The sequence below is a fragment of the Sciurus vulgaris genome, assembly GCF_902686455.1.
Source record: "Sciurus vulgaris genome assembly, chromosome: 1".
Taxonomy (NCBI): Eukaryota; Metazoa; Chordata; class Mammalia; order Rodentia; family Sciuridae; genus Sciurus; species Sciurus vulgaris.
In genome coordinates, this window is record NC_136461.1 from 50,192,921 (window position 1) to 50,253,868 (window position 60,948).

The window sequence follows — 60,948 nt, forward strand, 5'->3', positions numbered from 1 at the left end:
GGAAATGTCACCGACTATGGCAAATCCTTCACAGGCCAGATGCTGTCCTTGCTTTGGTTCATTTCTTCCTTTGTCAAGTCTTGGTGCTCTTTCTCACGTACAGATGCACACATGCTATGCAACGAGATACTCATTACACTGCTTGTTTAATGAAATAAGAAATGGCAGGGTATCTACATCATCCAGCAACAAGTTTAGGGGACAGTTCTGAAGACAAAAAGTACCCTTCACACAATATTCAAAGCTCTCCAAATATCCACAGAAGGGGTATGACATGCAGGTACATGCATCTTGGAATTGAGGAAATAATCAGATGCCAATTTGTATCCTTGGAGTGCCCTGCAAAACCTTCAGAGGTCTCCTTTTGCTCTTTGCAGATTTCTTTCCAAGGGTGTTTTAGCCTCAACTTGTACCTCTGAAGACTATGAGTGATATCTTTCACACCTTTTCTGCCTATAAAATATGCCCTCTGAATCACCTGGAGGAGTCTCTAAGTCACTAGTTTCCTAGCTATACAGTGGTTGGCTGCTCATTTATTGGCTGTGGAGTGGGTAAGATTCGATTTCTAGTTCAGCCTCCTACTCATTACATAATCCTGGAAATGTTGGTTAATCTCATGAAGTCTTGCTTTCCTTTACCCACAAAATGAACCCAAAAAACTTCTGAGGTTTTGGCAAGGGTTAAATGAGAACACCCATGCTATGCCTGAGACACAATACTCAGTGGTGTTACAATGTACTAGCACAGAGCTCATGTGCTTACCCAAGGTATACTAATAGGAATTATACATCAACATTTTTACATAAAGTAACATTTGTTTCAACAAAAATTTAGGGTTCTAGGCAATATAATCTGTAAGTTGTTTGGCTCACTTAAGTATAATAAAGGACTTTGGCTTTGGAATGAGGATATCAGAGTATAAAATAAAATGTGGACACAAATCATTTGAGAAAATTGGTGGAGAAAGAAGTGACTCAGTATTTCTACTCTGACCAATATTATCAGATGCAGCCACATTAAACTGTTTGAGAAGGCAATAATAGTGTGCCTGGAGGAGCTTGTATATTGAAGGAGCTTCAACATTAGCTGAGTTGAATTTAGCGTTGCCTGAGTTGAATTAATGTAGAAATGCAAGTGACCAGTTGTTCCAAATGGAAGAGACAACTATTTATCTATACATGGATCTTAAAACTGAGCAAACCTTTTAATCTGATGTTTAAAGTCTTTCAAAATAGAGCTCTTTTATTTAGCACTATATACCCCTACCATCTAGTTCAGTGCCTTGTAGTAATATGAGCTCAATAAATAATGGTTGAATAAGTTAATAATGACTCTGATCTTTGTTTCCAACCTTATCTTCCAGAAGTCCTTTATGCATCTGGCTGATTTACTCAGGTTTTCCTGAATGCTAGCTTCCTCATCCCTACCTCCAAGCCCTTTTGCTCGCTGAGACTTGCTAACATTCTATGTTCACTCCTCCTGTGAACAAATGTATTAAATAAGCTTTCTAAGGTGTGATGATTTTGAACTGTCAAGTTGGCTAGGCAGGAACCAAACTTCCCAGAATCTCATTTCCTGTATAATTGGAGGTTCGGGTTGACCACAAGAGGAATGTGCAAGAGTTTTGGAAGAACAAAGTCTTGATTAGATGTGTTGGTTGACAGTAATAGGTGCAAACTGTCCCTTGTTCTTTCCTGTTCCTGAGTCCAGCTCTTATTCCCAACTCTCAGCACTGATGACCATCAACTCACCCAGCCCACCACCAGATGCCAAGCAAACAATCTTTTAGAGGCTTCTCCACCAGTTCCCCTTAAGGGTTCCACTCTAGCAGCTCAATACATGTGGCTTTCTGGACTTCCCTAGCAAGCTGCTTCTCATCCACCAGTGCTGGTGCTTCAGGGTGGACGCTAGCTAGTGATTTTATTTCTTATACTCCAGCTCCCCTTTCTGGTCCTTACATTCCCAGATCTCCTCACAATTAGGTGATGTCTCATTGCTTTAATGAATCCCTTCTTACGTAACTCATAGTGGTTCTGCTTTCTTCATGCAAGTTGAACACAGTTCGTGTGACAACTGTCCTTTCATGCCTTCTCTGTCTATCCAGCGCAATTTCTCTACACTTCTTTGGCATAATATGTTTGTGGTGCTCCATCAGTATTGCCTTGTTTTGCATTTCCACACATATATGCCTTCAAGGTACAAGTACATGGTTGGTATTAGGAAAGAGTTTAAGGAGTAAATGAAAGCACACATGGCCTATTGTGTCACCACTGTCCCTTCAGACTTATCACAGACATTATTTATTGATCCCACCGTTCATTCCCATCATGCTTCAGCTCGGCCTTCCTTTTTGACACAGTACTACAGACGGGTAATTGGAGATAGCATGGAAGAAGAAACCTGCTTTCCATATGGGAGCCCTCGCAGCATAATGACTTAAACTTCTTCCACAAATTAAATGAGCATAAAGTGTCCCACAGCATGCACATACTGAAGCTCAGTAGAGGTTACTTCCTTCTCCACCTCCTACCCTGCTGCATCAATGTTCCACACAGTAGGTACCCAGGCAATTGTGTCGAACAAGAAAATAAATGCAGCTTTCACAAAACAAACTGTAGGATCTCTACAAATTAAAGGGACTCACAAGGGTCCCACCCTTAAAAATAAGGAATAAACAGAAGGACAGCTGACATGCTCTTCTTCCATTTTAAGAAGTCCTTTCCAGCCATTAGTGGTCCTTTCTAAGCTAAAGAAAGCAAAGTATAAATAAGCCCAGAACTCAACCAGAAAAAAAAAAAAAAATGTGCCATGTTGCCAAGCACTTGGGGAGACCTTTCTAGCTTCTGACCCCCAAATGACAATTAATGCCCGCTTCTTGGCAGTCATATAGGAAGAAGACTGCAGAGGAGAAAACAAGTGTGACCATGCTTTTAAAATTGTCAAAATGGATTCAACTGTCACATTAAAAAGAACAACTAAAGACAACTAAAAAGAACCAATAAAAAACTCACCAAAAAAGAAAAAAAAAAAAAGAAAGAAAGAAAGAAAAGAGAAAGAAAACAAGTGTGAGGGGAAAGTTTGAGTTCTAAGGAGTCAGGTAGAGGTGCTAGGTCTGAAACGGGGAGTCCAGAGAAGGTCACTCTTGTTTCTTTCTGAGAACGGAATAGGAATAAAGATGTGATGATAGGACTCTTAAAAATATGATCTTTGATTTGTTCTTTTCTGAATCCTGCCTCGCTGACCAAGGCCCATATCTCTGAAGGATTCTGGCAGGTAATCCCATTCCTGTGCTCGTTCTTTCCTTCCCCACCCCTATGAATAGAAAGTAACGGTACGGATGACTATCTTGGAAATGGATAATTAAAAGTATGGATGTCAGAAAAAGATAAGACAAAAATCACTCTGTGGGTCGATACTAATGGGTAGAAGTACCTGAGCTAGACTTATTCTATTGGGCAGATGATGCCAAAAGTAAACTATTCTTCCTAATCCTTTTAATACACACCTACAATTGTCATGCTAACCAGAAAATAAAAGACAATATTGTTCTTCCACTTTCTTTTTCTTACTTGAAAGCAGTGTGTCTTGCTTCTGTTGGCTTCTCCTTGGGAGAGAAATATTGAGTCTACCTCAGCCTAATTGACAAACATTCACACACCCACGTCTAGGATACCCATGACCAAACAAGTACTACAGTGGATCCATCTTCTATTTCCCACCAAACAAAAAAGCACTAAGGCTTGGGTAATTTAAATATGAGATATTCCCATTTCCCCTCCACATTTTGAAAACTGCTAGCATAAGATAGTTCTACTGACAACAAAGTTTCTCCATCAGACTGAAAGCAACATGAGGGCAGATATTATTTTCGTGTTTGTTTAGAATCTCACTGACTAAAGCAGACACAACACAGAGTAACAAAGAATACTTGTTGAGATGAATGGATAAAGAAAATATGATACATATACACAATGGAATATTACTCAGCCATAAATAAGAATGAAATTATGGTATTTGCCAGTAAATAAATGAAACTGGAGAATATCATGCTAAGTGAAATAAGTCAATTCCAAAAAGCCAAAGACCAAATGTTCTCTTTGATATGCAGGTGCTGATTCACAATGTGGGGTCAGGGGGCAGTTTTCACCAGACTGGACAGGATGGAGTTGGGGGAAGGAAGGGGGATGGGAATGGGAAAGACAGTAGAATTAATATAATGTAACTTTCCTATGTTCATATATTAATACATGACAGGTATAACTCCATATCATGTACAACCACAAAAATGGAAAGTCATGCTCCATGTATATATGATATGCCAAATATATTCTACCATCATGTTAAATAAAAAGAACAAGAAAAAGTTTTAAAAAAAAGAATGCTTGTTGATTGAATAACTGACCCTTACCATAAAAGTATTATAAACAGAATACGCACACCCCACCAAAGATGTCCACACCTAATTTCAAGGACCTTTGAATTTATTACCTTACAGTCTGCATGTGGTGACGCATACCTGTGGTCCCAGCAAATTGGGAGTCTGAGGCAGGAGGACCACCAGTTCAATACCAATACCAGTCTCTGCAATTTAGGAAGACCCTGTTTTGAAATAAAAAATAAAAAGGGTTGGGAATGTGACTCAGTGGAAGTGCCCACGGTTTCAAACCCCAGTACCAAAAAAAAAAAAAAAAAAGTGTGTGTGTGTGTGTGTGTGTGTGTGTGTGAGAGAGAGAGAGAGAGAGAGAGAGATGTTACAATGAGAGAGACTTTGCAGATGTGATTAAGAATCCTGAGATGAGGAGATTATTCTGGATTATGTGGGTGAGCTCAAGATAATCAATAGGGTTTTCTAAGTGAAAGAGGAGTCAGGAAGGTCAGCATCAGCAAAAGAGATACAATAACAGAAGCAAGAAGTTGGGGTGATGCAGGGACACAAGTTAAGGAATATGGGCAAGAATCTAGAAGCTGAAAAAGTCAGGACACAGGTCTCCCCCAGAGTCTCCAGAAGGACATAGGCCTGCAGACACTTTCATTTTAGCCTGTAAAACTCAATTTAGACTTTGACCCCCAGATCTATAAGATAATAAATTTGTAGTGTTTTAAGTAAGGGGACTTTGCAGTAATTTGTTACAACAGCAATAGGAAATTAATACAATTAACCCTAACATTAGTTAAGCCATATATCACGCCACTGTTAATACATAATAATCAGAACATTAGCTAGTATTTATTGAGCACTTAGGGGAGAGTGCAGTACAAGACGCTTTACAGATGCATCTTATTAATTCAAATTCTCAGAACTGTACCATAAGGTAGGTATCATTTTTATTACTCTCGATTTATAGCTCAGGGAACCAACACTTAAGAAAGTTAAGTTACTTGATCAAGATCACACAGTTAGCAAGTGGCAGAAGGATTTCAACTCAGGCAACCTGACTCCATGTCATACTATCTCCCACCACACTCTCTGCCAGCTAGTGCTGGGAAATGTGGAAAATAAGAGAGAACTGAAAGATAGTCCTGGCCTTCAAGGAACAAATAGCATGGGAAAGACCCCTCTAGCATAAATGCCTTTAGAGAGAGTATATCACAGATGCTAAATGATCTATGACCTTCTTTTAATGCAAAAAAAAAAAAAAAAAAAAAAAAAGGAGAAGGCAGGAATATTCGAAATATTGGGTCCATCTGCAGCTGGATCTTGAAGGGTTCTTGTGTCATGAAGTCCCAGACAGAGTGGAGCACCCTTTTTAGACTTGAGTAAGGAATGGGTGCAGGAACAGTTGGTGTGAATGAGCATAAAAATGGGGAAAGAAAATAATAACAGGGGCTGCAAAGGGAAAAGTCCGAGAAAGAAAAACAAAAGATAAAACACCTAATATTTTGATGAGAATGGTAATGTTTCTTGAGTACCTATTCCACCATAAAAGGCACATTCACATTTGTTATTTTATTTAATCCTCACAAAACTGCCACCAAATAAGGATTATTAGTCTACTTTTTTTACAAAAGAGGAAATTAAACATCCAGAAGGATAAAGTAATTACTGAAAGGCACGCACTCAGTAAATTTGATTCTAAAATTCATGTTCTTTCCTTTGTTTCTTTTTGCTCTACAATAACTTCATCCCTTCTCTGAGAAGGAGCGTAGTTCTGCACAAGTAAGAAGGACAGATGGAGCTGTCTGAACGCTGGAAGTAACTGACATGGAAGTTGACATATTAAAGGCTAGTTTCATTCAGTGTCCAACAAGCATTTATCGACAAGCCCTGCACTGAGCATTGGGAATAGAGAAATCACAACACAGGGATACAGGATGTCCCTGCCTCCTCTTGAGGTGCCAGCTGTTTAATGAGGAAGGCAAATGAGTAAAAAGACTTTTCCACAGTGACTTCAGATTGGTCTTTACCTTTAGAGAGAAAAAAGTAGAGAAAGGCTTCAGAGTGATGGAGTTTTAGTTATGTTTACAACCTTTTATTTCTTAAGCGACATAAGAAAAGCCTGAAACATAAAGAACTCAAAAAACTTAGCACCAAAAAAAAAACAAATAACCCAATCAATAAATGCGCTAAGGAACTGAACAGACACTTCACAGAAGAAGAAATACAATCAATCAACAAGTATAGGAAAAGATGTTCAACATCTCTAGCAATTACAGAAATACAAATCCAAACTACTCTAAGACTTCATCTCACTCCAGTCAGGATGACAATTATAAAGAACACAAGTAACAATAAATATTGGCGAGGATGTGGGGAAAAAGGTACACTCATACATTGTTTGTGGGATGGCAAATTGGCACAACCACTATGGAAAGAAGTATGGAGAGTCCTCAGAAAACCTGGAATGGAACCACCATCTGACCCAGTTATCCCACTCCTAGGTTTATACCCAAAGGGCACAGTCACATCAATGTTTATAGAAGCTCAATTTATAATATCTAAACTATGGAACCAACAGGTGCCTTTCAACAGATAAATGGATAAATAAAATATGGTATATATACACAATGGCTATTACTCAGCCTTAAAAAAGAATGAAATTATGGCATTTGCTGGTAAATGGATGGAACTGGAGAAAATCATGCTAAGTGAAATCAGCCAATCCCAAAGAACCAAAGGCTGAATGTTTTCCCTGATATGCAGATGCTAATTCACAATAGTTGGGTTAGAATAGAGGTACTTTGGTTTAGACAGAGGGGAGTGAAAGGAGGGGAGGGGATATGGGAGTAGGAATGATAGTAGAATGAATTGGACATTATTACTGTCTGGGCATATATGATTAGAAGACCTGCGTAACTGTACATCACACGCAACCAGAAGAATGAACAGTTACACTCCATTTATGTATGATGGGCAAAAATGCATTCAACTGTCATGTATAACTAATTAGAACAAATAAAAAATAAAAATAAATTAATAAAAGAAAAGCCTGAAACAAATATGCCAAATAACTGACAAGTATTTGATCTCAGGTGTCTGTTACACTATTGTCCTTCATTTTAATTTGTTTTAAATTGTTGTAGTCAGAATGAGTGTTCTCCCAAAGGCTCATGTGTTAAAGGCTTCACTGGCCGACAGTGGTACAGTGGGAGGTGGTGAGGCCTAGTGGGAGGCAGTTAGATCACTGGAGGTGTGCCCTTGAAGGGCACACTGGGACCTTGCCTCTTCTCTGTCTTTTTGCTTCTGCTGCTATGAGATGAGCAACCTTCTCTGTCACGTGCTCCCACCATGAAGCACTGTCTCACCACAGGCCCAAAAGCAACAGGTCAACCAAACACAGACTGAAAACATGAGCCAAAACAAACTTTTTCTCACTTTAAATTGATTATCTCTGGTATTTTTTCACAGTGACGGAAAGCCAATTAACACAGTAATATATCACAATAAGGCTAAGTTCACCAAATTTAAGAAGTGTTGTTATGACTTTTAAAACAGATTACCACAATAATAATATGTAAATGGGACCATAATGCAGGGAACATAGGGTGTTAAAGAAGGACAACAAGGAGCCTCTAACTCAATTTAAAGAGAAGCTGGAGAAAGATAGGTAAAAGCCTCTCCCCTGCAGACTTCAGAGGATGCCGTTCTCCTGACGCTTTCTTTTTGGCCTTGTGAGACTCAATTTGAATATTTTTTGTTTTTGTTTTGTACTGGAGATCAATCCAGGGGTGCTAACCTACTGAGTCACATCCCCAGCCTTTTTATTCTTTATTTTAAGAGAGAGTCTTGATAAATGGCTTAGGAACTTTCTAAGTTGCTGAGGCTGGCCTCAAACTTGCAATCCCCCTGCCTCGGCCTCCCAAATCACTAGGATTATAAGTGTGTAACACCACACCAATTTGAACTTTTGACTTCTGGTCATATCTACAAAAACCTATAGAAGATACTAAAAGGGGGTCGAGCAGAGTGCTTCAGAGCAAGGAGGAACAGTAAGTAAAGGTCTCAGACTAGGAAAGATCAGGACATACTTTAATAACCTCAAAGGGCCAGTTCACCAAGAACTGACAGTGAGGGGAGAGGGCAAGGTGGCTGGGACTCAATCAGGAAAAATCCTTTAAGCCTGAAAGGGGAATTGGGTCTTTATTTTAAATAAAATGGGTAGTTTATGGAGGATTTTAAGCAGAAGTTAGAGATGATCAAATTTGCTTGCAGAAGGATCATTCTGGTAGCAGTAGGAAGAGTAAACCAGAGAAAGATGGGACTCTTGCCAAGTAGACAGAGATGTGTTTATTGCAGGGTCACAGATGAGAGGTATTCAGGGACCTGAATGAAGGAATAATTTCAGAGTATTTATGAGGTGGAATTTAAAAGTTTGGAAATTCATTGAATGTAGGGAGGAAATGGCATCAAGTGGGATTTCTTTCTTGGTGGACATGCTGCTGTTTCCCTGAAATAAGGAATGAAGGAAGAATAAGTTTTAAAATGAAGATTTGAGCCTGGTTCCATGGCACACACCTGTGTGACTTAGCAGGCTTAGGCAGGAGGATGGCAAGTTCAAGGCCAGACTCAGCAATTTAGTAAGGCCCTAAGCAAGTTAGCAAGACAATTCAAAATAAAAAATAAAAAGGAATGGGGATGTAGTAAAGTAGTAGCAATAATAAAGTGCCCTGAGTTAAATCCCTAGTGCCAAAAAAAAAAGGAAGAAGAAGGAGAAGGAGGAGGAGGAGGAGATTTAAAGGTCAGGTATAGCTCAGTGTAGAGGGCATTCTTAGCATATGGGAGGCCCTGAGTTCAATTCTCAGCACCAAATAAATAAATAAAAATGAAGACGAGTTTTCCACAAATGGTGCTGGAACAACTGGATATCCATGTAAAAAATTGTTTTAAAAAAGCCCTTACACCCTTCACAAAACTTAACTCAAAATGAATCACAAACCTAAGTGTGAAACACAAACCTATAAAACTCCCAGAAGACAACACAGGAAAAAATCTATAGGATCATGAGTCTGGCAATGAATTTTTGGATACTAATCCAAAGGCATAACTCAGGAAAGAAAAAATTGTTAAAATGAGCATCATTATAATTAAAATTTTTCTGCTCTAGAAAGGACACTGAAGAGAATGGCAAATCCCATTCTGGGAGAAAATATTTGCAGGAGACATATCTGATAAAGACGTTATCCAAAATACACAAAGAATTCTTCAAACTCAAGAAAAGTTGTGCATGGTGGTGCCTGCCTATAATCCCAGCTACTCAGAAGACTGCAGAAGGACTGCAAGTTCGAGGTCAACTTCAGCAACTAAGGGAAATCCATCTCAAGGGGATTAAAAAAAGGAAAAGAAAAAACTCATGAAAAGAAAACAAAAAAATTGATCCTTTATCTAGTAATCTTATTTAAAGAAAAAAAAAAAAAAAAAGAAAGAAAACAAACAACCTGATTTTAAAATGAACTCAGTGGTGCACACCTGTAACTCCGGCTATTCAAAGAGCTGATGTAGATGGATTGTAAATTCAAGACCAGCCTGGGCAATATATGAGACCCTGTTTCAAAATTTTTAAAAAAGGGCTAGGGACATGGCTCAGTGGTAGAGTGCTTGACTAGCATTCATGAGACCCTGGGGTCAATCCCCAGTACCACAATCAAAATAAAACAAACAAAAAACAATGATAAGATATTCTGAGCAGGGGATATAGCTCACTGGTATTGTCTAGCACATGCAAGGCCTGCGTTTAATCACTAGCACTGCAGAAAAAAAGGGGGAGTATGCAGGAATGGGCCAAAGACCATAACAAACACCTTACCAAAAAAGATATATAGATGGCAAATAAGCACATGAAAATTTTATACACATCATATGTCATTGAGGAAATGCTAATTAAAACAACAGTGAAATACCACTAACACCTACTAGAATGGCCAAAATCTGGAATAACAGCAAATGCTGGCAAGGATGTGGAGCAACAAGAAATCTCATTCATTGCTGGTGGGAATGCAAAATGATGCAGCCACTTTGGAACACAGTTTGGCAGTTTCTTACAAAACTAAACATATTCTTACCATATGATCCAGCAATCATACTCCTTGGTATTTACCCAAAGGAGTTGAAAACTTATGTCCACATAAGAACCTGCACATGGATGTTTACAGTAGCTTGGCTCCTAATTACCAAAACTTGGAAGCAATCAAGATGTCCTTCTGTAAATAAATGGATAAATTGTGGTACATCCAGAATAATGGAATATTATTTGGCATGAAAAAGAAATGATCAAGTCATGGAGGAAACTTAAATGCATATAACTAAGTGAAAGGAGCCAATCTGAAAAGGCTAAAGTTGCATGATTCCAACTATGTGACATCCTGGAAAAGGCAAAATTATGAAGACAGTAAAATATCAGCAGTTGTCAGGTTGGAAGCATAGGGAGGAGAGATAACTAAATAGAAACCAGGAGATTTTCAAGGCATGGAAACTACTCTTACAATACTATACCAGTACATGCATGTTGTTATACATTTGTCCAGCTCCATAGAATGCACAACACTAAGAGGGAACTCTAGGGCTGGGGTTGTGGCTCAGTGGTAGAACACTTGCCTAATGTGTGAGGCACCGGGTTTGACCCTCAGCACCACATAAAAAATAAATAAATTAAAATAAAGGTATTGTGTCCATCTTTAACCAAAAATAGAATTTTTTAAAAAAAAGAGTGAACTCTTTGTAAACAACGGACTTTGTGTGACTGTGATGTGTCATTGTAGGTTCATTGATTATATTAAATGCATCTCTGTGGTGGGAGATGTTGATGATGGGGGACGCTATGTATGAATCTCAGTACTTACTGCTCAGTTGTGCTATGAATCTAAAATTGCACTTTTAAAAAGTTTATTAAAAAAATAGAACGCTTTTTAAAATGTTGCATATAAGTAGAAATGTTTTAGTAGGTAGTTTTGTATTAGTATTTCATATCTAATTTATAGATGAGGAAATTGAAGCAAAGATAAAGCTCTTGGCCTAACGTCGCATAGTACATTAAGTGGCAGAGGGGTGAATTTGAACCCAGGAAGTGTGACTCCCTTGACCAGATGGGGAGCCACATGTGAAATGAGGTTTTAAGGCCTATATTTGTTTCCTATTGCTGCAATGCCAAATTACCATTAATTTTATGTCTTAAAATAATACAGATTGGTTATCTTACGATTCTGGAGGCACAGAAGTTCAAAATGTGTCTCACTGAGCAAAAATGGAAGTGGGAGCAGGGCTGTATCCCAGAAGCTCAGATAAGAATCTATTTCCATACTTTTTCCAGGCTCCTTCCAGAGACTATCTATATTGCTTGACTCACGGCCACTTCCTTCATCAAATCAGTGATCACTCTGACCTCTGTTTCCACTCTCATATCTCCTTCTCTGACCAAGATCAATCATAATCAATCTTCTGAAAACTTAAGATTAAAAAAAACCTTTTTTTTTAAATAGTCAGGGGGACATTTGCCTAGCATGGGAAAGACCCTGGGTTTGATCTCAGAACCAGGGAAAAAATGCGGATGGAAGGATGGGACCTTTTGCCTATAGAGTTCTGAACACCAATTTCAATATGAGGATGAAATTTCATCTAAAACAACCAAGATCAGAAAGAAGTATCACAATACTCTTCAAGTGTTGATAGAAAAGGTCTTTCCATTCGTGTGGTGACATGAAATGCAAGGGGAATGAAGTATTCTCAAATGAAGGAAAACATAGGATCTGCTGCCAGGAAACCCACCCTTAAAGAATGACTAAAGTCAAATTCCAAGCAGAAAAAACAAAGCAAACAAAAACAATAACAGACTAAGACTGGGAACTTCAGAAGTTAAAGAATAACTCAATGTATGTAGAGAAAATGTTGAGACAAGTATATTTTTGAAGTGGGGAGTATCAAGGGATCTTAATAGATCTGAATAGAAGTGAACTTTCAAGCCTTTACTCAAAGTGATAACAGGGTAAGTTATGCATTTATGCTAGAATGTTTAGAGCAACCACAAAAGAAAAAAATTATGCAGGGTGAAATGCTCTAAAACATCATAAATTGAAAAAGATTAGTTTTATAAAAAAAAAAAAAAAAAAAGTTTAAGTAATGCCCAGAAGACAAAAAGAAGAAACAGAAGAATGGAAAACAGAGAGGGAAAAAAAAAAAAAAAAAGTAATAAAATGGCAGATTTAAGCCCTAATAGCAGATGCTGAAGGTGTAGCTCAGTAGTACGCATTTGCCTAGCATTCAGAAGACCTGGCTCTGTCCCCAGCACCACAAATGAAATAAGTTCCCACATATATATAGTTATGTTTAATGCCAATAGTCTAAGTAAACCAGTTAAAAGACAGAGATTAGCAGAATACCGGGGAAATGATCCAACAATAGTCTATCTATTAAAAAAACTCACTTTGAACATAACTACTTGTTTCCTACTGCTGTGGTAGCAATTTACTATACATTCAGCAGATTAAAACCATACATACATCTTACCTTACTGCTCTGGAGGTTTAGTCTTAAAAAGGTCTTATTAAATTAAAATGAAGGTATCAACAGAGATGTGTCCCTCTGGATGCCCTAGGGGAAAATCCGTTTCCTTCCTTTTCCAGCTTCGAGAGACCACCTACAACCCTTGGCACATGACTCCCTCATCTTGAAAGTCAGCAGTAGAGTGTCGTTAACCTCTTACTCTCTGACCTCTGCTTCAGTCCTCTTTCTCTGATACTCATGTCACTCCTTTTTTGCTTATAAGTCTCTAATGATAGTATTGGGCACACCTGAATAATCCAGGATAATCTCCCTTGTCAAGATACTCAACTTAATCACATCTGTGAAACCCCTATTTCCATGTAAGCTAAAGTTATTTCCAGGGCCTAAGGATTAGTGTGGGAGCATCTTTGGGGAACAATTATTCTGCTTACTACAATTCTCTAGGCAGAAAGGTAGATGGATTAAGGATTCTTTCCCAAAAGACTCAATAACTAAGCTTCAATCTGATGTTATCAGACATTCATAGAGCTAAATCTTCTCTAAGGCCCAGTGTTCCCAGGGGATGTAAATAATGGACATTTCCAGGTACCACTGTCCCCTAAAATGAAGCTGGTAATGTTTTCATCTGCTTTATAATGGCCCAAGGCTTGGATGGGACTGGACCTACCAATGGCAGATTTTATTATAGGCAGCAGAAGTAGTCAGGGATACTTCTAAACATGGAGAATCTGGAAGAGAAATTTATCAAATATTCGTACACACTGTTTGGAAAAGCCCACTATAGGCAAGAGGGCCATGCAAATTTTAATTTGAGCAACAGCAAAATAACAATAAAAGTAAAATGTGTGTGTGTGTGTGAGAGAGAGAGAGAGAGAGAGAGAGAGAGAGAGAGAGAGAGAGAGAGAGAGAATTTATACAGCTGAGCATGACTCATAACTTACTTTAGGAAACCACAAACTAATCTTTCCATAAGATACTAATCTCAAAATCAGATAGGCAAAGCTTGCCACTCCAGCATTTCCAAAGAAATTCTTGGCATTGTTTACAAAGAACAAAATAATACTTTTCATGATTAGTGGAAGAAATTATAAAAAGAGCACAGGGTTAGTCATCAATAACATCTATGAAATGAGGAAGAAAGCTAACTTAGACATTTCATCCAGTTTAATAACTTTGTGGGCCCAATTTTTGAGTTAAAATAGTGATATATTTGGATGGGCGCACCAAGATTTTATAAACCAAACTACTTTGATAGGTGTTCAACTTTTTTTAAATGAGAGGCTTTAGGCAGGCAGCTCCAGCACTTTACATTCCTACATAAGTAAACTGAAACCCAATGTAAACAGTAAAATGAAACTAGAAACTTTACCAATAGGAAATTGTCAACTAACCTCTAACTGGGTTCTTTCCACTCTAACCGATCAAAGGCATTTCTTTCTTTCCCTCCTTCCTTCCTTCCTTTTTTCCCAAAAATTCTCAATTTTGCTGATAGGACTGTCAAGGATTATAACCACTTTGTATTGGGATTAGCCCAGTGGTGTTCTACCACTGAGCTATATCTTCCTCAGCCCCCGCCCCCGCCTTTTTTTTTTTAGAGACAAGCTGTCACTAAGTTGCCCAGGTTGGCCTCCAACTTAGATCCTCTTGACTCAGCCTCCGGAGTCACTGGGATTATAGAGTACACCAACACGCCTGGCTGGAATGTTTGTTTTTATCTTACTTCTGTGCTCAGCCTTTAAAAGCTTGCTGCCTATGCTGCTACAGTGGAGCTTTCCCAACTTGTGGTTCTCAATGCTGCCCAATTCATGAACCCTTAAACACTCAAATAAACTCTGTTAAATCTATTTTAAAGTTTTCTTTTAACACAGGGAAACTCTCTAAACTGATGTGATAAATGAACCTTCCAGTCTGGGCTTAGGGCCTCTAGGTGGCAAAGTAAGAATCTATTCTATTTTATGAACAATCTCATGGTAAGGGAGACATCCTATGCTGAGCTGAAACTATTCTCCAACTTCTACCAATTGGTCTGGTTTTCCTTTTTAAGCCATACTAATAGCTACAATCCATCTTCTTTAAAAAAATAGAAGCCAAGGGCTGGTGATATAGCTCAGTTGGTAGGGTGCTTGCCTGTCAAGCACAAGGCCCTGGGTTCATCCCCAGCACCACAAAAAAAAAAAAAAAAAAAAAAAAAAAAAAAAAAAAATAGAAGCCAGTTGGGCATGATGGCACAACTCAAGAAGTTGAAGAAGGAGGATTGCAAGTTCAAAGTCATCTTGGGCAAATTAGCAAGACACTATCTCAAAACAAAAAGGGCTGGGGATGTAGCTTAGTGGTAGAATTTTTGCCCAGCATGTACAAGATTCTGAATTCTAACCCTAGCACCACACACACACACACACACACGGGATTCTCAGTTTTGCTTACAGGACTGTCAAGGATTATAACCACTTTGTAAAACTGTTAAACATTGTCTATTAAAGCTAAGTATGTGCCTACATTATGATCCAAGAAGTCCATTTCTGCATATATGTCATATATATGCAAAAAAAATTCATATGTCAAAGACATATATAGAGAGGTCCATAGGAGCTTTAGTCAGCCCCAAACTAGATACAAACTAAAGTGTCTGACAACGGTAGAATGGTTAAGTATTTTTGGCATATTCATACAGTGGAATACTGTACCATAATGATGCACAAGAGAAGCCAAACACAAAAGGGAGAGAACCACATGATTCCATTCATATGAAGTACAGAAACAGGCAAAACTAACTATGATGACAGAATTACTGAAGAGTGATTATCTATGGGGAATGTGTACTGACAGGAAAAGAATATAGGGAATCTTCTGGAGTGCTCCAATTGCCCTTAACTTAAACTGGGTGATGGTAAAATGGATGTATTGTCATGCAAAAAGCCATCAAGATTTACTTGGGCATGGTGGCACACACCTGAAATCCTAGTGACTTGGGAGGCTGAGGCAGGAGGATCAGAAGTTCAAGGCCAACCTCAGCAACTTAGTGAGATCCTCAACAACTTTGCAAGACCTGTCTCAAAAAAAAAAAAAAAAGAAAAAAGAAAGAAAGGACTGGGAGTATATAGCTCAGTGGTAAAGCATCCCTGAGTTCAATTCCCAGTACAAAACAAAAGCAAAAACAAAAACCCTGAAAGTTCATCAAGCTTTATACTTAAGATTTAGACATTTTATATATACTTCAATAGAAATTTTTTTCATGAAGCCATTAGAGCTTTATAATTTGTCTTTCCTTTTTGATGAAAACTCCAGTAGGGAAGTTATAAAAAAGAGAGATAAATGCCAGATGTCCACCCAGAGAGGACTTAATGGGAAGGTAACAGAGTGTAATGACTAGGAGAATGGACTTAAGAGTGACCCACCTGGTTTCAAAATTTGAACTAATCACTTGTTGGCTGTGCAACCTTAGACAAGATATTTGATATCTCAAACCCTCAGTCTCATTATGTATAATAGGGAAACATAAATGGAATACTGACCTCATAGGAGTAATGAAACTACTATATAAGAAATGTAAAAATATTAACAATCATTTATTAAATACATACTATGTGCTATACACACTGTGAAGTGTATGACCATACCTAACCCTAAAATAACTATATAAGCAAGATGTTCAAATGTCCATTTTAAGAATAAAGAGACTAAGGTTCAAAGGACTTGCTTATTGTAACTGGCCATTGTATCTGATCTTAACGTCCCTGAATATAAACATTACCCTTGTATAAACATTGGTATACTTGGATGAATAGATGGGTTGATACTGAAAAATAAAATCAGAGACCAGCCTAAGTCCTGCAGAGTAGCACAATATTTAACTAAAGCTTTCTGTTAACATCTGAAGTGCTAGCAATTAATCTGCAGCATAAATAACCTTGATCACTATAAGAAAAGTAAATGTCTTACAAAGTGATTGAGAGGTTTAAATGAGATAATCAGGTCAAGAAAGAATGTGACAAATAACAGATGGTCTAGAAACTCCCCCCTTACTGTTTCTAATAACCTACTTGATCTTTTTTCATACAAGGTAAGAATTCAATTTTTATACAATTCTTAGCCTATACCAGGCACTGCCTTAAGCATTGGAACCATTAAGGACTTGAATGGATCACCATAGGTTAATTTCCTCACTCACTCCCTATAAATAAGAATTAGGGTCTGATTCATATTTGGATGCAAATCCCTTAACTGAAAAAAAAGCAGGTTGCTAAATCTCAAATCAACTTATTTTCCTATTAACTCATTCTGGTGTTCCCATCGAATCGAAACATGTTTTTGAGCAAGTATGCTCAAGGAACTGTTCTAAGCACAGAGAATTCAGATAAGTCCCTGCCTTCATTAAGTTTACATTCTAGTAAAGGAGACAAAGAGAAAACACACACACATTTCAGGGAGCAATGAGCACGGTGGAGAGAAATAAAGCAGTAGGGATTCAGAAAGTGGAGCACTGGGGCAGGATGTTACCAGGAATGATCAGCAATAATACTTGGGCAGAAACCTGAATGAATGAAGAAGCAAGGCACCAAAACCCTGGGAAAGAGTGCTCCAGGCAGAGGAAAGAGCTAGTATAAAAATCTTGACAGAGGAACCAATTTGGCATGATGGAAGCATGAAAGGAAGCCATTGGAGAATTGGCAGAAAAGTGACATGTTCTCAGCTTTATCACTTTAGTTGGTGTGTGGAGAATGTAGGGCAAGAACAGAAGAGCTGCATTGTACGTTAGTAAGTAGATAAGAATTAACAATTCATTTCTTTTTATTTGTTTTTTTCCGTGGTGCTGGGAATTGAACCCAGGGACTTGTGCAAGCAAGGCAAGCATTCTACCAACTGAGTTATATCCCCATCCCCCTCATTTCTTTTTAAACCATTTTAAAGATTTAATATCTTCATAGAAACAAATGTGTGTCATATCTCAGACCATTTTTCTCAATCACAGATCATATAGAGAAGGTATGTCATTCTTCCTAAGGTTTCTATGTTGCAAAAATAAATGACATTCATAACCCATTCATATATTTAGTCATATCTTGGGTTTTTCTGAAAATCAAAGGTGGAAACTTGAAGCTTCATAATCATACTCTCAATTATAAAACACCACACTTTCTCAAGTGTTTTGGTAAAACATTTTTTCCTTGGTGTATGTAGTTCAAATAGCTCTAGCCTTAATCACTTTTCAAGTTTTAATCTCCACATGCTTGGCATATTCTGATAACACTGACAGGTTAAAAGCAACACTGTGTTGTATGCATAGTGATTGCTTGCAATTAACCATAATTTAAGCGGAAAGTAGGCTGATCAGCTGCCTCACAGCAACATTTCTAAATTTATTAGATAAATATCGCTGGAGAACTTCTGATTAAAAAGCAGCAACAGGCTCTGCAACATCTCAGCTTTCCTTTACCTAAACAGAGTATTAAAAGAGTGAAGGTGCTGATAAAACTAATTCTTGAGAAAAAGAGACATTTTGAGCCCTTATTACACCAAGTAGCTGCAGATAAGGACAATGCTAGAGATAAGAAAACAGAGATAAGAAAAACATAGGAAAAACAATGTCCCAAGAAGGCACTTTACCTTCCTTCTGTAAAAGGGATGTTCATTCAGCCCACTGATACTCATTCAAAGCATAACCACACTACAGCAAATGTGTGGAACCTCTTGCACATTCTGGATGGACCTCACCAGCATCTGACGGCATCATTCCATCTCTTTAAACTGCTCAACAAATGACAACAATTATCTATGATATTTAATCTTCAATGCTACCTGGTATCATTAACCCAACCTATATGAAAACAGGGATTCAGAATGATCATGTGCTCAGTCACAAAACAAATTAGTGAAAGAGACAAGATGCAAACTCAGGTCTGCTTGATCCCAAGGCCTGGGCTATTCTCATTGCTGCTTGGATGCCAAATCTTATCTATCTGCTGTTTCAAGTCACGATTATGGCAAAAATCAGGGTGAGGAGGGAAGGAGAGAATAGCCTAAGACTGCCTTGTGTTCCTCCTTCTACTTTACTATTTATTGTATCAAGTAAATGCATGTAAACGATGTGTCTTTAAAACATTAGAAAGTTCAGATAAACCCAAAGAATAACTTGCAATCCCATCACCTCTAGCTTTGATCTACCTGAGCAAGACTAATAGAGCCTAAGGATATGGTCCTGCCCACTTTTAATCCTCTTGTCATGTAAACATAATCCCCAAAACTAATTTGGCCAGAGTTTTGGTCCAGAAAATGCTGCAAATGTCAGGTGAGGCGGCAGCAGAAAAATCTTTGGGTTTTTGGCAATAATTACCTCACTTAGTTTCATTTTGATATACATGAAACATTTTAGCATTTGTGATACAAAAGTTGAGAAATCTGAATAAGATTTTTAAAAAACAGCAAAATTATCTGTTAAACAGAAAGTCTCAGTTTAGGTAGATAATTCCATCTTATTAAAAATATTAAATAATAATTTTTTCAGAATCTTGGGTTGCAGGTACAGTTCAGTGGTACAGCCTAGTATGTACAAGGCCTTGGGTTCAATCCTGGGGGGTGAGGGGGAACTAAAATGAAACTTTATTCATTTTTAATTGGTAATTATACCCATTTTCCAAATTTACTCAACCTTCCTTTCCCTCTCTACTAAAGGGAACAATGAATAAACTTTTTATTCCTCAAAATTCTCATACTCCCTTGTCTTAAAGCTTTCTGGAGGCAATTTGATATCCTATTTAACATTCTATGCCAAAAGGATTCTACTCTCCACCAATATATATAACACCCTTTCTTCAGTGCTGTTCTGGTTTCAAAGTCTTGTTCTTTTCCCCCCCAACTCCCTAGAATGTAAGGAACAGCAATCAGTACTAATAAGTAGTAGCATAATTCCAGATCAAGGGATAGATTCAGGAACTTGGGTTTGGGCTGTTAAACTTCATTCCTTTTCTGTCACTGGGGATAACTAAGAATGGACGTATGTATAAAAAAAAAAAAAAAACAAAAAAAAAACTGCTACATGATTATTCTTTGACTATGAAATGACAACTCTAGAAGGAAAAAATTCAGAAAAGTTCATCACTTGCTGGAATAACAAATTCCAAACGATAAGGGATTGCATAAATAAGCTGGCACAGACATGGAAAACTCTGTAGTCATTAAAAAGAATTTTGCAAAGATTATTTATTGAAATAAGAAAGTCTTTACAATGTGAAAAAACAGGCACAAAATAGTATACATAATACATAATTTTTGTGATGAAAAATGTACTTACATGCATGAAAAAAACTACCTGATGGACATACATAAAAATATTTTTATCTTTGAACTATGGAAGATGCTTTATTTTCTTTGCACTTTTTAAAAGGTGTTTTCCCAACATTTCTGAATCAAGCTTGTATCAATTTTGAAAAGAGAAAAAAAGCATGAGAGATGCTGACTGAAGGAGAGAAGGGAAGGGGAAAGCAGCCAGAACCCTGGGGAAAACCTACATGTTTGAAAGAGGAGCCAACATCTTAGACTTGTTCTTTTTCAAAACCAATTTCCTCCTTTGCCAGCTTTGTGCTCTTGGATCTATTTTAGCTTCTTAGGTATCTGTCAATATTACACTATGTAACTTAGCCTTATATATCTAGGTTAAAGTACGTGAAAAAGACACAAAACTGTTTTGTGAAATAAAACATAAACCAAATTAGTATTTCTTATAGTTTTAGTGGCCCATGAACAAAACCTGGCTATAGGCATAACAGACTTTTTGACATCTGTATTGGAAATGTAATCCCCAAATCCATATAGTGATAGTATTTGAAAGCAGGGTCTTGGAAATTCAAGTAGGGTTACATGAGACCCTGAGGGTGGGGTTCCAATGATAGGATTAGTGACTTTACAAGAAGAGGAAGAGACCTGAGTTCACATTCTTACTTTCTCCTTGCCATGTCATGATGCAGCAAGCAGGACCTCCTCACCAGCTAGGCACGGTGGATCATGCCTGTAATCCCAGCAATTCAGGAGGATAAGGCAGGAGATGCTGATACCATGCTACTGAATTGCCTACTGTAAACTATAAAAAAATCAACCTGTTTCTTATAGAATTACCCAGTCTTGAGTAACTCTGTTACAGAAGCAGAAAATGGACTAAGATATAACGTAGATAAGAAATCTTCCTGGGTAAAGAGGTACTTCTGGAAATTCTATCAGTCCTTCCAGGTTGAAGTAGCACCATTTATAAATTACTGCTGCTGGACACTAAATGTTTCTGTAGGAATAAAAGAATCAACCTTATTCACCCTAGAAAGTTTAGGAGCAACCTATTTAATGACTGAGCTGATTCATCTCACAATTCTCAAAAAACAGGGATATCATATAAAGCACCTGAGAGGTCTTAACAGAATTCATATTCTCGAGCACTACTAAAGAGCCATAATAAAACAGTGCTCATAAAAGGGCAAAAAATGAAAAAGTTATATGGAATTTAAACCAAGCCCAGTGGCAGAGGCCTATAACTCCCAAACACAGAAGGCCAAGTCAGGAGGATTGCAAGATCAAGGCCAGCCTCAACAACTCAGTAAGACCCTGACTCAAAATTTTAAAAAAGGGTTGGGGATGAAGCTCAGCTGTAAAGTGCCGCTGGTGGGGTGGAGGGGGAGCATCCCAGTCCCCGCCCCACCAAAATGCATTCATGGGGATTTACATAAAGTAAATAATAAAACAGAATAAATGTTTGTTAAATCATTACCTATATTAAGCATCAGAGAATTAGGCAAACTGGAAATGTTCTTGTTCGGTAAATTAAGGAAACTCCAGTGAAAGTCTAAAGGTATAATGTATTTTGAGGGGATTTATTTCTCAATTTCATCAACAATTCTTCTCAAATACAGCTTATATGAATAAACACTTTGAGAAGGAGTTGCCTGGCTAAGTTAACAACTGCAACAATTACGGAGGAATCAAGGTTACTTTTCAAGATTTGACTGCAGAGATTTCTTATTTAATTGAACATAAGTGACTGGAGAGACAGGGCTTTTAAAATCTGGGCTTTGATTCTCTTGAAGGAAACTTCAAAACACCCTGTGCAATCTAAGAGAACCAGGGAGGACCAGAACATGGGCTTAACTCTGAGCAAAAACACTGTCGCTGTGAAAAGTGGCTCGGAGATGAACTCCCAAAGCTAGGGATTTTTGTGTCTAGTTCACTGCCCTGCATCCCCACTTAGAACAGTACCTTTCACCTGGCAGACACTCAATATTTAATGAATGAATCAAAAGAAGTGCTCCTGGTGTATAGTAGGAGACGACCCAAATTCACTTCATATATCAATATTTAATAATCTCCCACTAACTGGAGAAGCTATTACTGAATGGCTAATGTTTTACAAAGCTAACTATACCATACTTTTTGAGAAAAATTATGGTTTTTCACTTTTAAGGAGCTGGACCTAGTAATTTTGATACGGATATACCTGTTACTAAAGAAAGTCGGGTAGTATTATTGGCACATAGTATTTCATTCATTCATCTTAAAGCCCTCTATACACAATAAGAGAACTATATAGGTGCCACTTCCTTCAGACCCTGGAGCATCACTTGAGGCTCCTGTGCTGGTATCTGCCTAGCAGTGCTCACAGATGGAAGCTGTTAGTCACCTGTCTGATGTTCCCACTTTGTCTGTCCACCTTCATATGTAACTGCAGTGAGCTGGAGGAGTCAGCATCTAGTCTTGTACAGCTAGGACATCACTCCTCAAGCAAGAAAGGGAAAAGTTTATACTTCAGAGGATTAAAGTATTCATGCTGCCTTAAGGTTTCACAGACTCCTTAGTGATCATTAGCTCCAAGGATAACAAGGCAAAGACAGTGAAAGCTGTAGAATCACAGGTGGGCTGTCACATAGGAGACTACAGCTCTCAGCACTGTAAATGGTATTCATTCACCACAGATTAATTGCTTAGAAGGATCAAAATTCAAACGACAGCTACATATTGGTTTCTTAATAAATAAAGCACAAAAAAATGTGAATAAATTATACTTTTATTTTTCACAAGCAAAAAAGATAAATGGCAAATTGCCTTTGTAAAAGACATTAAAGAATATCAGAGTAATAAGCTATCCGTCTCATAGAGACAGTAGCCTCAGAAAGCCTATTATATAGCTTTTAAAGAAAGTCTTATTAAATAAATCTAAGAATAATATACTTTTAACTAAATCAACAAATCAAAAATGACCCGACACACACACCACATATACCACACACACACACACACGCACACACACACACAAAATCATATAGAATTCATAAAGTGGTTATGTGAAGAAGAAAATGGAAAAACTGGAAGTTCTCTATTAAATTCAAGGAGGCTCAAATCCTAAAACAGAAAAAAAAAATATATTAAAACAATATTTTAAAAAGGTTATTACAGTTTCTCTCTCTCTCTCTCTCTCTCTCTCTCTCGTGGTCTCCAGTCTCAGATACATATTTTAATGTTTCATTTACTCAAGATATTTTTTTCTTACTCTTGGAACAATTTTATATACCATAGAGAGATAACAAGATTGACAATGTAGGTATTTGCCTTCTTAACAGGCTCTTTAAGTTTTTATATTTCAAATCTGAGTCTTGAATCCCAATTAAATGTTTATATAATAGGTTTCAGAAAATGGAATTATGTTTTAAATTGCATTTAATTTTTACACATTATAGTTTAGAAACAATCTATATACTTTTGAAAGAGACACAATTTCCAGTATGAATAAGGTAGATGAAAATATATAATCCTTCCCATAAAGTATGAAGATGCCTAATAAAAAATAAAATCATTGGTGGGGAGTAGAGTATGGTGGGAGGTGAAGAACCACCATGTTATAGGATATTAAGAAGGCCTAGACTCTAGATTTTGTTCTTCACTAATTTTGTCTCAACTTCCTTAGGTCTTCCTTCTGATAAGAAGAAGCAGATGCATCTCTCAGCTTCAGTTTGACTTTAAATCTCAACAACTTTATAAGAGTTGTTTATAAGAAAGAATTGGAAGACCTTTTATGGACAGTGAAATAAATGTTTTGAATTTTGTAGTCCATCACTATTCAATCTGATGACAATAAAAAATATTCCATAAAAATCTACCTAAAAGTCAAAATTATACTTCATATCCTTCTTATACATTATGACACAGAAAACAAATGTCTATTTCCTTCCTGGCCTCCAGAAGCTAAGAGTCCACTGAGAACTCTAGTACTGTGGTGATGGATAAGATATCTACCCTGCTTTTCTTCTGGCTTACCTGTCTCTCCAAAAGCACTAGACAATTGAAGTTGACTATTTCCTAAAAAAATGCCCTGTACCCTACATGTTATTTAAGACTTTTCCATTACAGAGAATGATCCTACCAAGAAATGGTTCTCCTGACATTCTATGAAAATCTTTGAGAAAAATCTTGCATTGTTGGAAAATTATTTATTAGAATAAATAAAACTTTGTAGTAGCAAAGTTCTAAGGAAGCAGAGAATTGAAACCCCAGGACTGATAGTATCTCTCACTTATACAGGTCTAACAGCTACTTAAACCTTAATAATTCTCCTGGGCAAGTTCAAACGTAAGAGAGTTAGAATAAGTGGTTACAGGCAGTTGAAGGTTTGAATTATATCAACTTTCAGGTTTAGGGAAGAAAAAAAAAAGAAAGAGGTTAAAGATCATACTGACTCTCAGAAAAACAGAGAGCAGAAGACATCAGCCTTATTGAACTAACCACAGCACTTATTTTCATTATAACATCATATAATAAGTATGTTCTTGTTTTAATTTTATTTCCTTGTGAATTTTGCCCTTTAGCCATATTCGCTAGAGTCTAAACTAGAAACTGTAAGAGCATGAACATATATAAAAATACTTCTCAAAGGATTAGAGACATTCAGACATAAGTAGTTTTCTGATAAGCAAAATGAGAGGTTTACAATACTAGATGACCTCTTGAAATTTCCTATGGCTTTACAATACTCACAAATTTATACTAATATACTATAATTATGATTAGATATGCACATCACTTACTGTTTCTCTTTAAATATTTATGGATACAACTGTGTTTTTCTAAATGTTTCATTAGTAATACTAAGTCTTGTAAGTCTGGTACCATAATAATCTATAATGTAACTACTTCCATCGGAAGGTCCAACAATCTAGAAGAGATAAATTTTCAAAAATTATTCATTTTGCAAAATACATTTCATAATATTTTGAGTTTACTCAGTAATTAATAAAATTGTTTCAGTAGCCATAAAATTTCAACTCTAAGCAAAAGTTAACTGAGTGGCTCATATAGCTCAGATTCAAAAGAAAAGCTACAAAGGCTTCAAGGACCAAGGCTTCAAGGACTGAGTTCTGTGCCCCACAAAGCCCCTGGGTTTGGCCTCCCTGCCTCTTTCCTTTGCTCTGCTTATCTTCATTCTGCAAACAGGCATTCTCAACTGACTGTCAGCAGTTCTAGATTCATATATTCCCACATTAGCAGCTCCTAAAAGAAAGTAAGTAAAATGTTCTTCCTCATTGTTTATTCACCAAATCCAGAGGAAGACCTTCATGGATCTGCTTTTTATATCTACTGTTAGACAAATTACTATATCCAAGGAAATAGAATTAAAAAGATTAATATTAATCAGGTTCCCTGTAGGAGATGACACAGTGTGATTTAAAGTCCTGCCAGAACCACCTGGAATGGAAAAAAAAGAGAGAAAAAAACAACACATGTTCACTACAATCATCTTGTCCACTTAATCATATTTGTGATAATACAGTTAACATAACATCTATAAATTATCCTTCAAAGTAGCAATCTTTAAACTGCAGCCTTAAGGACAGACAAAGAGTTACCAAGGTATATGTAGACCCAGTGAGTTTTATTGGTATTTATTTTGAGATACTTGATTCCCAACAGATCTGCCTGACACTATGCTACAGTGGAAGCATTAGTTTCCTTTCCACTTCCCCTCTCCTGATGGCACACTGCTCTGATGTACAAAACCTCTAAAGGGTCAAATCTAGAGGTAATTCAAAATATTAGACTTAGGAAAATTTCCTTTAATTAGAGCTCCAAAAACATGTTCTGCTACATCTTATTCAAAAGATGCATTTCCAATAACAATTAGTGTTTTTTTCTTAAAACTAATCTGTTGAATTTTTAACATGTTAATGCTGTTTTCAACTGTGTCATTAGCGATTACAATAACTCAATCCAGATAGCATAGAAAAAATTTGATTTTAATAAATAGGATGATTAACAGGTTTTCAAGCATAAAAGTATATTAGGATAAAATTCTGTGAGAGAAGGAAAACAGAAGTCAAAATTTAAAGAGAAAAAGAAGCAATGTAAAATAATGATTTGTGAAAGGTTCATGTCTTTTTAAAGAGGATGATATTTTAAATTCTATGGCATTTATAGTCTGTTGGATACATTTAAAAATTGATGTAACAGTTTTATTTAAATATGTCAATATTTTAAATGACATCCTTTGCAACTATTTAAATTTATGATGGAAAACTTAAATGTCAATTTAAAAATATGCAAGAGGGTACAGACTTAAAAAAATTCTTCTAGGGGTTATATAACTAGAGTTTGAAGAAAACTACAATAAAGTACTCCCCAATGAAAAAAATAAATTTGTTCTTAAAAATTATTCAACAAAAGTCAGGTGAGCCAGATGTGGTGGTAGTACATGCCTGTAATCCCAGTGACCCAGAAGGATGAGGCAAAATGATCACAAGTTGGAGGCTAGCCTGGGCAACTTAGCAAGCCCCTTTCTCAAAATAAAATAAAAATGGGGCTAAGGGTATAGCTCACTAGAAGAATACCTCTGGGCTCAATCTCCAATATCACAAAGTAAATAAATAAATAGCCAAGGGAGGTGACTATTTACAGTTCCAACAGCTTGGAAGAATTAGAAGAAGGGACACCGAAACCTGGTGTATGAAACCCCATCTTAAGGAATTTTTTTTTAAAAAAGTATTCAACAAATATTTAATATTCCAGGTACTACACTAGGCATTATACATATAACAGTTCACATCATACCATCTCTGCCAACAGGGAGCTTATTCCAGTAACTATATATGTTCATATTCAAATACTAAAAAAAAAAAAAAAAACACTTAAATGCCAGATACCATGCCAGGTGCTATTATGCACATAGACTTATTTTCTAAAGATTAAATTGACTTGGACATTTATGAATTTTTTTATGAATTTAAGTGAAATTTAAAACATTTGACATTTTTAGTGGCTAAAGTCACAGAAAAAATTAATATGAGCATTAAACCAGAGAGAATGAGTAATTCGAATATATAACATGCTTTGAGACTATCAGGAAAACAAAGAACAGGTAAAGTTCAACTAGCAGAAATAGGCCAAATAACATAAAAATTCCCTAGTTTGGAATATGTGAACAGAATAGATCTGAGCCTTCTGTCCTGTATCTTTTTCTTTCTATATAATCTCTCCTGACAATCTCATTTACTCATGTTGAGGAAAACTATACCAAAGTTAGAAATAAGATAAATATATGAAGCTGGGTATGGTGGCACACGCCCGTAATCCTAGTAGCTCGGGAGGCTGAGGCAGGAGGATCTCAAGTTAAAGCTAGCTTCAGCAAAAGCCAGGTGCTAAGCAACTCAGTGAGACCCTGTCTCTAAATCACAAAATAGGGCTGGGGATGTGGCTCAGTGGCTGGGTGTCCCTGAGTACATTACCTGGTACCAAAAAATAAATTAAATAAATAAATAAATAAATAAATGACTGGTGACCTTTTAGTATCACGTATTTCTAATAAGCCCATCTGAAACTCATTTGATTCTCTCAGGAAATATAACTATTTAAAAATCAATTAAAGCTCACATGATGTACAATCTTGTCAGTGGGCAGTCAACTTGCAAATGATAGGGTGTTAGTGCCCACTACCACCTCTCCTCCCATCTATAGGGATGACACCCCTAAAGATTGTAGTTTAATTATGTGGTTATACATAATCCAATTCTGAGCAATCTTATTACAGCATTTCCTTCCCCTGAAACTATTAATGTTGGTTCTTCAATAAGTTGACATGGGAATTTCATTTCTCTTTCCAGGGACTGGATCAGCCTTGAAATGTAGTGGAATTCTGTCCAATCACCTATGAAACAAGTTCATCTGTGGATTTATTTACTAAAGTGGTGCATGCCTGTAATTCCAGTGACTCGGGAGGCTGGGGCCCTAAGCAACTTATGGAGACACTATCTGTAAGTAAAATATTTTTGAAAATGGCCTGGGAGCCAGGTGCCGTGGCACATGGCTATAATCCCAGTGACTTGGGGGCGGAGGCAGGAGGATCATGAGTTCAAAGCCAGCCTCAGCAACTGAGCAAGACCCTGAACAACTCAGTGAGACCCTGATGCTAATAAAATACAAAAAGGGGCTGGGGATGTAGCTCAGAGGTTGAGTGCCCCTGGGTTCAATCCCCAGTCCTGCTGCCAAAAATGTGTATTGGGGGAGGGGTTTTTTTCCTGCCTCTGAAAGTGACAACAATGGAAGCTTAGAACTATTTTCAAAATATGCCGATTTTAAGATATTTACATGTAACTCTCAGGTATATCTATGCTATGATACATACTGCCATGTATCATGCATACATACTGCTATGACTATTCTAATGTTACAGAGGACGCATCCATTCTCCTATTGGTGAACACATCTAGATGGATTCCAACTTCTTCCTACTACAAACAAAGCTACAGTAGACATTATTATACATGTCCAAATGTAAATAAGAATAAACTTTTTTGGATAAATACTAAAGAGTATCTCTTGATTTACTTATTAGTTATTTGAGTAGCCTGTGCTGTGAATTGCCTAATTGTTTACTCTTTATTTAATTATTAGGCTCCCTATTATTTTTATTTATAGAAATTACTTATATATTCTAGATAGCAATTCTTCTTGCTAGTATTTTTTTTACTTAGTCTGTTAACTTATTTAACCTGGTCTAAAGACTGGGGATAAAGTTCAATGGCAGAGTAGTAGAGAGCTTGCCTTGAGTGCACAAGGCCCTGGGTTCAATCCCTAGTCCCACAAAAAAAGAAAACAAAAACAAAACCACAAAAATTTAACCTAGTCTATTGCATCCCTTTAAAAACAGAATTTCTTAATTTGAATTTGAATAGTCAAATTAACTGATTTTCCACCCTTTGTGTTTTATGTTTTTGGGATCTTGTTTCAGAGTTAACCCATTCAAGACCATGAAGGTATTCTCTTCACTTAGTTTATATAAAGTTTAACTATAAGGTTCAGTGTTCACATCAGACCCAAATCTGCTGGCATTTTGATCTTGGGCTTCCCAGACTCCAGAATTCTAAGCAATTATTTCTGTTGCTTATAAATTACCTATCTAAGGTATTTTGTTATAGCAATTCAAATGCTCTACGACAGGTCCTAAAAGAAGGCAATTACTTTTTTTTAAAGTACCATTTTTAGCTTTTGCTACTGCTGGTACTTGGCACAAAATCACATTTTTTTCACAGATATACTGTATTCACTACCAATCAGCAAAAAAATTTTAGGGCATATTCTATGTTTAGCATACTACTAAAGAAATTTTCCACAAGAAATTAATGTGTGAAAAGTCAAACCTGATGTGTAAAAAGCTCAAAACAGTAATAATACAAAACAGTATATAAGCCAGTGCTAAAATGAGTGGCATATATTAAATGCCAAAACAAGAAGATTGATTTTTCAAATCTGATAAACTTATTTACAAAATTCATAAATGTCTTGGAAAATATGTGATTACTGTTCCTTATACAATTATGAGTCCTTTGAGAAAATTAAATAAGTAACATTAATAGGAATAAAAATAAAAGTAATTTCTTCTATGACATATAAAATTTTTAAAAACTGAAACAAAAATAACAAAAAGTAACTTCTTTGAACTACTTTCTGCATTCCAACATATATTTCCATTTTCCCCCATGCATACTTATTTTCCTGATTTCTGCCTATCTTCCCTCTACCTAACAACATAAACTTTATTTTATTTGATAAGAGTAGACATCAGTGATTTTGATATAATTTAAATGTTTAGACTTTGTGAGTGAAAAAGGGTTAAGCATAACTAAAATGTTACTATTTTTTATGATAAAAAACTTATACTATCTAATCTTTCCTTCATGATGTATACATATGCATCACTTAATGATGAACACAAGTTCTCAGAAAAGCAACAGCAGGCCATTTCATCATTTTGCAAACTTCAGAGTGTACTTCTACAAATCTAGGTGGTATACATCAGTCACCTGACCTTGCCTGTTGATGCAAAAACACAAGATGTATGAGGTTGCTGCTAAAATAATACAGTAAACTACTTTACAGTAAACTCTTTTTATAAATGGAAGTATACTCTAGAATAATGTTAAAAGTATAATAAACACTTAAATGACCAGTAATGAAGTCATTTATTATCATACATTTTGTACAACTGTCAGTATAAACAGATTTGTTTACATCAGCAAACGTCAATAATGCATTGCACTACAATGTCAGGACAACTATGACATTACTAGGTGATAGGAATTTTTCAGTTCTATTACAATCTTATGGGACCACCATGATATGTATGGTCCATTTCAAATGGCCAAAATATCTTTATACAGGACATAACTATATATAAAAATGTATAGACACAAAAGTGTTTTTAAATCTGCAAACCTAACTTAAGAATAACTATATATATAGTATTTATATATAATAATTATAGCTAAAAGACTTTTAGCTATAAAATTATAGCTAAAAGACTATATATATATAGCTATATATAATAATTATAGCTAAATATATATTATTTATATATAATAATTATAGCTAAAATTATTAGCTATAATAATTTTATAGCTAATATAGCTATAAAATTATAGCTATATTAGAGGAGTCACTGATTTAGATTTTTGTTGACTACATTCTATTTACTGTTTCATCCTATTCATGACTCAGTTTCCTTATAAATAATACAAATATGCAAATATAAAAACTTCCAAATTTTATTAACAGATAAAGGCTAAGTGAGCTGGGCATAGTGGCACAGGCCCACAATCCCAGCAACTTGGGAGGCTGAGGCAGAAGGATCACAAATTTGAGGTGCTGAGGGTCTTGCTAAATTGATGAGGCTGGCTCTGACCTTGGAATCCTCCTGCCTCAGCCTCCCGAGTCACTGGGATTACAGGTGTGTGCCACTGTGCCCAGCTGTGCATAACATTTTATGTTGTTTTGATTCTAAGATGAAATAACTCTATTCCTACATTTTTCTTATAAAGACTGTGAAACAATGTTTTTATAGATCCAAATCCATGTATATATTTCTGGGATCACAGTCCAATAGAAAAACACTCCAATTCATTGAGGAATAATATTTAATGGCAAAAGGAAAAGTTAAAAAGAAAAAAACAAAACAGGCATGGAGAAAGAAGAATAAAAGGATGACAAAAAGTCCAATGAGAAATTGAAAAAATACAATGACAAACATTATAGTTTACGATATTTAAAGTAAAAATTATTTGAGTTGCTAAAAAACTAATTCTGTTCTAAAACTGATGTAGTTAACATCACATTAAATATAGCAAATGACACATAAAATAGGCTAAACATCTTACTTGGACATTTGAAAATTGATTTATATTCCCCCCAATCTGAAAGAGTCTAAAGTGGTCATATATACTAAAATATCTTATTCGGGGAAATTTACCGCAGAAATTCAAACACTAATCCTATTTCAGTTATTTCTTAGCTTGGTATGGTGGCCCATGCATATAATCCCAATGACTCAGGAGGTTGAAGCAGGAGGATCTCAAGTTCAAGGCAAGCCTCGGCAACTTATTATAGAACTTGATATAACTAAAGCTGCAATGAAAAGATATTACCAAAGAAAGAACCTAGCCTGGTTGGGATGCAAACACACTTTGAATTCTGGATATCTTAACTTGAACAATCCTACTATCATTCAATCCCTTGGATTCTCATTTAAAATAAGAAACCCATTTCTAAGCATATGTGTACAAGTACTTTAGCCTCTTCATGCCTGCTTGCCTGTCCCACAGTTAAAGAAGGCAAGATATTTGGTTAGGCATATGTTCATGAGCAAAGGCAGGAAAATTCCAACTTTAAAACCAAATATTTTCCTTGTTTAATTCTGGTATATTATTGGTCCATATGCTGCCTCCTCCTCACAGTATGGTACCAAAATCTCTTAGATTTTTACTTTCTTTTAGTGTGTAATGGTAACATCAAACAGACAAAATTGAAGAGTACAAATGCTGAAAGAGAAAGCAGAGCAAAACAGATGATGATCTAAATGTATATTGATACCCTTGCTAAAGACATTAGGTACTCCATAAATGCTTGTTGAAGTGCTATTTTAGAATATTTATTATGATAAATTCATCTTTTTTTCCCTAATTTAGGAATTCTCATGAGTTAATTATAACCAGTTCACTGTAACTTTTTTTTTTTTTTTTTTTGGTGGTACTAAGGATTGGACCCAGGACTTTGTATGCTGAGCTACATCCCCTGATAGTTCCAGTCACCCTGACCACTAACACAATAGGACACTGATGGGACTATGATAAACATATGAACATTATAAAGGAAGAAATGATTGTCTTTTTGCACTAGATAAGAACTCTATACTAATACTCTGTTAGTTGCACGTTACAAAAACTGAAATTAACTAGCCTATGCCTTGCCCCCACCAAAAAAGTGTCCAAGTTCTCCGTAAAATGTCTAGGAGAGGGACCAGCCTCAATGAAGACCAAGTCCATACAAAAAATGATTTATTTCAGACTTTCCTGATGTTCATTTCTGTTTCTCTGTATTAGCCTCACTTCTTCCTGCTGGGAATGGGAGCAGGCAGTTTGTGATCGTTGTTCTTAAGTACTTTAAAGATTTTTTTTTATTAAATAATGCCAAAATGATCAGAAATGGTGGCACCTGCCTGTAATTCCAGTCACTCTGGAAGTTGAGGCAGGAAAATTATAAGCTTGAGGCCAGCCTCAACAACTCAGTGAGACCCTATTTCAAAATAAAAAAGTAAAAGTGTTGGGAATGTAGCTCAGGGATAGAACATCCCTGGGTTCCATCCACAGTATTAAAAAAATTATAAATAAAAAGTTTGGGAAATAACACAATACCCTCCCTCTTCAAGACTCAATATGTATTATGAAGATTCTGAAAAGTTATTCTGAAAAGTTATTCAATAAAGAAATCTCTGTAACAGTTGAAACCACATCTACAAATCACGTTTGAATATGGAATCTCTTTTTTTTTTTTTAGTTGTTGATGGATACAATACCTTTATTTATTTATATGTGGTACTGAGGATTAAACTCAATGCCTTACACGTGCTAGGCAAGCACTCTACCACTGAGCTACAACCCCAGTCCCTAGAATCCTTTTTTAAGAACATATCTTTTAGAACCAGTATTTGAAGAAAAACTGAAACAAGCATTCCTATCTGCTTCCTAATATATTTTGAATTTAAAATATACCAGGTCACCAAATTCAATTTTGAATGTAAAGTAGTTTACATTCCAGATTAAAATAAACTTACCTGCATTGAAATAAGAATGAAATCAATTAGGCTCCCAATTCCACAAAATCCTACAGTGCAAAACTTTAACAAACCTAGAAAAGAAAATAGTCATTTACAATCTAAAAAGTCTTATAAATAATAAAGAACTTTTCTATTTTCTAATAAGCCATTACAAATACTATAAACTCTTTATAGTAATATTAAAAAATCAAAACTTTAAAAAATGAAATAATCTAAAAATGTTTAATGGATTCTCATATATAGAAAAGTCACAAAATAATTTCTTAAATTCACCTGAAAGAAAAACTCAAAGTAATCTTGCAAAACTTTTCAAGAGAAAACGCCTAAGGAAATAAATCTTTAATTCTTTTAGTCCTAAAATCCTCATTGATTTACTTAGACTTAACACATTATATAATCCAAATTTTGTTATACATTTAAAACAAAAAGTTCAAATATATAGGGATTGGGGATTTAGCCCAATGGCAGAGTACTTGCAAAGCATGCACAAGACCGTGGGTTCTATCCTAAGTACCAAAAAATAAAAAAGGTGAGGAAAGAAAGTTCAAATACATACATTGTTATCTTTCTGTCTCTCCCTCTCTCTCATGAACACACACACACAAATCAGAAAGAAACACTAAGCTTATAAAATTGCAAAATTGTATTAGTAATCCAGTTACCTCTAATTTATCCTATACTTTTCTTTTCCCTTAAGCATCTTCTGTTTACTAGTACTAGTCAAAATCAATAGTCCTGTGCTGAATACTTTATATACACCGCTGTTCTAGGTCCCAACCCAAGAATTAGGATACCAAAATAGGTGATAAAAGAGCATTGACTCAAGGATATATAGGGGTATATAACCCAAAAACACAATGATTATTAAGAGATAAGTGATCCCTCTTCAGTATTTGAATTTCATACAAGTCATCTCATTTGAGATTTTAAAATAGCATAAAAAAAAAAAAAAAAGACTCTGAAAAGGTAGTTGAAAATATCAGCTAAAAATAGGTAATGGCTAAAACTAAGTATAGATAAAGTCACTGCTTGCATACAACCTAGAAGCACAAAAATAAGACTGAAATATGAAGGTATATGAGTTGCTCTTCCCCTCTTCTTAGTATGAGACATATAGCAGCATAATGTTTTAAGTACTGGCTAACAAGTTATAAATAATTTAATAACTATTAAAATATTATAGAAAAATTTGCTTTGTTTTCTTCAAAATATTTATTACCTACCTAAAATTTTGAGTTTTTTTTTTTTTTATTTTGAGATAGGGTCTTGCCAAATTGCCCAGACCCGTCTCTATATTGTAATCCTCCTGCCTCAGCCTTCCAAGCTAGACTACAGGTATATGCCCCCACATCAGGCCACAAAGGTACTTAGTTTATATCTAAGTACACTTAATTAGTTATAAATAAATATAGTTTATTTTAACTTAAATTTTGCATTTTAAAAACACAAATTTGGACATATCACATATCACTCTATTCTATCTATCTATCTATCTATCTATCTATCTATCTATCTATCTATCTATCTATCTATCTTGAAGTAGGATCTCACTAAATTGTCTAGGCTGGCCTTGAACCTGTAATCCTCCTGCCTCAGTCTCCTGAGCTGCTGGGAATATAGGTGTGTGCTGCTGTACCCAGTAGTACAAGTTGATCCATTAATATATGCAGTTGTTATGTTTTTGGGGTTTTGGGGGGTTTTTTGAAGGGATCCCAGAGACTGAACTCAGGCACTGAACCACAAAGCCACATGCCCAACCCTATTTTGTATTTTATTTAGAGAGAGGGTCTCAATGAGTTGCTAAGCACCTTACTTTTCCTGAGGCTGGTTTTGAACTCATAATCCTCCTGCCTTAGCCTCCTGATCCACTGGGATTACAGGCATGCACCATCGTGCTGGGCTAGTTGTTATGTTTTAATGTACCAGTGAAAGAATAAATTTTAAAAAGAAAAAGAAATGCTATTTTAGAAAGGTAATTACTGCATTATCTATTTAAAGATTATAGTTAATTTTTATAACAGTAAATAAAAATAAAAAATTAAAATAAAAATGCAAATTTAGTAATAAGACTTATTTATGTATAAAATAAAAAAAATAGCTGGGGATATAGCTCAGTTGTATAGCATTTACCTAATGATGTAAGGTCCTGGGTTCAATCCAGAGAACTTCAAACAAATAAATAAAAAGAAGAGAAATTGATTTGATATTTACAAAAAATTTGTGTAAGAAGAAATTTGGATTAGAAGTTGAGTCCTGCAAACACTATTCTGTCTGCAACAATTTTTTTATTATTATTATTTCTTTTATCTTCTTCTTGTTCTTTTTTTTTAAATATTTACAGTACTAGGGATTGCACCTAAGGGCACTTTACCACTGAACTACATCTCCAGTCTTTTCATCTGAGAAAAGGTCTTGCTAAATTGCCAAGATTGGCCTCCAAATTGCAATCCTGCTTCTGCCTCCTCAGTAGTTAGGATTACAGGCTTGAGTCATCATGCCAGGCTCTGTGATGGTTTTAAAGACGCAATTACTTCACAATGAGGTTGCTAGCTGTCAAACTACAAGTATTTTACAATGATCTGATAATTAAGTATTCTGATCCTTTTTGTGTATGCACGTATAAAGGAGAGTTTTCTAATTTTAAAAAAGCTTAACCCGAGAATCCCTTTATTTGTTCTATTTTCAGTGGTTATTATATTCCAGTCCAAACTTGTAATTCAAAATTAACCCATTAAGTCCCAAGTTGTTAATTCTGTAAATATTTCCATAAAACTGAAACAGTAATAATTAAATCATTTGGAAATAAAGTTTACATATATTAATTAATATTATAATCTTCACATATAATTATATTATGCATTATATACTACACTTAAGTTTTTATAGATGTTCTACATCTGGGTTGATCAAAAAAAATGGGTTAAAAATAAATAAAAGAATAATATAACCAAAGATGTTTAAGATTTGAATTTAAAAACACACTTTGTTATTCTCGTAATAAAAAAAACTTACATTTTAAATTGAATATCACTATGAAGAGTGTCTTTGCTGTTACTGCTTCCAAAATACCTATTATCTTTAAGAATCCATAATCTTTTAATGCTGCAGATGGGCAAAATATGCCAGTTATTGCATATTTTTTAAAATCACAGATGTTAACATAGAGTTAAAAACACAAAGATACTATTAGAAAAATAAGGCTTCATGGTGAAAAAAGGCCTCCAGCTAAAGCAAATACCGAGGAATAAATCAGTTAAAGAAAATATAGCTATACATAAAGTCATGGGAAAAAACCAAACTAGAGCCCAAGATATTTTTTAAAATTTTTCTGAAATGAATTTTTACATCTTGCAACAAAATTTATCCTCCACAACAAATTTTCCACTTAATTCTGATATATCACACTTGAAACTAAATTACTATTAAAAATTAGTAAGTTTCACACCATCATGATTTACAGTATTTATTCTGTTCTTATAAAATTCTAGTCATTCATTAATAGACATTACTATGAATAATGCCATAAAGAACATGGGAATGCAAATATCTTATCAAGACACTGATTTCATTTCCTTTTGAACATATACTCAGAAATGGGATTAGATTACTGGATATGTTAGCTCTACTTTTAATTTTGGAAAAATTTTCCACACTGTCTTAAATAAAGGTTATACCAATTTACATTCCTCCAACACTATATAAGAATTCCCATTATTCCACATTCTTAGGAATATTTGTTGTCTTTTCTTTTTAACAGATGATCTCACAGGTGTGAGGTTTTGATTTGCATTCTCTGATGATTAGTGATGCTCAACATCTTATTTACCTATTGTACATCTATTCATCTTCTTTGGAAAGATGTTTCAGTTTCATAACCCATTTTAAAATCAGGTTATTTTTCTGCTACAAAGTTGTATAAGTTCTTTATATATTCTGGGTATTAGTCCCTTCTCAGATATATGGTATATATACAGTGGATTTAGCCTTTCAAAAGAAGGCAATCTTGCTATCTGTAATTATGAAGATGAACTTGGAGAACAAAAAGCTAAGTGACACAAGATAATCATATAAAAAATACTTGATGAGAATTCTTAATGTAGTATCTAAAACAGATGAACTTAGAGCAACAGCAAAATGGTGGTTGACGGGGTGGGAATGGAGAGATGTTGGCCAATAAGTACCAACTTTCAACTACAAGATGGATTAACTTCTTAAGATCTGTAGTACTATATGCTAACTACAGTTAATGATAATGTAATATATACCTAAAATTTGCTATGGGAGATTAAATTTTTTTAATTGATACAAAAAGTATATACTTATGCATTGCCATGTGACATTTCTTTATACATATACATCATGTAAGGGAAAAGATTTTGTGTAATCAGCACACAAATTCAAAAAAAAGTCAGGGGGTGGGGCAGTGCTAGAACTGTAGCTTGGTGGTAGAGTACTTGCTTAGTAAATTTGAGGCCCTGTGTTCAATCTCCAGCACCACGAAAAAGGTAACTATCAAATGATGGGCATGTTAATTAGTTTGACTGAGAAATCATTACACAACACATACTTATACAAAATATAATGTTGGGGGCTGGAGTTATAGCTCAGTTGAATAGTGCTTGTCTAGCATGTGCAAGGCCCTCAGTTTGATCCCTAGCACTGCAAAAACATGCTAAAACAAATCTTTGCCAGTGCAGTGCTGCATGCCTGTAACCCCATCAACTCAAGAGGTTGAGACAAGGCAAATGCAATTTCAAGGCCAGCTTAGCAGCTTATCAAGTCCCCGTCCCAAAATAAATAATAAAAAGGTTCAGGGATATATAGCTCAGTAGTAAAGCACCCCTGGGTTCAATCCCCGGTAGCACAAAAGTTTTTTAAAAAAGGAAAACAAATCCTTATTTTCTCCTTAAATATATATAATTTTTAATTGTTAATCATACCGCAAAAAAATCTAAAAAAATAAAATTCCAGTGACCATAAACAGTATTGAGGAAGTATTTTAAAAAGTTTTGTATAAATAAAGTCAAGGCTTTTTATAACCATAAAGAAAGACTAAACAAGATAATAAGAAGAGCTGGGGCATGTACATCATATGCAAGGTCCTAGGTTTGATCCCCAGGATTGAAGGGGGAAAAAAAAAAAAAAAGGCAAAACAAAACAGCCAGCGTATTATCCAGTTACGAAAGTTTTTTATCCAGGTATACAGGGGCATGCCTGTAGTCTTAACACTCAGTAGGCTGAGAAGAAAGAACCCTTGAGCCCAGGAGTTTAAGACCAGACAGGGGAATACAGAGACCCCAACTCAAAGAAAAAGAGAAAAAGAGACAGAGACAGAGACAGAGGGAGGGAGGGGGAGAGAGAAGGAGAAGAGAAGAGAATGTTTTTAATGACAATACTAATTTTAATTGAAATTAGTGTAGCTTAGTTGGTAGAGTGCTTATCTAGCTCGCATGAGGTTCTGGTTTCAATTCCCAGCACCACAAACAAAAAAGAAAATACTAAAATTTCTTCACCTTAGATTTGTAATAAAAATTAAAATTTCAGTCAGATGTAGTGGTACAGATCTGTAATCTGGAATAGATGGGAAGCGGAGGCAGAAGGATTCAAAGTTGGAGGCCAGCCTTGGCATCTCAAAAAAACCCTGTCTTGATATAAAAAAATAAAAAGGGTGGGGTGTCGCTGAGTGGTAGAATGCTTGCCTAGCATGGGATCAATCCAAGCACTGAAAATAAAATGTTAAACATTTAAAATTTTTAAATCAACACTAATTTTTACATATTAGATTTGATCATCTGATAAAACACACCAGAACACTTAGCATTAAGATATTTCTAGCTGGGCATGATGACACACAACTATAATACCAACAGCTTGGGAGGCTGAGGCAGGAGGATCTTGAGTTCAACGCCAGCCTCAGCAAAAGCGAGGTGCTATGCAACTCAGTGAGACTCTGCCTCTAATTTAAAAATTACAAAATAGGGCTGGGGATGTAGCTTAGTGGTTGAGCGCCCCTGAGTTCAATCCCCAGTACCAAAAAAAAAAAAAAAGATACCCTCTTGAATCCAAGTTAATGCAGTAACACATGCCTGTAATCCCAGCTACATGGGAGGAGGACTTAAGGGAACTCTGTCTCAAAATAATAAGGATTAAGGGTTAGGACTGTAGCTCAGTGGTACAGCATCCCTGGGTTTAATCCCCAGTACAGCTAGTACTGCAAAGAACAAAAAAAAAAAAAAAAAAAAAAAAAAAAGCTTAAATGCAAATAGGATAGGGATAAAAATATTTGAATGCTTAAAGAGATAAGAAAATTTTCAGTTAAAGACAACAAATCTGACATGCTCACTTATTCCTCTCACTCCAAGATCCCGCTAGAAACTGAAAGGCTTTTTTAAAAAAACACAAAGTCAATGGAAGATAGGACAATAGCAACAAGTTATAAAGCAGATGAGAGGTTGTTTCCTTTCTCAAGCTAGCAGTCAAAATATTTGTTGAATTAAACAACATTAAAAGGTTGTTGTGATAAAGTACGTTATTCAGAGTTTTAAAAAACATTCACACTGAAGTTTAAATTTAATGTTAAAAATTAAAGTTGTTGTGTCTTTGGTTTGGGAGATATACAGGTGATCAACAAATGTATGAAAAAGTGCTCATCATCCCTAGTAATTAGAGAAATGCAAATTAAAACCCCCCTAAGATTTTATCTAACTCCAATTAGAATGGCTATTATCAAGAACACAAGTGGGGCTGGGGAGATAGCTCAGTCCGTAGAGTGCTTGCCTTGTAAGCACAAGGCCCTGGGTTCGATCCTCAGCACCCAAAAAAAAAAAAAAAGAACACAAGCAATAATAAGTGTTGGCGTGGATGTGGGAAAAAAGTTACACTCATACGTTGCTGGTGGAGTTGCAAATTGGTACAGTCACTCTGGAAAGCAGTATGAAGATTCCTCAGAAAGCTTGGAATGGACTCACCATTTGACCCAGCTATCCCACTCCTTGGTTTATACCCAAAGGACTTAAAATCAGCATCCTACAGTGATGCAGCCACACCAATGTCCATAGCTGCTCAATTCACAATAGCTAGATTGTGGAACCCACCTAGATGCCCTTCAATTGACGAATGGATACAGAAACTGTGGCATATATATACAATGGAATATTACTCAGACATAAAAAATAAAATTATGGCATTTGCTGGTAAATGAAGTTGGAAAATATCATGCTAAGTAAAATAGGCCAAGCCCAAAAAACCAAAGGCTGAATGTTTTCTCTGATAAATACATGATAATATATAACAAGGGGGGTAATGGGGGGAAGAAAAGAATGAAGGAACTTTGGATGATGTAGAGAAAAATGGGGTGGGGGGGGATGGAAAGATAGTAGAATGAAACAGACAGTATTACCCTATGTATATGTATGATTACATGAATGGTGTGAATCTACATTGTGTACAACCATAGAAATGAAAAGTTGTACCCCATTTGTGTACAATGAATCAAAATGCAGTCTGTAAAAATAAAGATTTTAATAAAAATAAACAAACAAATAAATAAACAAATAAAAATTAAATTTGTGCTGGGCATGGTGGCACCCACCTGTAATCCCAGCAACTAAGAAAGTTGAGGCAAGAAGATTGCAAATTTGAGGCCAGCCTCAGCAACTTAGCGAGATTCTGCCTCAAAATAAAAAACAAAAAGGACTGGGGATTTAGTTTTGTGGTAAAGTGACTCTGGGTTCAATCCCCAGTACCGAAAATAAAAAATAAATAAATTTGCAAATTTATGAAACCCTAGCCTTAAAGTCAATGATTCTCTTTGGTTTATACTGATAATAGACTAGAACTGACAGTGGCTATAGAAAAGCAGTTCCTGGTAGAAAACTAGTAATCACAAACCAGAGTCACTATATGTATACAGAGTCCTCTACCTGGAATTTTATTTTGCAAGGAAAAAACTTCCTAATATATATGCACTGCACTGTCGAAAACATTAATTTACACTATATGACCTGACAGCCCATCTGACATCTCAAGAAGCTAAAAATTCACTTGTTAAGCCAAATATTTTAAATATTATTATTATTTCATATCATCAGTGAAGGGGATGAGGGTATAGCTCCATGAAAGGGTACGTGGTTAGCACATATGAGGACCTGGGCTTCATCCCCAGCACCATGAAAGGAAGAAGAAATAGAAAGGGTTACAAAATCATCACAGAATAAACTGTTTTAAAGACTATTATATCTTGTTCCCTCACAATCTTTTAAGAACATTTAAAAAGTCAGAAATCCTTCCAAAAACTATATGTGGTCTAGTCCTCTTAAAGAGGACAGAAGAAAACGCAAGAACTATTAGAAGTCAGGAGTGGTAGTGCACAGCTGTAATCCCAGCTACTAGGGAGGCCTAAAGCCACAAAATCAGGGATTCAAATCCAGCTTGGGCAACAAAGCAAGACCCCATCTCAAAACAAACAGGAAATACTGTTGGAAGGCTTGGACACATTATAACCATTGTTTCTCTTTATGAATTTAGTTTCTCCATCCATCTCATCTAAAAATAGAGTTGTACTAAATGATTTTATTTAGCAATTCATAGGCTTTCCTGAATACTATATGGTTTCAGATGTGTTACAGAAATCATTGTTGCTCTAAGGAATGGTACAAAAGTGTAATTACACTATCATTCAAGCCAAGAATATTCTGTCAACCTCTTTTTAGCTTGCTCTGCTATAAGTCTTTCCTCAATCTATGCCATATCCCACAATTCCTCCAATATTAATCTTTCTGAAATGTAAATACAATCATGACTCTCTCACGTAAAAACGTATTACTTCTGATGTCCAAACAGGTAAAGTTCAAATTCCAAAGCAAGATACTCAAAAGTCTTTTTAGAATCTGACAACAGGCTACCTCTCCAGTCAATTTCATATTCTGTCAGCATTTTTCCTACACCCCAAGCTAAATTATCCCCCTTTCTCTCAATGCAAATTCATGTACTTCGATACCCTGTGACTTTGCACATGTCGTACCTATAACATCTAAATCTCTTCAATCTCTTCATCCTTAAAACCTAGATCAAATGTCGTCATCTCTAACAGGTGTTTCCTCATGTTCACGGCCTCCTGAATGAATCCCTTTTCTGTGCTCTCATGGCACTTTGCTATGGCTCTATTATAGTCCAACATCATAAACTGACCTATCAACACATTTATTTTATCATTATTTCTATAATATGTCCATAGTTACTTTCTTAAATGTTGAAGAAACAGTTAACTGAATAAATCAGTGTATGTAGTACTTCAAATTCCGACTTTTCTTTATGAACTTAAAACACTAAGTTTTAGATAAGAAACATATCTCCCACCTCTGGTGAGTAGCAACATGGAAGAAATAAGGTGAGTTTTGCTAACTGGAAAACAGAGCATTCGAAAATTTTGAGCCCAACGAAGTGGTGAACACCACAATCCCAGCTACTTCGGAGATGGAGGCACAAGGATAGAAAGCTTAAAGCCAAGCCAGATGTGGTAGCACCCACCTATTATCACAGAGACTCAAGATTCTAAAACAAGAGGATTATAAGTTGGAGGCCAGTATAAGCAACTAGTAAGACTCTCAAATTTTAAAAAGGGAGGGTGGCGGGGAGCTAGGGATATAGCTCAGTGGTAGAATGTCCCTGGGTTCAATCTCAAGTACTCCTGGGGAAACCCCCCCTCCCGCACACACACACAAAAACCTTTTTGCTCATTGAGGGGCTAATACAGAAGTAGAGTAGTATAGTAAATAAAGCATGATCTTTGAAACAAGAAAATTTTGTTTCAAATTAAGGTCACTAGCTGGGTATCCTTGGTAAATCTCTTAATCTCATGACAATTTCCCTACTTATAAAGATGATAACAAAATGTCACCAACTAAAGCAAGGTCTCAAACTCAGTAAATCCCTTAACCTCTCTAGTGACAGTTTCTCTCCCTGTTAAAGAGGATTTAAAGAAGGAGATAAACTCAGAGATGTAAGACTTAAATAGGGTAAGCACATGAAAGAATTTTCTACTAAAAGCTGTGACAAAATGTAAACGATTTTCTTTTGGAAGGGGTGGTAGTGGAGATTGAACCCAGGGGTGTTCTACTTGTTCTATCACGAAGTCTTTTCTACTTTTTTTTTTTTTTTTTGAGACAGGGCCTCACTACCTTGCCAACACTGGCCTCAAACTTGCAATCCTTCTGCCTTAGCCTCCTCAGTCACTGGGATTTACACCACTACATCCAGCTATAAACAGTTTTTATAAGCATTAGTAATTATGGCATATGTGAAGACTGCAGGTAAGAGAAAGGATGCTAACAGGTGATAAAAGTCAGTCTCCCGCTAGGCACAGCAGCAGAAGGACACATGAGGTAGAAGGACTACAACTTGCCAGTCTGGGCAACTTAGCAAAACCCCATCTCAAAAAGAAATTTTTTTTTTAAATTTTAAGTTGGAGATGGGACACAAAACCTTTATTTTATTTTTATTTATTTATTTATTTATTTTATGTGATACTAAGGATCAAACCCAGAGCCTCACATGTGCTAGGCAAGTGCTCTACCACAGAGCTACAACTGTAGTCCCCCTCTCAAATTTTGGAATGGGACATACGCAGTGGTAGAGAGCACTGGCTTAGCATGTGCAAGGTCCAGGTTCATTCCCTAGTTCCAAGAATTAAAAAAAAAAAATCATGCTCCCACTCCAGCTCGTGCTGATCATCAAAATTTCAATATCAACTTACTCCGAAAAAAGTCGTTTCTATTTCCAGGGTAACAGTGATGAAGGTTCAAGAAGAAGAAATGTTTTTTGAGAGGCAGAGAATATGCATTTACTCATAAAACGCCTACTAAATTCTACTGTGTGCCCAGCACTAGCACTGAGAGTTCCAGGCTACTACTGTCATAAGTAAATCCCTATACTATCTTGAGTGTGTGTTTTCCTAAAGGTAAATACACAGGAAAAGTCAGTATTTCTTACTTAAGCTGAATTGTAGAGCTAACTGATAGCTCTACACTCACAGGAGAATGTAAACTATTCAATTCCAATTACATGGAACTTGTAATATTAATAGTATGCAGGCATTTAATCTATAAAAATACACTTACCAATAAAAAAAAATACACACACTTAACTAGAATACAAATATCATGAGAATTTTTTTTTTTTTTTAAATGAAACATACTTACCCAAGGCAGGGTATCCAAGGTAAAATCGATCTGCTCCCAACCAACCAAGAAAAAGAGATAATGCAACTGCTACTTTGTATGAATAGCCATTTCTGTAAAGAATTAAAACTTGAATGTCATATTCATGTTTCTAATGTGAAAATTTTAAAAAATCAAGCTGTAAATTACTAATTATTTTTAATTGGTTCATTCATTCATTCCATTAATGCTTTGGGGGCTACCTTCTGTGTGCTAAGCACTATTCTAAGCTACTAAAATATAGTAATGAACAAAAGCAACAAAGAGGAGCTTCCATTTTAGCTTCAGAAAGCAAAAAAATATATATATACATTTTAAAAGAAATCATACAGTTAATTAGAAAGTCATAAATATTATGGAGGGGGGAAAAAAAAAAAAAGAGTAGAACAGGGTGCATAGGGAATCCAGAATGCCAAGGGCCACTTAAATGGGGTAAATGGGGTCATAAGCCTCATTGAGAAGGTAATGTCTTTGCAAAGACCTGAGGGAAGTAAATGAATTAAGCCATGCCAGGCTTCTGAGGGAAGAGTGTCTGAAGCAAAAGAAATAGCTGATGCAAAGGCAGCACACCTTGCAGGTTTGAGGTCTGTTAAGGAGGCCACTATACCAGGGGCAGAGTGAGAAAAGGACAGACTACTAGGAGATGAGGTCAGAGAGGCTAATGGGGAGTAAAAGCTGCACATCATGCCTTGCTACCATTTATAAATACTCTGAGTTTTACTCTGGGAGAAATGAGAAGCTACTGGAAGATTTTAAGTAAAGTGTAACATGATCTGATTTAGATTTTAAAATAATCACTCTGGCTACTATGTTGAAAACAGACTGGATGAGAATATTCATTAACTAATGCCATGATAATGTCATATAACAAACCACCCCAAAGCTCAGGGGCTTGTAACAAGCTTTTCTTCTCATACTTGTAGATTAAAGATTGGCTGTAGTTCAACTGACCTAGAGTGGCTAAACTGGGATACTCTGCTTCAGGCTACAGTTTGGTTGAGCTTGGATCCAGAGAGTAGATTCAGTTGAAGTCAGTTTCACTTAACTAGGACGCAACTTAATAATGTAGCGGCTACTTGAGGCAAGTTCTTTTCAGGACATATCATCAAAGAACAAAAGGAAAGCTAATGCCCACAAGCATACTTAAACTTTTGTTTGTTTCACACCTGCTAACATTATATAGGCCAAATTAAGTAATGTGGCAAATCCAAAGGAGTTTGAAGGCTATGTCAATAATTCAAGTAAGAATTAATAATGGCTTGACCCAAAGCAATAGCAAAAGCAGTAGTGAGAAGTGATCAGATTCTGAATATATTCTGAAATACCACCAATTAGATTTCCTGATGCAGTAAATTAGGGTATGAAAAAAGAAATGAGTAAGGATAGCACTGAAGATTTGAACCTAAACAACTCGAAGGATAAAGCTAGCATTGAGTTGGGAAGGCTGAGGATGAATATATCTTGGAAAGAAAATTAGATCTCATTTTCAGATATGTGAGTTTGAGATGTGTATCAGACATCCAAGTGGAGTTGCCCAAAAAGACAGCTGGATTTACAAACCTGGAGTTATGGAACAAAGTCTAGGCTAGAGATAAAAAGAGTTACAAACATATAAGAAGAATTTAGAGCCATAAGATTGCCGAGTATAGACAGACAAAAGAGATCTGAAGACTGAGACTTGAGGCACTCCAATATTAAGAGATCAAGGGAAAAAAAAACAGAAGAGACTGAAGAGCTAATAGTGAAGAAAAAATAGAACTAGATGAGAATAGTATCTTGAAGTAAAGTGAAAAGGTATAGTAAGGAGATCAGTGATCACTGTGCAAAATGTGGCTGGAAGACCATGTAAGATAATAGCTGAGAATTTACTACTTAACTAAAAGGAGGTAGGTCTTCAGCAAACTCAGCAAGAGCTATTTTGGTGATATGTGATGGCTAAATACAGAATAGAAGGAGATTGAGAAAAAGTGGGAGGAAAAAATTGAAGTATTAAGACAAAGGGGAATAAAGAGAGAGGTATACAGAACAACTGAAAGTCAAATCTGATCAAGTCAGAACCTTCCTGATAATCCTGTTTTCCTGCACTGCACTCACAATTAGGACATTTTTGTGGAAAGTTGGGAGGAGATGTTAAGTGGCTCAGAGATCTTCCTGTTCATGTGTCTAATATTACAATAATATCCAACTTTATGCAGAAGCAGTGGTACCCCATCCACACTGGAATGGGGTATCACACTAGAGGTAGAAAAATATATTAGGAGGCTTTGCAAAAACTCAGGTAGTAATCTAATGGGTAGTAGCAGCAGGAAAAAGAAGTGAACAAAACTGGTAAATATTGGGCTGGGAATGTAGTTCAGTGGTAGACTGCTTGCCTGGCAAGCACAAGTCCCTGATAAGTCCCCAGTATGACAAAAACGAAAAAGAAAAAGAAAACCCACAAAAAGTTGGTAAATATTAAGAAAACAGAAGTAACAGACTTAATGTGAGAAATGAGGGGGGTGGGGGGAGATGAAAAGGGCTGGGCCCCAAATTGGCTTCAGGGAAAAACCATCAACCTCCTCATACCCTCTTCCCCAAGCTTCCAAGTCAACCTAAATTAGATCATGGTATAAATGAGAAATAACTTTTATTGTGTTAAACTACTGAAATTTGTGGCTACTATAACAGGTGAATGGCTTGCTAATCAATCAATCAGACATGGTTACCAGACTTCAGTTTCTGGAGAATATAGAATGGCTGTATCTGCAATACTGAGATGGAATTTAATCAAGTATTAATATTATATATAATTTGAAAAAGAGTATGCTAACAGGAAAAGAAAAAATATGTAAGCCAGAAAAGGAACCCCCAGTAAACAGGAATTTATCAGTAATTCTATTTATAGAAGAGCTGAACAGCAGCTGTCTTTTGGGTATGCATATATTAAATATGCATGTGTATTTACTATTCTGATAAAATGATATATCAGGTCATCTTAGTTTTGCAACTCTTACCACTAACTCCCACTGTTCAGACTTAATGTTCATCAAGCAAATTCTATTTTAGATTTATAGATTTTACTATGGGAGGGGAAAAATTGGTAGTAGATTTAGAGTATCTGGTTTTCTTGATGGTGATATGCCTTATCATAACAGACATCAATGTCTTGTAAACATGATTAGTGCAGCTCAGCTGCACTGAGCCTAATCTACTCTGCAGACACTGAAAGACAAATCAGCACTCACTTGAAAATCAAATAACACATCTTTGTGGTGTTACTACTACATGCAATAAATCTGTAAGGTTCAAACTGAATGGGTAGCTGTTCTTCTTTTGCGCTGCTGGGGATTGATCCCAGGGCCTTGTGTTTGCAAGGTAAGCACTCTGCCAACTGAGCTATATCCCCATCCCAGGTAGCTGTTCTTAACAGATGATTTTCCTAGTTGTATTTTTAACCTAGATATCTTGAACTAACCCTTAATACATTATTTGTTGTTTGTAATTTTTTAGGAAAAAATATTAATCTATAATTTAAATACTGACTACATACTTAAGTACTTTGGAAATAATTCCTTTAAACTATTTTTACTTTGCTAATGAGAAATTCTGACACCCAAGAAGATTAAGTGATTGGCTTAGGATTACACAGCAAGAAGAATCAAAACCTTCTAACTCAATGAAGTAGGGTCAAAAGATAAAAGAAAAAAGGATTCTAAGCTCAAAGGATTCTGAAAGAAGTTGTAGAAAGAGCAAAACAGTGGTTATTTCTTGATACAATTATAAATAGGTACCATCAAATAACATGCAACCATATATAGTTATAAGGTAAAAATAAATCATGATTTTAGTACAAAGCACGAATAGGATAAAAGAACAGGATGTAAGTTTTACTGTAATAAATTTAAAAATCAAGCATAAAAGTCTTTTAAACAGAACATTTCTTAAAAAAAAAAAAAAAAAAAGCCATTTTTCTTACTATTCCAAACTGATAACTTTGAATTCTGTTTAACATTACCACTCATACCTATATCCATTACAAAGAATTAGTCATGTTTCAAACTGCCCTTAATGTGGAAATGAGTAACAACCATTAGTGTTTTTCTGATATGGTATGTAATACCTATTTGTATTCTAAAAATCTCCCAAATTCTGAAAACAGTATTTTTTATAATTCATTTCATAGTTCACTTAATAAACTTACTGCCCTTAACCAACAAGGCATGAGACTGTTTATTATTTTTACTTATTCCACACAGTGAATTCAGCTATTCTTGGTTGGTGAATTACACTTAGAAAAACATATGTATACTTAAAAAACAGAGGTTTTGAGACAAGCAAGAACATAACCATTATATCTGCAGGATTTCCCCACAAATTAACTCTTTATTCCATGATATCAAGATATGACACAGGCAAGTAATATCAAGTTTTAGGTGTCAGGAATGGTACTTACACATTTCGGCAAGATATGGGCTTGTGAAAACCAACTTCATTTCCAGTAAAATGTGTTTCATTGCCACTGAAATCCTTACAAGTTATATTGGGTGCTGGAAAACATGAAACTAAAGGCAGAAAAAGTCAAGAAACCATTATTTCTTTTTCTGTAGAAAAGGTATGTAATATTTTACCCTAATATTGGCAAAGCACACAAGAAAATACAACTACCTTTCAATGTAACATCTGACAAGAGGATTTAATTTAGACAGGAAATGCTACAAAAAAAAAAAAAATATATATATATATATAAAATACAATGATAGAGTGGTCTCAACACAAACATGAAGAACTGCCAGTGTTAAGCACAGCCCACCTGGTTCAATTTCTTGCATCTGACAAAAGATAACAAAGAAATAATTGCATAGTACTACTTGCCCTTTACTTCATCTCCAGGATAAAGAGTATTTCTTGAAGTTTTATTGGTAATTCATTTGGTAATTTATCTAACAAATTATTTTAACATAATCTGGGTTTCAATATCCAATTTATATAAACTATTATAGATAATGGCTGCCATAAATTAAAACTCTTTATTCTCTATGTAATAATTTCAACTCATAGGAATTGATGTATTGTATATTTCAGTATTTAGCAATTTTAACTATACACATACCCCACATGACATAATATGAGAAGTAACACTGTCTGCTAGACACAACCAGATACTATCCATTATTCAAGTTCCCATATTTTAACAATTTTAGTTTTTAAAGATATTTAATCATACTTCCGTTTCCAGCCCTACTTCTTTCTTTCCTTGCCGATAATGCTCTTGCAAACGTGGTGAATGTCGCCAAGACCCGCCAGACATTCTATAAGAAGTGTGGCAAACACCAATCCCACAAAGAAACACAGTACAAGAAGGGCAAGGATTCTCTGTGTGCACAGGGAAAGTGGCATTATGACAGGAAAGAGTTGGTATGGTGGGCAGACTAAGCCAATTTTCAGGAAAAAGGCAAAAAACTACAAAGAAGATTGTGCTGAGACTTGAGCGTGTTGAGCCCAACTGCAGATCTAAGAGAATGCTGGCTATTAAGAGATGCAAGCATTTTGAACTGGGAGGAGAGAAGAGAAAGGGCCAAGTGATCCAGTTGTAAGCTTCACTGTTTTGTTATGAAGATAATAAAATGTTGAGGCTATCTTCACTTAAAAAAAGATATTTAATCATTCCTATTGGCTGCTTTATATTAATATGAGAAAAAAAATGAAAGAGAAATGGCTAACACTCCAGGCTTGGAACCTCAGGAAAGTAGGGAAGAAGTACCAGAATGAAGAGAAAACCATACTATTACAGTGATTCTACAGAAAATTTGACAGAAGTTTGAGCTACTTATTTTAAGGGATGAAAACCATACACTTAAGAGGAAAAGGATAAGCTGTTACTCTAAGTACACACAAAAATGACCTAAGAAAATTTAAAAACAAACAAACAAAAAAACCTGGAACTGATTTGTTTGAATTGATAAGAGAATTCCAAAGAGCAGGACTTAGAACTGGACAAATCTGGGTCTAAGTCCAAACTATCATTTAACTAGTGTGTTCCTTAGGGCAAGTTACAAAATCTCTCTGAATCTTGCTTTCCATTTGTGAAATGGAGATAATATCATTTGTAATTCTCTTATGTCTGTATTAAAGGCATGTGGTACATAAAGCATGGAGCATGGTTACAGAAAGGTTCAAAAAGTGTTAGATTTCCCACTCTAGGAAATCAGAGAAATTCAAGGCTAAGAAGGCTAACAGAGAATGACACAAACATGAAGATGTGAGTAGCTATAAAATTAATGTGAGACTTTGTGATATGAAATCGATCATTTCAAAAGAAGCCTACAACCCTATAATTTATTCCTTTTTAAATAATTTATCATTTTATTTCATCTGTATAAAAAAGAAAAACCTGTAAGTCAGAAAAGGTCCTGAGGTGTAGGTCAGTCACAGAGCACATGCTTAGCCCTGAACTCCATCACCAGTGCACTTGTACCTGCACACACACAAAATAAAACAAACCAAAAAGGCAGAACTAGTAGTAAGTTCTTTATCCTTCAAAAAACAAGAAAACTGAATTTTCAAGAAATTTCCTCATAAGTAGGTAATATTCTATAAGTACTAGACTAACACTCCTTAAAAGCAATGCTCTTTTCCACTGTAACATAATTTCATGCTAACACTGATTTCAGCAAGAAGACAAGATTAAAAAAACCAGCTACCAATGAATGTTAACCAGTGGATAAAATTAAGCAATATGCTACAAGCTGAAAACCACATAATTTCAGGTGTCTTGCAAAAAGGTTTAGTTCTAGCCACTACCTAGAATTTAAATGGCGTAAGTTCAAGCCAATACTTTTGGTTATAAAAAGCAACACTGCGGCTTGGTAGAGTGCTCGCCCAGAGATCCTAGGTTTGATCTCTAGTACAGAAGAAAAAGAAAAAAAATCAACACTGGGCTGGACTGGACATATAGTTCAAGTGGTAGAGTGCTTGCCTTGTATGCATGAGATCCTGGGTTCAATCCACAGCACAACAAAATCAAATGAGAGAGCGCTCTCAGTCACTGACACTTTGCAAAACTGTCCTGCCCTGTAGGGTCTGAGGAGTGCATCATGTCCCAAATTGATATTCTCCAGAAGTATCCTGGAAACTATACTCTCTCCAAGAGGGAGTTCCCTAAGCTTCATGAATCCAGAACCAGCTACTTTCACAAAAACCCGAAGGACACCACTGCCCTTGGATCTCATGATGAGGAAATTGGAGCTAAACAGTGATGGGCAGCTAGATTTCTAAGAAATTCTTAATCTTATTGATAGTTTGGCTGTGGTTTACCATGTCTCCTTTATCAAGCATACCCATTCCCATAAACATATCTAAGTCTCACATGGGCCCAGTATCCAAACCCACCCCTTTTCTTCACAGCTATCAGTTATCACTTCCTCCTCCCACCAACACCTACCTACCCTGATCCTAGCACACTCACCACACCATGCTGGCTGGCTATTTATTTATTTATTTATTGGGGCAGGGGTATGGTGTTGAGAATTAAACTCAAGGCCTCACCAGTCCAACAATCTCTTTTTATGAAACATGCAAACACAAGGAAATGCTAAGATAGAAATAATTTATCAATGAAGTCTCCCCTGTTGTGGTCCATAAAATTAAAAAGTCAGACTGGGGGGCTGGGGTTGTAGCTCAGTGGCAGAGCACTTGCCTAGCATGTGAGACACTGGGTTCGAGCCTTACCACCACACTAAAAATAAATAAAATAAAGGTATTCTGTCCATCTACAACTACCAAAAAAAAAAAAAAAAGTTAAAAAAAAAAAAAGTCAAACTGGATGTGATTTTTTTTGTGCGTGTGGGGGGGAGATACTGGGGATTGAACTCAGCTTAAATGCCAAGCCACATTCCCATTCCCAGCCCTTTTTATGTTTTTTTTTGTTGTTGTTGTTGCTGTTGTTCTAATTAGTTATACATGACAGCAGAATGCATTCTAACACATTGTACACCAGTATATTTTATTTTGAGACAGGGTCTTACCAAGTTTCTTAGGGCCTTGCTGAATTGCTGAGACTGGCTTTGAACTTGTGATCCTCCTGTCTCAGTCTTCCAAGTTGCTGGGATTACAGGTTTGTATCAGCACACCAGCTAATGGATGTGATTTCTATAACAAGTTATACTGTATAATGACCAGCTATAATTAAATGTGCCAATCTAGAATTCAAGTCAAAACAAAAGCTATAGACAAAGGTGACAAAAGTCAAAACATCTCCATATTTCTAGCATTAAAAAAACAGTTCTCCTCAAGGAGTTTAAGTTGGAAAACCACCATTTTGCTACTATCATGGTAAAGAATGTTTGGGGTCAGAATCATCAATAGATGATAAATCTAGGGGCAATTTTTGAAGAGGAATAGGATATTTGCACATTGTTTTCCCCAGTACTAGGGACTGAACCCAGGTTCTCATGCATGCTAGGTAGAAGCTCTACCAATGAGCTACATCCCCAGTCCTTTTTATTTTTATTTTGAGATGGGGTATCACCAAGTCCAGGCTGCCTTCCAACTTGCAACCCTCCTACTTCAATCTACCAAGTAACTAGAATTAGAACCAGCTGCATGACTCTAATAATGAGTCTCCCCACAGAGACATTAACTAAACAGTAGAAAAATCTGAATGCTCGACAATTCACATCTCCAATGAGAGACTGATATCATGTGTCCCCAAATGTGAGATTCTGAGGACTCCATAGGTGATATCATCCATCACCTAAGTAATTTTCCAGCCTGGAATGTATAACCTAACTCTAATCACAAGGAAATGTCAAATAATCTCAGAAGAGGAAATAAAGGGGGCCGGGCAGGTTGGCTTACACCTGTAATCCCAGAAACTTGCAGGCTAAAGCAAATAATTCCAAGTTTGAGACCAGTCTCAGCAACTTAACAAGGTACTAAGCAACTCAGCAGCAAGAACCTGTCTCAAAAAATAAAAGGGTTAGGGATATGGTTCAATAGTAAAACGTAACTGGGTTCAATCCCTGGTACCCAAAAAATGAAAAAATAAAAGAGTCTGTACTCATTAAACATGTCAGTGTCATAAATGACAAAGCTGTGAAAATGTTCCAATTTAAACAAAACTATATGCAAAATATGATTTGAGATCCTGTACTGGGTAAAATACTATTCAGGCATTTGAGTCATTTAAAAAAAAAAAAAAAAAAAAAAAAAGAATATGGATTAAAGCATGACTATCAGTAAATTTTGTGAATTTTATAACTGAACTGTATTTATGTTAAAAGAACATCTTTATTCTTAAAAAAAAAAAAAATACAGAAGTATATAGGGCAAATATTCCAGAAGCGGGAGAGAGCAAGATGAGTGTGAGAGTGTGAGAGTATTCACAAACACACAAAGATAAAGCAAGAGTGGTAATGTGTTAACAACTGGTGAATTGGGGTACATGGTATAAGGGTGTCCTCTGAAGTACTCTTACTCTTGTAACTTTCCCATAAGTTTGAAATTACCTCCAAATAAAAAGTTTAAAAGTAATACACTCTTTGCAAAACTAATTTATGCTGTTAGAAGGTAAGGTAGCATACATACTAGTTACCCATTAAGTAAGAATTAAGAGAGTATAAGGGGGACTTCTGGCTTGTTATGTTCTTTCTTAATCTGGAAGCATTCACAGGTGTGTTCGGTGTGTGACAATCATTTGAATTACACTTATACATAATTGCCTGTAAATATACCTCAATACAAATTTCAGAAAATAAAAAAGACCCTACCAAACAATCACAGCAAAGTTTTCTGAAGGTGGAGTCTAAATACTTTTACATTTCAGTAACAGGAATATTGAAAATTTCCTGATATATGTCTATATAATCTAGACAGACTACTTGAAGGTAGGGATTATGCCTATTTATATCATCTATGCCCCCAAGTAGATGCCTACCAGTAATAATTTCTCAATTAACAAATGTAAATAAATAAATAAATCCTCCATAACTATTCTGTATTATAAACTGATTTTTAATTAATGTAGCAATTTACTTAATTAAAATAAAGTTACTTATTCATTATAAATATTTTCTCAAAAACAAATGTGCTTGTTAAATGACTTTGGGCTAATAAGGAACCATTTAATATAACAATTTATTGTCATAGAGGAAACTCCTTTGTCTTTTGGCCCAATTCCTAACCACTAATTGCAAACTCCCTTCTCTAAAGCATTGTTCACATTCATTCCATTGTACAGTTTAAGAAAAGTAAATATAGCTTGAGGATTCTTTAATAGTCCTTCATATGCTTACTGAAAAAAATAAAATAATTTTGGCTGGAGGAATAAGAGACCATTTAACCCACATTTTTACATCTCTAATTTTTGTCCTGATAATCAGTTCTATGTTAGGACCAAAATTCAAGTTCCAAGGGTCTTTCTTTTTCCATGGATAGTGCTTCATTTATTTGTACTTAAAAAATAGCACTGGCCTACAATTCCAGCAACTAAGGAGGCTGAAACTAGAACACCACAAGTTTGAGGCCAGTCTCAGTAACTAAAGAGAGACCCTCAGCAACTTAACAAGACCCTGTCTCAAAATAAAAAACAAAAGGGCTGGGATATAGCTCAGTAGTGAAGCACCCCTGGGTTCAATTACCAGTAAGCCACTCCCCACTGACACACACACACAAAAAAAACTCAGTTCTGACCAGGCATAGTAGCACATACCTGAAATCCCAGCTACTTGGAAGTCTGAGACAGGAGGAAGGCCAGCCTGGGCAATTTAGTGAGACCCGTCTCAAAATTTTAAAAAATAAAAAGAGCTGGGGATATAGCAGCTCAGTGGTAGAACACTTGTCTGGCATGCATAAGGTCCTGGATACCAATCCCAATACCACCAAACAAAACAATTCTTAGGTACAAAACAAGCTGATTTTTATTGTCAAAGGTTAAACACAACAGGTTAAAAAATTAAGAGCTAAAGCATGGATTACATGGAATGTTTTTCCCCAGTACTTAAGTGAACAAACACACAATGACACAATGAAGATATCAAACACACATGAAGAGAGCACGGAATAGTAAAAGAGACCATAGAGACCACTCCACACAGCTCTGACCCAGCACATGCTGGGTGCTAGGAAGCCCGTATCCAAATCTGGGTACAAAAGCAAATTATTGCTAAAACTCATGGGTGCTCAATGTGTAGAATATTCACTCACATGTTAACATGCCAATAAAATTCAGCTGCAAAGTAAACCCTACATTGCAGCTAAATTACAAAGCTGAGTTATTAAACTCTAGACAATCAATGGAAAAATCACAAGGTAAATGCTGTGACCCATCAGTGCCCAGCACCACTTCTGTTCCTACAGTAGCCATGGGCACTGTGGTAGCTCAGAGCAGAAGGCACAGGACGCAAAGGCAGCACTGCTTGGCCTAAAGTCAAAAGACCAGAGACCAATGCCTTCATCCAAGCCATGATATAGTAAAGGGACCCTCACGTTCTGCCACAAGGAAGCAGACTTCCAGGGTCATTTAACATACTGAGCAAGATTTAGATCAGATTTACCATGGCTACCAACTAGCTTGTGTGTTTGAAAAAGGACAATTAGGAAAAAAAAACAAAAACTCTTGTGGATCGGCGCAGACTCAAGTGTTAGACTGGGATAGAAAGACCTACCCCAGCTCTTGGTTCAACATCTTTGAACCAAGCATAAATTATGCATTAATACAGAGAAGATTCATGACTCACATTTGTCTCAAAACTTCTGTCTTCTTTTTGAAACATGGTAATGATTTAAAGTTCTTTATTAATGGGGGTGGGGGAGTGGGAATGGATTACTGGGGACTAAACCCAGGGGTGGTTTACCACTGAGCCCCATCCCTAACCCTTTTTGAGACAAGGTCTGACTCAGTTGCTGAGGCTGGCCTCAAATTTGTAATTCTCCTGCCTTAGTCTCCTGAGTCACTGGGATTACATGTGTGCACCCATTAGAGCACGTGGCTAAAGTCCTTTAATAATCTTTAAAAGTCATTTAATTTTTAATCTAGAACATTTTATATATGTTCCCAGATTTAGTTGGGCAAATAGACTTAGATTTTACATACTTTATTCTCTTCAATTTAAAGTCTTATTTGAAAAGCCTTCCTGCACCTCCCACTTTCATTATCTATAAGTACTTCTTGATAAACCATGAACAATTCCATAATACCTCTAAATTTTTCTATAGTAAAATTTCACCATTTCAGCATAGTTGCAAAAAGTCAATAATGAAGGTTTGTTTGTTTTTTTAATAATAAAGGTTTAACACAACTTACCTTTTTTTTGGTACTGGGATTGAACCCAGGGGTACTCAACCACTGAGCTACATCCCCAGAACTTTTTATTTTTTGAGACATGTTCTCACTAAGTTGCTTAGGGCCTTACTAAGTTGCTGAAGCTAGTCTCAAACTTGCAATTCTCCTGCCTCACCCTCAGGGAGTTGCTGAGATTACAGGCATGCTCCACAGCATCGAGCTACCATTTACTTTCAAGTATCTCTTTTAACTAGAATTGGGCTAATAATGTGACAAAATTTAAAGACATAAAAATCTTTAGAAGAAAAGACTAAACAGGGAGGAAGCTATTATATTTTATCAGGCATTATACATATTTTAGAATAGAAGCTCCCCAAAATCATTATTTTTTTGGACCCATTATCAAAACACCCCTCTGAGAAAATATTAATGCATACTTAGGATTTATTTAAGTATATGTGGAAAGGTACATAATGTGACATAGTTTCTCACTATACTAACAGTCTCATTTCATATTATTTTAGTAAGTAAACACTCTAACTAAAGAAGTATCTTTGAATAACATATCTTAGGAAATAAAAGACTATAAATATTTAAGGATATAGATGTTTACCCTGATTTAAACATTACACAATGTATACATATATTGAAACACCACATGATACCCCATAAATACATACAATTTTTGTTTTTATATATTAAAAATAAATAAGAAGAAAATTAGGGAGCTCTATAAACTGATTCCAAAAGTTTAAAATATATAAATACAAAACTTCCAGTTTATATAATTAGGGGAGTAAGATTCTTTTTTAATTTAAATATTGGGGAGTACAGCTTTGTTGTACAACACATGCTTAGCATATGTAAGGTCCTGGGTTCAATCTCCAGCATCAAAATAAATAATCAATTAATTAAATGTTGACAACCCCTAACCAGATCTTCAAATGTAAGCTCTTCTGAAAACTGAATAATAAAGTATAAATTAAGAAAAAACACATTTATTACCTTTAGTGGTTATATACTGATCTATGAAATAGTGTTTTAAAAATTAAATAAAGACATGATTCTGGAAGTCTTACCATGAGCTGTGTAGTTTGTGCAATTAACTGGTTCTTGTGTAGCATCATTTATTTGGGGATCTTTACAAATATATGTAAAAAAAAAAAGTTAAGGAAACAAGAACTATCCAACATAACACCACATTTAAAAAAGAGGCTGCTGGTTTATCCAAGTCAACTAGCACAGATTTAAACATACTTCTAGTATAATATCTAAATGATACCTGAATGTTAACTTATTACAGGCTAAGTATATAAATTAAACGTATGTATTTAAAGTTCTAGCAGAGGGCTAGGGTTGTGGCTCAGTGACAGAGCACTTGCCTAGCATGTGTGAGGCACTGGGTTTGATTCTCAGCACCACATATAAAAAAAAATAAAGGAACATCAACACTAAAAATAAAGCTCCAGCAGAGGATTTCATCCTTAAAGAACATCAGCCAGGATCTAAGCACAAAGCAAAAATTAAAATAAAAATTTTACTAAGTTACTGTTAAGCAGGTTTCTGGTTAACAAATCCAGAGATTTGGATTGAACTAATTTGCAGAGCCCCCACTATTACTATACACTTAATTTCATCTAACACAAAGCTGTGAGGTAGGTATTATCCCCTCAGCACAGAAACAAAAACTGAAGCTCAAAGTTTGAGTGGCTTATGCAGTCATATAAATTACAGGTGATAAATCAGGTTTCCTTATTTAAAGTCCATCAGACTGCAGGAAGATGAGTGTTTTCTACATGATCACTCCAGTAGAATTTTAAGTTTTTGAAGAGTATAACAACCAAAGATGTTCAAAAGAGAGACTGGCGGTTTTGTCTCCTATTTTATTGCTGACATTATAACAGGGGTGAATATAGTATTCACAAAATGTCTCTAGAGTCCCTTTAAGACTTTTAAAATTTCTATTGGAAATTTTATACCAGGAATAAAAGTGATTTTCCAGTTGTCATTACCTCACAGTCCTACAGGCTCATTCTCCCCAGGGTTCAACTTTGATACTGCCCAATTATTTTCTTAGAATCACTCCCATATTGCTTCCAATAATAAAACTCAACTTACTATGTCAGGGATTCTCAAAGTCCAAGCATAATGGTATTCAGCAAGTTAGACCATTCTGTGAAAAATCTAATAATGGCTGTCTCTCCTCAATGCACATAAAGTCACCAGATTTTTCTTAATTTCAAGAGCTTCTCTTACAGAATCTTTCTTATACAGGTTGAGGATCCCTTACACAAAATGCTTGAGGTGTCATGTAGATTGCTCAAAAAATTTTGGATTCTGGAGCGTTTAGTAATTTTGGGGTTTTTGTTGTTGTTGTTGTTCGGTTTGGTTTGGTTTGGTTTAGAAATATTCAACTTATATCTCTACCTTCTATTATTGTGTTTTTCCTGTTCCAAAATTTGTCTAGAACAATATCTAATTTTGTACAAAAGTAACTATTTTAAGCACAACTCCATTTCATCTTGTTGACACAAAATATTAGGTGAGGTGATTCCCTTGATCCTAATTTGACCTGTTTCCTCACCTGTAATAGCTAACACACACCGTTGCCTACTATACCAGGCACTCTTCACACTTGTACTAATTAAATATCACAACAGCCCCTTAAATTGGTGCTCTTGTCATTCATATTTCTACATGAGAAAACGTAAGGTTCAAATAATTTGCCCAAGGATACAAAGTGGAGGTCGAATTCATCTGGCAGTTTAGCATTTCAGGATAACATAAGGTATTATTAGTAAAATTAACTGTAAAAGGGCAACCTACTTTGGTTGGAGGGAGCACTAGTAATTACTTCTCTCCCTCGACGTTAACTTTTCCAGGGTAGAGTTTGTGAATACTTATATTCCTACTGCCTAGAACAGAGCCTGGCATACCTTAGGATCTATATATTTAACAAGTAAGCACACCGATTAAAAAAGAAAGCAAGAAAAAAAAACAAAAAACGGATGAGATTAGGAAGCACCAACCATTAGTAAAATCCTAGGGAAAGCACAGGGGCTGGCCTCTACCCTTCCGATCCCCAAATCCCCCTCGTCTACCGGGGTCCCTCGTCCTTAGAGACCACGGGTCATCGTTTCCTCCAGTGGAGCCCTAGCCGGTGCTGAAAGCCGCCACTCGCAATCTACCTCGCCTCCATGGGAAGAGAAGCTCGCCACAGAGGATATTGTCCCACTTTGAGGTCCTCGCACTTGAGCGTCTCGTCGCCCCCAGCGGCGGAGGTAGCGGCAGCCCCCCAGGGTCCCGTGGTGGCTGCCACAAGCCACAGGACTCCGAGAAGCTGGGCGGCCACGGCCTCCGGAGAAACAGGCCCGGAGGTCCAGGCGGCCGCCATAGTGGGGACCGGCTGTTCCCCCAGACTTCCGGTTCCGCCTGTGTGAGACGCGGGCGGGAGAGGGCGGAGTCAGGGCCAGAGGCTCTTAAAGGGACCGCGCAGCGGCTGGGGGCCGCTCGTCACCTAGCGGGTTCTCCTTGCTGCGGCTCCGCAGGATCACTTGAGAGAGTGTTTTTTAAAATGCAAGTCCAGAGTTCCCCTTCCGGATAGAGTTCACCTTTCCCCGCCCCCGACCCGAACCCTGGGAGCAGGAGAGGCTCACTGGGGGAAAGTGCTTCCTGGTCCCGCCCCTCCCTCGAGTTAACCCTGCCGTGGCATTCTATGCTCCAAAACTGCAAGTTAAGCGCTTTCCGTACATCATCTTCAGGAGTCCTAATAGGATTTAGATTTACCAATAAAGGGCTAGGCCCGAAGACGCTGAAAGCTCGTTTACCTTAGTTACTTAATTATTGATTTGGCAGGGGGAATTGATGTTTTGAGGATTTCGGAATCTGTACTCTTACTAATTACGATATCATGGTCTCC

At 36.0% G+C, this 60,948-nt stretch overlaps 1 protein-coding gene and 1 pseudogene across 6 annotated transcripts; one reads left to right on the forward strand and one right to left on the reverse strand.

The window, feature by feature from the left end:
- Positions 1 to 15,738: 15,738 nt before the first annotated feature.
- Positions 15,739 to 60,476, reverse strand: TM2D1 (TM2 domain containing 1). 5 transcript variants are annotated; one of them, XM_079104015.1, is made up of 7 exons: positions 60,253 to 60,468; positions 58,109 to 58,178; positions 49,203 to 49,311; positions 44,753 to 44,844; positions 33,552 to 33,625; positions 24,985 to 25,112; positions 22,955 to 23,305 (listed from the first exon to the last, which is right to left on the reverse strand). In XM_079104015.1, exons 1-6 carry the CDS (start codon positions 60,421 to 60,423, stop codon positions 25,002 to 25,004), a joined length of 627 nt encoding a protein of 208 aa, XP_078960141.1. In that variant the 5' UTR covers positions 60,424 to 60,468; the 3' UTR covers positions 22,955 to 23,305; positions 24,985 to 25,001. The 5 variants fall into 5 exon arrangements, with proteins under 5 accessions (XP_078960144.1, XP_078960141.1, XP_078960142.1 ...); XM_079104018.1 differs by lacking the exons at positions 22,955 to 23,305; positions 24,985 to 25,112 and adding an exon at positions 15,739 to 15,977 and having other exon boundaries at positions 60,253 to 60,471; XM_079104016.1 differs by lacking the exon at positions 24,985 to 25,112 and having other exon boundaries at positions 60,253 to 60,472.
- On the forward strand, positions 49,503 to 51,134 carry LOC306653943 (large ribosomal subunit protein eL42-like; annotated as a pseudogene). The gene is made up of 2 exons: positions 49,503 to 49,543; positions 49,960 to 51,134. The product of its transcript is annotated as a large ribosomal subunit protein eL42-like (transcript).
- Positions 60,477 to 60,948: the final 472 nt, after the last annotated feature.

Bases quoted from the DNA above. Each gene is read 5' to 3' on its own strand.
- TM2D1 (XM_079104015.1), bottom strand. From the start codon at position 60,423: ATGGCGGCCGCCTGGACCTCCGGGCCTGTTTCTCCGGAGGCCGTGGCC. The intron at 58,179-60,252 runs CCTCTGTGGCGA...TTTTTTACATAT, and splicing joins ACCTCAAAGTGGGACAATAT to ATTTGTAAAGATCCCCAAAT. The intron at 25,113-33,551 runs GTAAGTTTATTT...TATCTCTTCTAG, and splicing joins TCATTCTTATTTCAATGCAG to ATTGTTGGACCTTCCGATGG.